Here is a 72089-nt window from a genome sequence, read left to right on the forward strand (position 1 = left end):
GAATCATTTGACACGTGCGAACCATGCCTCATGGGTAAGATGACCAAGACTCCGTTCTCCGGAACAATGGAGCGAGCAACCAACTTATTGGAAATGATACATACCGATGTGTGCAGTCCAATGAGTGTTGAGGCTCGCGGAGGATATCGTTATGTTCTCACTCTCACTGATGATTTAAGTAGATATGGGTATGTCTACCTAATGAAACACAAGTCTGAAACCTTTGAAAAGTTCAAGGAATTTCAGAGTGAGGTTGAGAATCAACGTGACAGAAAAATAAAATTCTTACGATCAGATCATGGTGGAGAATATTTAAGTCACAAGTTTGGTGCACACTTGAGGAAATGTGGAATCGTTTCACAACTCACGCCGCCTGGAACACCTCAGCGAAACGGTGTGTCCGAACGTCGTAATCGCACTCTATTGGATATGGTGCGATCTATGATGTCTCTTACCGATTTACCGCTCTCATTTTGGGGCTATGCTTTAGAGACTGCCGCATTCACTTTAAATAGGGCTCCGTCGAAATCCGTTGAGACGACACCGTATGAATTATGGTTTGGGAAGAAACCTAAGCTGTCGTTTCTAAAAGTTTGGGGATGTGATGCTTATGTCAAGAAACTTCAACCTGAAAAGCTCGAACCCAAGTCAGAAAAATGCGTCTTCATAGGATACCCTAAGGAAACTATTGGGTATACCTTCTACCTCAGATCCGAAGGCAAGATCTTCGTTGCCAAGAACGGGTCCTTTCTGGAGAAAGAGTTTCTCTCGAAGGAAGTAAGTGGGAGGAAAGTGGAACTTGGTGAGGTGATAGTCACCCCTTCCGTACCGGAAAGTAGCGCAGCGCGGGAAGATGTTCCTGTGGTGCCTACACCGACTGGGGAGGAAGTTAATGATGATGATCATGAAGCTTCGGATCAAGTTACCACTGAACTTCGTAGGTCCACAAGGACACGTTCCGCACCAGAGTGGTACGGCAACCCTGTCCTGGAAATCATGTTGTTAGACAACGGTGAACCTTCGAACTATGAAGAAGCGATGGCGGGCCCGGATTCCGACAAATGGCTAGAAGCCATGAAATCCGAGATAGGATCCATGTATGAAAACGAAGTATGGACTTTGACTGACTTGCCCGATGATCGGCGAGCCATAGAAAATAAATGGATCTTTAAGAAGAAGACAGACGCGGATGGTAATGTGACCATCTATAAGGCTCGACTTGTCGCTAAGGGTTATCGACAAGTTCAAGGGGTTGACTACAATGAGACTTTCTCACCCGTAGCGAAGCTGAAGTCCGTCCGAATCATGTTAGCAATTGCCGCATACTATGATTATGAGATATGGCAGATGGACGTCAAAACAGCATTCCTTAATGGCTTCCTTAAGGAAGAATTGTATATGATGCAGCCGGAAGGTTTTGTCGATCCTAAGAATGCTAACAAAGTATGCAAGCTCCAGCGCTCAATCTATGGGCTGTTGCAAGCATCTCGGAGTTGGAACATTCGCTTTGATGAGATGATCAAAGCGTTTGGGTTTACACAGACTTATGGAGAAGCATGTGTTTACAAGAAAGTGAGTGGGAGCTCTGTAGCATTTCTCATATTATATGTGGATGACATACTATTGATGGGAAATGATATAGAATTCTTGGAAAGTATAAAGGCCTATTTGAATAAGTGTTTTTCAATGAAGGACCTTGGAGAAGCTGCTTATATATTAGGCATCAAGATCTATAGAGATAGATCAAGACGCCTCATTGGTCTTTCACACAGTACGTACCTTGACAAGATATTGAAGAAGTTCAATATGGATCAGTCCAAGAAGGGGTTCTTGCCTGTATTGCAAGGTGTGCAATTGAGCACGGCTCAATGCCCGACCACGGCAGAAGATAAAGAAAAGATGAGTGTCATCCCCTATGCCTCGGCCATAGCGTCTATTATGTATGCCATGCTGTGTACCAGACCTGATGTAAACCTTGTCGTAAGTTTGGTAGGAAGGTACCAAAGTAATGGCATGGAACACTAGACATCGGTCAAGAATATCCTGAAGTACCTGAAGAGGACTAAGGATATGTTTCTCGTTTATGGAGGTGACGAAGAGCTCGTCGTAAAGGGTTACGTCGACGCTAGCTTCGACACAGATCTGGATGACTCAAAGTCACAAACCGGATACGTGTATATTTTGAATGGAGGAGCAGTAAGCTGGTGCAGTTGCAAGCAAAGCGTCGTGGCGGGATCTACATGTGAAGCGGAGTACATGGCAGCCTCGGAGGCAACACAGGAAGCAGTCTGGATGAAGGAGTTCATTACCGACCTAGGGGTGATTCCCAATGCGTCAGGCCCGATGACTCTCTTCTGTGACAACACTGGAGCTATTGCCCTTGCCAAGGAGCCCAGGTTTCACAGGAAGACCAGGCATATCAAGTGTCGCTTCAACTCCATTCGTGAAAGTGTTCAAAATGGAGACATAGATATTTGTAAAGTACATACGGACCTGAATGTAGCAGATCCGTTGACTAAACCTCTCCCTAGAGCAAAACATGATCAACACCAGGACGCAATGGGTGTTCGATTCATCACAATGTAACTAGATTATTGACTCTAGTGCAAGTGGGAGACTGTTGGAAATATGCCCTAGAGGCAATAATAAATGGTTATTATTATATTTCTTTGTTCATGGTAATTGTCTATTGTTCATGCTATAATTGTGTTATCCGGAAATCGTAATGCATGTGTGAATACATAGACCACAACGTGTCCCTAGTAAGCCTCTAGTTGACTAGCTCGTTGATCAATAGATAGTCATGGTTTCCTGACTATGGACATTGGATGTCATTGATAACGGGATCACATCATTAGGAGAATGATGTGATGGACAAGACCCAATCCTAAGCATAGCTCAAAGATCGTGTAGTTCGTTTGCTAGAGCTTTTCCAATGTCAAGTATCTTCTCCTTAGACCATGAGATCGTGCAACTCCCGGATACCGTAGGAGTACTTTGGGTGTGCCAAACGTCACAACGTAACTGGGTGACTATAAAGGTATACTACGGGTATCTCCGAAAGTGTCTGTTGGGTTGGCACGGATCGAGACTGGGATTTGTCACTCCGTATGACGGAGAGGTATCTCTGGGCCCACTCGGTAATGCATCATCATAATGAGCTCAATGTGACTAAGGAGTTAGTCACGGGATCATGCATTACGGTACGAGTAAAGAGACTTGCCGGTAACGAGATTGAACAAGGTATTGGGATACCGACGATCGAATCACGGGCAAGTAACATACCGATTGACAAAGGGAATTGTATACGAGATTGATTGAATCCTCGACATTGTGGTTCATCCGATGAGATCATCGTGGAACATGTGGGAGCCAACATGGGTATCCAGATCCCGCTGTTGGTTATTGACCGGAGAGGCGTCTCGGTCATGTCTGCATGCCTCCCGAACCCGTAGGGTCTACACACTTAAGGTTCGGTGACGCTAGGGTTGTAGAGATATGAGTATGCGGAAACCCGAAAGTTGTTCGGAGTCCCGGATGAGATCCCGGACGTCACGAGGAGTTCCGGAATGGTCCGGAGGTGAAGAATTATATATAGGAAGTCAAGTTTCGGCTACCGGGAAAGTTTCGGGGGTCACCGGTATTGTACCGGGACCACCGGAAGGGTCCCGGGGGTCCACCGGGTGGGGCCACCTATCCCAGAGGGCCCCATGGGCTGAAGTGGGAAGGGAACCAGCCCTTAGTGGGCTGGGGCGCCCCCCATGGGCCTCCCCCCTGCGCCTAGGGTTGGAAACCCTAGGGTGGGGGGCGCCCCACTTGCCTTGGGGGGCAAGTCTCCCCCCTGGCCGCCGCCCCCCATGCAGATGGGTTCCTGGCCGGCGCCCCCCTCCCAGGGGGCCTATATAAAGGGGGGAGGGAGGGAAGCAGTACTACAGCCTTTGGCGCCTCCCTCCTCCCCTGCAACACCTCTCCCTCTCGCAGAAGCTCGGCGAAGCCCTGTCGAGATCCCGCTACATCCACCACCATGCCGTCGTGCTGCTGGATCTCCATCAACCTCTCCTTCCCCCTTGCTGGATCAAGAAGGAGGAGACGTCGCTGCTCCGTACGTGTGTTGAACGCGGAGGTGCCGTCCGTTCGGCACTCGGTCATCGGTGATTTGGATCACGGCGAGTACGACTCCATCAACCTCGTTCATTGGAACGCTTCCGCTCGCGATCTACAAGGGTATGTAGATGCACTCCTTTCCCCTCGTTGCTAGTATACTCCATAGATGATCTTGGTGATGCGTAGGAAAATTTTAAAATTCTGCTACGATCCCCAACATTTTTTCCATTCAAATGTTGTTCTTGTGTTTCAGACATCCAAAAGGAAGAGGGTGATTGCAGAACCTGAAGGAGTACAAGCAAAGTCCTTGAAAAAGGTGGTGCTACCGGATAAATCACATAGCACCCAACGTATATTGGCGATCGAACCAGCGCCGCAAAACCTAGGATATCGCAACTATGATGGTCGCTGCTTTGCTCTTGTGAGTACCTATTGTCCTATCGTTGTCCTTACATTCATACCTGGTGGATTATGTGACATCATTGTGCATTATAGCTTGCTTATCCACTGTTCGCTCCAAATTATCAGATCTATATTAGTGCTTAAATTAATGTAGAATAAACCCAATGCCTATGAAGAAATTTAGTTATGTATTGTTCTTGTAAGTATCTGTTGTCCTTCATCACTGTACTTATATTTGTCAGCTAGTTCTTCATGTACACTTTGCAGCTTATTTTCCCTTGTCCTCCATTTTTCTACACATCAGATCTACATTTACTCTTGCCAAAATATTGAATAAGACCAATGTTACTGAATAAGTTTAGCTCCGCATTGCTCTTGTCAGTGCCTTCTGCCTGTATGCTGTATTTACATTTGTACTCTGCATCTTAAGTTAAATAATTGCCATTTGTTCCTATATTTTCACATCTATATTTACTCTTAACAAAATGTAGAATAAAGGCAATACTCTTGAAGAAGAGTGTGCGGTAAACTTCTTGAATTGCCCCCCCCCCCCCATCAATATGGACAAGGCCTTTATAGAGCCTGTCTTCACTACTAATGTAAGTTTGTCCTCCTCGAGCCTTCAAACTTTGTTGTTTATATTTGGATAGCTATGAGTGCAAATGCTATTTATTTCTGTCGTCTGCATCAAACTGCTTGTTCAAAGTTTATAAAGTAGAAGTACATAAACATAAGTTTGTCCTTCTCAATTTCAGTCTTTAGTTGTACAATGTAGTTCCTTATTCGTACCATGTAAATTAAACTAAACATAGCAAGTTATCTTCTTTAGCACTATGTGTATGCTTGTTTCTTGATCTGTAATCCAGTGGTGTGGTGAGACTACCAACAACATCACAATGTCATATCCTGCTATGTCTCAACTATGAACAATGCCATATAATATTAATGTTATTTAAATCGCGTCTCTTTATTTACCAATCTGAAATGGTATAATTTGACAGTGCACTCACCATTCATGCTTATACGTTGTTTAGAACTACATCTATGCTTGTGTTCTTGATCTGTAATCCAGTGGTCTGGTGAAGCTGGCCGCTCCTGCACAATGCCATTTCCTGCCGTCTTAACTATGAACAATGCCTATTATGTTAATGCTATTTTAAACCGTGTCTCTTTATTTCTGACAAAGAAATGAGATGAATTGACAGCGCTGATGCTTATACGTGCAAAACCTGTTATCTACCTACTTGTTTCTCTTTCAGGGTGACAACACTACTGCTAGGAAGAACTGCCACAATGATAGTGAGATGAACCCATTGTTTGTCCCTCTAACACATATTCCAGAGGAGAAGGAAACACATATTGAGGGTAGGGATATAACCACGAAGTCACATCTTGATGTACTGTCAAACTTACTCAGTGACACAAGCTCGATGAAGTCGCCGCCTGAATCTGTTCGACTTCTTCAGTCTGAAATTCAAGCAGAAATACATGCTTCCGCTCAAATACGACTGGAACTCCAATATCTATGCAAGATTAACCGTAAGTACAGGACGTTTATTGATGCTATGCAGCTTAAGTTGGTGGATATGAGCGCCAAAGAAGTGCAGTCTCATCAGGTTGCTAAGCTACTTGCGCTGCAGCTCCTGGGCCGGGCTAACCTTTCTTGAACTATGATGAAGTGCTGTCGGTTCTGTCTATTATTTTGTCCGCCTGTTAACTTCCACTGGTGGCGACCTATCCAGTTTATGTAATCTGCTGTCTGGTTGCCCTTTATTATCACTAGTGCCGAACTTTGATGCTGAGGGGATGTAATATGCTGTAATTTCTTTGTTGTAAAGTCTAGGTTTATTCTTGGTCGGTATGCTGTAATTTAGGCCGGAAGGTTCAGTGGATCTCGGTGTTGTCGGTCTTCAGGCCAGACCGTTACTCATATGGGCCAAAACGTGGGCCTATAATCATCTTGGGCTATTAGCAGGTCTAAACCTATAGTAGTTTCCCGCCTTTAACAGGCCGAGTAAAGATCTAGCCAGTTGGGCCAGAGAATACCATGGGCCTTTAACAGGCTAAAACCTAGATTGGGCCAGCGTTGGGCCGAAAAATTCACAGGCCAATACAGGCCGAAACTGCCTATGGCCCATGTTTGGCCCAAATAGGACGAGCAGTTAACAGGCCAAAATATATCTCCGGCCAGTTTGGCCCAATAAAATTATGGGCTTTAAGCAGGCCGGTATCCACGCGGGCCATAGGCCCAAAAGTGTCACGGGCCATTATCAGATGGGCTGTAAGCAGGCCTGATTCAACGCGGGCTGTAATTAGGCCTAACTGTTCCACGAGCCATTAACAGGCCGATAGGCCTGTTGGGCTGAAATTTATCCACGAAGACTACGGGCCGTTAAGAGGCCTAAAGTTACTTCACACAAGAAATAGCCCAGTTTCTGCATGGGCCGTTAAAGGGCCTAAAGTTAAACCGGGCCGATAATGTCCCAGATGCACCACGGGCCGCTAACAGGCCGAAACTATTATCGGGCCGAACTGGTTAACGGGCATTTAACAGGCTGAAATATAAACATGTCTTAGAATGGGCCCAAAAGAAGAATGGCCTGTTAACGGACCTGATCCGATATGGGCCGTAATTCGGCCCAAAAACGGCAGGATGTGAATGGGCCTGATCTGCTATGGGCCTCAATTTGGCCCAAAACATGGCAGGCTGTTAACGGGCCAGTCCACTAGTGTCTAAAAAAACATGGTGGGCCTTTAGCTGGGCCGACCTTTTCACCGGAATGGGCCTCTGTTGGGCCGTGCCACGTGTCCACGTATCATAGGTGCCTCCTGTCCAATGAGTGGATGACATCTGTCCCAACGGTGAGCAAACACGTGTTTCCTCCGGCCAATGAGAATTTTACACGTGGAAAATCCCCATTGGTCCGGGCTATTAACGGGTTATCGGATCCAAAACCAGACCCGATAGCTTAACGGTGACCCATTACGGTCGATGCCACGTGTCGGTCACCCTTGACGAAAGCACTTCTATGACGCGGGATTTATCGTCATGGAAGTGCACACTTCCATGATGATAATTTTGGTAATGACATGGAACACTTCTACGACAGCACATGTATGACTATCTTGATTTTGTCATAAAATCGTCATGGATGTACATGCATGACAGAAAACGTGACCTACTGTGACAAACACGTATCATCACGGAAGTGTATTTTTTTTAGGTTTACCTCAGAACTTCGGGTCCATAGCTAGTAGCTAGATGGCTTCTTCTCTCTCTGTGATTCTCAATACCATGTTCTCCCAATGTTCTTGGAGATCTGTCTGATGTAATCTTCTTTTGCGGTGTGTTTGTCGAGATCTGATGAATTGTGGATGTATGATCAGCTTATCTATGAATATTATTTGAATCTTCTCTGAATTCTTATATGCATGATTTGGTATCTTTGTATTTCTCTTGGAATTATCGGTTTGGTTTGGCCAACTAGATTGGTTTTTCTTGCAATGGGAGAGGTGCTTAGATTTGGGTTCAATCTTGCGTGATTTCACCCAGTGACAAAGTAGGGGTAGCGAGACACGTATTAAATTGTTGCCATTGAGGATAAAAAGATGGGGTTTATATAATATTGCATGAGTTTATTCCTCTACATCATGTCATCTTACTTAAGGCGTTACTCCGTTCTTTATGAACTTAATACTCTAGATGCATGCTGGATAGCGGTTGATGTGTGGAGTAATAGTAGTAGATGCAGGCAGGAGTCGGTCTACTTGACACGGACGTGATGCCTATATTGCATAATCATTGCCTTGGATATCGTCATAACTTTGCGCTTTTCTATCAATTGCTCGACAGTAATTTGTTCACCCACTGTATTATTTGCCTTCATGAGAGAAGCCTCTATTGAAACCTATGGCCCCCGGGTCTATTTTCCATCATATTAGTTTCCGATCTACTATTTTGCAATCTTTTATTTTCAGAACTATAAACCAAAAAACTCAAAAATATTTACTTTATCATTTGTTTAGTTTTATCTATCTCTATCAAATCTCACCTTTGCAAGTGACAGTGAAGGGATTGACAACCCCTTTATCATGTTGGGTGCAAGTGTTTGATTGTTTGTGCAGGTATTGGTGATTTGTGCGATCTTCTCCTACTGGATTGATACCTTGGTTCTTAACTGAGGGAAATACTTATCTCTACTTTACTGCATCACCCTTTCCTCTTCAAGGGAAAAACCAACGCAAGCTCAAGAAGTAGCAGCCATCTTCGGGTCTTGGGCCTTCAATAGGCACATCTTATAAGCCGCCTCCAGGCTCTTAAATCTTGGGCCTTCTTAGGCTTTCACTTATGAGTCGCCAACAGTGTAACCCGGCCCCTCCTGGGCGGGCCACACCGCGGGCTTATATCCCCAACAGTTAACAAAAGTAATATTAGAGCACCTAGACCCTTTGAACAAATTAAAGTTGAACCTAATGTTGTTATGGTTAAAGATCTCTTGGCTGATAATATTGATGGGCATGTTATTTACTTCTGTAATGAAGCAACTAGAATTGCTAAGCCTGATACTAAGCCTGTTGGTTGCATGCCTGTTGTCTTAGTTAAAATAGGAGACCATTGTTATCATGGTTTATGTGACTTGGGTGCTAGTGTGAGTGTTATTCCGTTTACCTTATATCAAGAGATCATGAATGATACTGCACCTGTTGAGATAGAAGACATTGATGTTACAATTAAACTTGCAAATAGAGATACTATTTCACCGCTTGGGATTGTTAGAGATGTTGAAGTCTTGCATGGAAAGATCAAATACCCTATTGATTTTCTAGTTCTACATTCTCCACAAGATGATTTTTGCCCCATTATATTTGGTAGACCTTTCTTGAATATAGTTAATATTAAGATTGATTACAATAAAGAAACTGTTAGTGTTTAACTTTGGTGATGTATCTCATGAGTTTAATTTCTCTAAATTCCGTAGACAACCTCATGATAAAGAATTTCCTAGTAAGGATGAAATTATTAGTCTTGCTTCTATTGTTGTACCTCCTACTGGTTCATTAGAACAATATTTGCTAGACCATGAAAATGATATGCATATGAACGAAAGAAATGTAATAGATAATATTTTCTTTGATCAACCACCTATTATTAGACACAGTTTGCATGTTGAAACTCTTGGAGGTCCTCCTCCACCTAAAGGTGATCCCGTGTTTGAGTTGAAACAATTGTCCGATACATTGAAATATGCTTATCTTGATGAAAAGAAGATATATCCTGTTATTATTAGTGCTAAACTTTCAGAGCATGAAGAAAAGAGATTACTAAAAATTGTGAAGAAGCACTGTGCCGCTACTGGATATACTCTTGATGATTTTAAGGGCATTAGTCCCACTCTATGTCAGCACAAGATTAATATGGAGCCTCATGCTAAGGCAGTTGTTGATCAGCAGTGACGATTGAATCCTAAGATGAAGGATGTGGTAAGGACTGAAATATTGAAGCTTTTGGAAGAAGGTATAATTTATCCCATAGCTGATAGTAGATGGGTAAGTCCTTTTCATTGTGTCCCTAAGAAAGGAGGCATTACCGTTGTTCCTAATGATAAAAATGAACTTATCCCACAAAGAATTGCAACTGGTTATAGGATGGTAATTGCTTTCAGGAAATTAAACAAATCTACTAGAAAAGATCATTACCCCTTGCCTTTTATTGATCAAATGTTAGAAAGATTGTCTAAGCACACACACTTTTGTTTCCTTGATGGATATTCTGGTTTCTCCCAAATACATGTGTGAAAAGAAGAACAAGAGAAAAGTACTTTTACTTGCCCTTTTGGAACTTATGCTTATAGACGTATGCCTTTTGGTTTATGCAACGCACCTGCTACCTTTCAAAGATGTATGACTGCTATATTCTCTGACTTGTGAAAATATTGTTCAGATTTTCATGAATGATTTTCCCATTTACGGGACTTCTTTTAATGATTGCTTAAGAAAACTTGATTGAGTTTTGCCGAGATGCGAAGAAACTAATCTTGTCTTGAATTGGGAGAAGTGCCACTTTATGGTTAATGAAGGTATTGTCTTGGGGGATAATTTTTTTGAATGAGTTATTGAAGTAGATAAACCTAAAGTTGATGCAATTGATAAAATGCCATGTCCTAAAGATATTAAAGGTATAAGAAGTTTCCTTAGTCATGCTGGTTTCTATAGAAGGTTTATTAAAGACTTATATAAAATTTCTAGGCCTCTTATCTTTTAGAAAAAGATGTTCCATTTGTTTTGATGATGATTGCGTAGAAGCCTTTGAAATACTTAAGAAAGCCTTAACCTCTGCACCCATTGTTCAACCACCTAATTGGAACTTGCCTTTTTAAATTATGTGTGATGCTAGTGACTATGATGTTGGTGTTGTTCTTGGACAAAGAGTCGATAAGAAATTAAATGTTATCCATTATGTTAGTAAAAACTCTAGATAGCACTCAAAGAAATTATGCTACCACTGAGAAAGAATTTATAACAGTTGTGTTTGCATGTGATAAATTCATATCTTCTATTGTTGATTCTAAAGTGATTGTTCACACTGATCATGTTGCTATTAAATAACTTAAAAAGAAAAATGCTTAACCTAGGTTAATTAGGTGGGTTCTTTTACTGCAAGAATTTGACTTGCATATTATTGATAGAAAGGAAGCTAAGAATCTCGTAGCTGATAATTTGTCTCGAATGGAAAATGTTCTTGATGACCCACTGCCTATTGATGATAGTTTTCCTGATGAACAAATATCTGTTATAAATGCTTCTCGTAATACTCCTTGGTATGCATACTATGCTACTTACATTGTTGCTAAATGTATACCACCTAGTTTCACATACCAACAAAAGAAAAAGTTTTTGATTTGAGACATTACTTTTGGGATGAACCACATCTTTATAAAGAAGGATTAGATGGTCTTATTAGACGTTGTGTACCTGAGCATGAACAAGAACAAATCCTATGCAAGTGTCATTCCGACGCATATGGAGGACACCATGCTGGAGAAAAAACTGCACATAAGGTATTACAATCTGGTTTTTATTGGCCTACTCTCTTCAAGGATGCACGTAAGTTTGTCTTATCATGCCATAAATGTCAAAGAATTGGTAATATTAGTAGACGTTAGAAAATTCCTATGAATTATTCACTTGTTATTGAACCATTTGATGTTTGGGGATTTGATTACATGGGACCTTTTTCTTCCTCTAATGATTATACATATATTCTAGTTGTTGTTGTTTATGTTACTAAGTGGGTAGAAGCTATTGCAACTAGTAGTGCTGATCATAACACACCTATTAAAATGCTTAAAGAAGTTATTTTCTCGAGGTTTGGGTCCCTAGATATTTAATGAATGACTGGTGGTTTACATTTTATTCATGGTGCTTTCCATAAACTCCTTGCTAAATATGATGTCAACCATAAAATTGCATCACCTTATCTCTGCTCCTAATGTCTTGGTACGTAGGTCGTCTTTGGTTCGTTTCGTTCGTTTCCCATCCATGGATCCCCTCCCCCATCGATAGACTTGGAGAGACATCCCCACAGATTTTTTTTCCAAATTAAGCGCCTGCCTCCTCCTCTCTCTTGCATGGAAAAAAACAGAAAAGAACCACTCGTAGATAGGAAGATCCCGTAAAAAGTGGTGCTACCTATACCTGGCCATACCTCGGGCCGGGCCGGGCCTAGCCAAGCCCGATGCAAAAAACCCAGGCCCGGCCGTCGGGCCTGTTTTCTAGGCCCGAGCCCGGCCCAAACACGTAAAAGCCTGTCGGGCTTCGGGCCGGCCCGGCCCGTCTTTCAAGAAAACGCCAAAATGATGGGCCTGGGCCCGGCCCGGCCCGGTCTTCGGGCTCAAAATCTAGGCCCGAGCCCGGCCCAGGAGCGACGTCAGGCCGGGCCGGGTCGGGCTTTTTCGGGCCGGGCCGTTCGGGCCGGGTTGCCCATGGCCAGGACTAGTGCTACCCTTCGGGCTGGGACCAGGCATGGAGCTATCAATAGACCCGTAGAGAGGGGCTCGCCGCTGGCCATGTGTGGACGGAGCGTGTGGCATTGGCGCTCCCGTGCGCTAAATCGCGGTGGGCTTACGCTGCTCCTTAAGCAGCAGGAGCGGTACGCGAAGATAGAGCGCACCGGAACAATTAGAAAGAAGATGGTTGAGCTGGAGATGAGCAACTACACGCCGATATCATCATGGCCAGGTAAGCTTCTTCCCCATCCTAATCCGTGCACTTCTTCTCCATTCCAATTCAGTACTAGGGGCGGACCTCTGCCCAGCACCAGCCGCCTCCGCCATCGATTCACGCCACCAGAAGCCCAGCCGGATTCGGTCCAGTTCCACTCTTTCCAACATCCATTGCGGCCTCGCTGTTCTGCTCCTGTCACAATCATTTTCATGATCCCTCACATAACATGATTTGCAGTACAGTAGAGTAGTCTCAATGTGTTGAGCTGAAACATTCAATATTGCAACAGACATCTTTTTGAACGTGCAGGGGAAGTGTACAGGGACAATGTCAGAAGTGCCCATGTGACGCCAGAAGTATTGCATCGGAGTTATGGGAGAGAAATTGATGTCTGGAGCGCTGGAGTGGTCTTGTATATTCTTTTATGTGGTTTACTGCCTTTCTGGGCAGGTAAGTATTCATGCATATTCAGGAGACATCTTCAGCTTACCATAGTAAACAGCAGGGCTAAAACTTGCAATTTGAAACTATACTGGTGGTTCAAGTTGATTTGAGTACCAGACCGTGGTGGACAATATTTGAAACTTCAAAGGGTTCTTATCTGTATACTGCAGTATAGGCCTTAGGTAGTACACCATCTGGGGTCATGAATGAAGAGTTCTGCATTTGTATAGATTATATATGTCATTTACCATAAACAATAGTACTTGTTTGTGTGCAAAACATCTGTGGCTCAAAGAAGGTGGATAATATTTAAAAGACCTATCGATAGCGCAATCCTATTAAGAATGAAGCGATTCAAGGCGATGAGCAAGCTAACACAACTAGCGCTTAAGGTGAATTATCTAGACATGTGCTAGTAGAATATTATAACTGGAAGTGAATTATTGTTTCACTTCTTGTGAAAAAATCTGAACGGAACTTCTCTCAGTATGGAGAAAAGAAAAATAACATAAGAGTTCTCATAACGCACATTGGAAATTCTTTTGGAGTTGGCACTGATGGATGAAGTCTCAACATAAATCAAATCGAGTTCATAACAACATTCTGAATATCATTTGGAACCTAACTTACATTCACTAATTTGGATTACAAGAAGAAAAATGAGCATTAAGCTCAGTCCAAAAGAAGCACTACAACACCTGAACTTCATTAATAGATTCACTCCATCTTGTAATGCACCAAAATACGGTTCAGCTTCTTCATCAACGAGAGAAGTTTTATGAAAAGCTCAGTGCATACAAGTTCAGAAGCCCTGTATATTCAGGAAGCTTCTATATTCAGAAACTTCATCTCATACATATTCCCGGATTTATCCAACCAATTCACAAGTTAAAGATATCAATAATTTAACATTCACAACACCAACATCCATGGATTACAGTAAAAAGCAAAAGGCTCGCACGAGATTCTGAAGAACAAGAAATATTCAATTCAGCTACAACCTTTAACTCAGCGATCGAGTGCTACAAAATCAATCACCCATTGAGAAGCGGTTCGTTCTGCGAGCATGTGTGGTAGAGCCTCAGCCCCTGAGTGCCGTCGCACTGGAGCAGTAGCGCTGTTCTCTTGCGTCAACTCGGCAACCGGCTCAGTGGCTCGCCCTCCTTAAGGGCATATCCCCCTTGCGGCGTTAGAAAATGGTTTTTCCATCGAGTGGCGATGCGGCGCATTAGCTCGCCCTCCTCCTCGAGGGCATATTCCCCCCTGTGGCGTTAGGAAATGTTTTTCCATCGAGTGGCGCCGCGGCACAGCTCCGGCAGCTGCGGCTCCCATCAGCAGCGCCTGTTCCCTCCAAACTAAAAATGAACGGGCGTTAGAACGACACACGACACCCATCGGGGTTATCTGCAAAAGCATGTTTAAGTGGACATGTGATCTTTCACCATATACATTGCCGATTGAAGGCTCCATGAAAATTATGCTTAGCTGCCTACACAAATTGATAGTCTGGCTTAAAAGTTACAACTATAACTTAGCTTATTGTTTGGCTTACAAGTTACAACTATAACTTAGCTTATCAATTAAACTAACAGTTCACAAAAAACCAAGCTAAGTACACTGCCATATTTTAATCAATAAATTTTGTCAGCGGATATCCACTGGTTGACCCAGCCCTCTGTATACACGACCTAGTCTTCCCCCCTCTCTGCGCACTAGGCGCACGATCTCCACCTGTGCACGACTGCACAACGGCTGTACTCTGAAACTGTATATATGCAGAGCTAATGCATCGGCATGCACTACGGTGCATTGCATTCTCCTGTTCCCTGCTCACATGGTATCAGATGCTCTCTATCTCCTGAGCCTGTAACTCCTCTTCCGCTGCCCTTCTGCACCGCACTCCTCTCGCCATGGCCGCACCACCTCCACCTCCCCCTCCCCCTCCGGTCAGCCATGGACCGACCACCCCCCCTTCGGGCCCCAGCCACCTCCAACCCCCTGCTCACCCCGTCCGCGCTAGCCAACTCCACGCGCGGCGGCGCCCTCTTCCCTCGTGAGCCTGACAGCACTTCATCTGCTGCGATGGCCGCCCTCGCATCACCTCTGGCCGGGATCTTCATCAACCAACATGTCCCGCTTGTGCTCACCCTGACGCCGCCAAACTACACCCAGTGGCGCACCCTCTTTGAGGTTATGTTCGCCAAGAGCGGCGTCACCGACCACATCGTCGACCCACCTCGCGCGGCGGCGCCGTACTGGCTCCAAGACGACGCACACATTGTGTCATGGCTGTACAACCGGGTCAGCCCGGAAATCTTCGGCCTTGTTCACCAACGGAACGCCACCGCTGCACAGCTCTGGGCCTCCATCGCCACCCTGTTCCTGGAGAACGCCGAGCATCAGGCCGTCTTCCTCGCTACGGAGTTCCGCCGGATCGAGCAGGGGTCCTCCTCTGTCATTGCCTACTTCGCCCGCCTGAAAGACTGCGCTGACCGCCTGGCCGACCTCGGCGAGCCCGTGACTGACCGGGACCAGGTACTCAACATGTTCCGTGGTCTCGCTCCTCGTCTCCACTACGCCATCCCGATTCTCACCATGCAGCGGCCTCTTCCCACCTTCCTTGCTTGCCGCGCCTTTCTGCTTCTGGAGGAGAGCCGTCACGCTGCACAAGGCGCCGGCTCCACCGACATGGCCCTCCACGCCGCGCGCTCGCCAGCCTCTGGTGGCTTGGGTGGCAGCAGCTCCGGCGGGGGCGGCCGCTCCAACAACAACAACAGCGGCGGCGGCCGCTACAAGGGCAAGGGCAAGGCCCCTGCCAACTACGGCGGGGGCAGCGGCGGCAACTCCGGCGGGGGCTCCTACCACAACACCTCGTCGTCGCGCCCTCCTACGCCATCCTCGGCGCCCTGGACCGGCATGGTTCATGCCTGGGCGATGCCATGGCGTCCCCATGCCCCGGGCTCTGGCATCCTGGGTGCGCGTCCCGACGCGCCTCCACCGTTCGTGGGTACCGCGGCCGACTACCCGACGGCGCCGCCCTACGGCTCCCCTGCACCCTACGCGTCGGCGCCGCCCTACGGCTCCCCTGCACCCTACGCGTCGGCGCCACCCTACAACGCGCCTGCCGCGCCGTCGTGGGACCAGAAGGCCCTCATCCATGCCTTGAACAGCATGTCCATGCAGGAGCCCGCCCCGCCGACCTCCGCTGGCAGCGAGTGGTACCTCGACACAGGCGCGACGTCACACATGGCCTCGTCCTCAGGTATGCTCGCATCCTCTCACCCCACTGCTCTCTCCCACATAGTTTTTGGCGACGGATCGTCCTTGCCTGTCACACACTCCGGCCACCAGATCCTTCCCACTACATCTTCTCCACTCTCCCTCCGAAATGTTCTTGTCTGCCCAAATATAATCAAAAATCTCATCTCTGTTAAAACCCTCGCTCACGATAATCCCGTTAATGTTGAGTTTGATGACCTCGGTTTTTCTGTCAAGGAACGGCGCACAAAGAAGGTGATCCTCCGATGTGATGACGACGGCGAGCTCTACTCCGTCACCACAACTCCCATGCACCACAGCCTTGTCGCCGCCACCGTGGATCTCTGGCACCAACGTCTCGGTCACCCGGGGCACGATGCCTTGGCGACCACTCTGCGGCAAGCATCGCCTTCTACAGTCGCTGCACCTGCCCACACCTGTCATGCCTGTCAATTAGGGAAGAACACCAGACTACCGTTTACAGTTTCGCAACATGTATCCTACTTTCCTTTTCAGCTAGTTCATTGTGATGTGTGGACCTCGCCTGTACAAAGTTTATCTGGATACAAATACTACCTAGTTGTGCTCGATGATTATAGTCACTTTGTCTGGACATTCCCTCTTCATGCTAAATCTGAAGTTCTCCCCACCTTACTCACCTTTCAAACCCTCGTCTCTCGCCACTTTAACCTAAACATTCAACACTTCAAACAGATAATGGGCGCGAATTCGACAATCACTCCAGCCGCGAGTTCTTCTCCACACACGGCATTGCTCTACGCATGTCGTGTCCTTACACCAGCCCACAAAATGGCCGCGCCGAGCGTATCTTACGAACCCTAAACGACACTGTTCGTAGCCTCCTAATCCACGCCTCCATGCCATTTTCCTTCTGGGTAGAAGCACTGAACACCGCCACCTTCGTTCTCAACAGACGTCCATGTCGCCCGCGCCACAATCTCACTCCGTTCTACCTGCTCTACGGTGCCCACCCAGACTACACAAACATGCGCGTGTTTGGATGCCTATGCTACCCTAACACCACGGCCACTGCTGCTCATAAACTCGCTCCCCGATCGGCACCATGTGTTTTTCTCGGCTACTCGCCGGACCACAAAGGGTACCGTTGCTACAACCGATCGACCGGTCGAGTTCTCACTTCACGGCACGTCTTCTTCAACGAGAGCTCTTTCCCCTACCGCACCACTGAACCCACACCACCCGCGTCGGCTGATGATGATGACAACTATCAGTCACCGAGTCCTCCAGATCGTTGGACCGTGCGTAGTGCCTCACCAGCTACCAGTGTGGCCACGGCCAACCCCCCTGCGCCCTCGACGCCTCAGTGCCAGTCACCACCAGCACTCCACCCCTGCCGATCACCCACCCCATCTACCTCCCCGCACACACCTCCGAGCAACGACAACCCATCGCCAACCCCGTCACCCCCTCCGCCTCCCGCCAAACCCACGCAATCCCACGCGCCCCCCGTGCCCACACACCGCATGGTCACCCGTGGTATGAATGGCATCTTCCAGCCCAACCCCAAGTATGCACTCCAAGCTCACGTAACCATCATTTCCCCCATAACCAAATCCGTGCGCACGGCATTGCGCGATCCGTTTTGGCTAACAGCTATGCAGGAGGAGTACAGGGCGTTGATGGCGAACAACACATGGACGCTAGTGCCGCGCCCACCCGGTGCCAACATTGTCACTGGGAAGTGGCTATTCCGGCACAAGCTCAAGGCCGATGGCTCACTGGAACGATACAAAGCCAGGTGGGTGGTCCGCAGCTTCTCACAACGACCGGGCGTGGACTTTGACGAAACCTTCAACCTTGTCGTCAAGTCTGCTACCGTTCGTGTCGTGCTCGCCATTGCCGCGTCGCGAGACTGGCCCGTCCATCAAATGGACGTGAATAATGCCTTTCTTCATGGGCAGCTGGCCGAGCGCGTCTACTGTCAACAACCTGCCGGCTTCGTCGACCACGACCACCCCGACTTCGTCTGCCTCCTCGACAAGTCTCTGTATGGCCTCAAGCAGGCTCCCCGTGCCTGGTTCGACCGGTTCGCCGCGTTCCTGCGCACGGTCGGCTTCACGGCGGCGCGCTCCGACCCGTCGCTGTTCGTGTACCACTCCGATGGCGGCATGGCGTACCTCCTCCTGTACGTCGACGACATCGTGCTCACTGCCTCGTCGCGCTGTCTTCTACAACACATCCAGCAACGCCTCTTCTCCGAGTTCTCGATGAAGGACCTCGGTCCGCTCAACTACTTCCTCGGCATCAGCGTCACGCGCAGCAGCTCTGGCTTCTTCCTGTCGCAGCGCAAATACGCGGAGGAGCTCCTGGACCGCGCCAACATGAACACGTGCAAGGCCTCGCCGACGCCCGTGGACACTCGTGCCAAGCTGTCTGCATCCGATGGCTCTCCTGTTGCGGATTCCTCGGAGTACAGAAGCCTGGTCGGGGCTCTCCAGTACCTCACCATGATTCGCCCCGACCTCGCCTATGCTGTCCAGCAAGCATGCCTACATATGCATGATCCGCGGGACCAGCACTTGGCGCTCGTCAAGCGCATACTGCGGTACCTGCGGGGGACGACGACGCACGGTCTACACCTACATCGCTCGCAGGCCCTCGACCTCGTCGCCTATTCGGATGCCGACTGGGCCGGTTGCCCGGACACGCGACATTCCACCTCCGGCTACACCGTCTTCCTCGGCGATGCCCTGATCTCTTAGTCCTCAAAGCGTCAAGCCGCGGAGGCCGAATATCGTGATGTCGCCAACGTGGTTGCCGAGTGTTGCTGGCTCAGGCAACTTCCGGGAGAGCTGCGCGTCGACGTCCCCAAGGCCACGGTCGTGTACTGTGACAACATCTCCAGTGTCTACATGGCGGCCAACCCTGCTCATCACCGGCGTACCAAGCACATCGAACTCGACATACATTTTGTTCGGGAGAAGGTGGCACTTGGCGAGCTTCGTGTTCTACACGTCCCAACCACGCAGCAGTTCGCCGACGTGATGACAAAGGGGTTACCTACAGCTGCATTTGAAGAATTTCGGTCCAGCTTGTGCATCCGGCCATCGGACGCTCAAACTGCGGCGGGGTGTCAGCGGATATCCACTGGTTGACCCAGCCCTCTGTATACACGACCTAGTCTTCCCCCCTCTCTGGCACTAGGCGCACGATCTCCACCTGTGCACGACTGCACAACGGCTGTACTCTGAAACTGTATATATGCAGAGCTAATGCATTCTCCTGTTCCCTGCTCACAAATTTGAAGCAACACATATGCTTGAATCGACTAATTCGAGAAACATCAGGTAATTATAAAGTACAGGCTCCAAATTAGCTACTAGAAATTAACTTCTCCTTAAATAATTCTTAGAAACTAACTGTTCATGATGTAACTTTGATAGAGGACAAATTTAATAGATTGCGGTACTGCTATCAAACGAATGCCTACTTGAAAAACAATGTAAGCATTTAATTTGTTGCCAGAAATTTGTGTGAACCTGTCTGTTGGAGTGGAGGCCCAGCCGGACTCTCTCCCAGTGTTAGCGCCTACTGCTCGGAGCGGCGAGCTTCAATCAGTGGACATCGGAAGAGCCCTGTTGCCGTGCAAGTTGGAGGAGAACACGACGCCCTCGGCACCAGAAATTGGCCTAGGATGGCAGATCGACGGTGCCGCTCGCCTGATGTACAAATCGTCCTGCAAGTTGCCGTTGGCAGCGGAAGTCGGCCAGGGATGGCCAGAACAATGGATGGCTTGATGGCGGCCGGATCCGGCTGCTCACCCAGACACGTCGCGGGGAGTGAAGAAGGCGGGCGAGATCCCGATGGAGTGGATAGGTGGCGCCGGTGAGCATGGAGCAGAGGGGATGGTGAGAATGGAGGCAGGGACAGGCAGGGGTGGGGGGGGGGGGGGGGGGGGGGGGGGGGATATGGCGACCGGGACGCCGTGGCGGAGAGGGATGGCAGGGGCGACATCGTGGCACAGAGGAGTGGGAGGGTGAGAGACTTAGCGGTGCGTGGGTGAGAGAGTGAGAGGGGTGCGTGCGGTGAGAGAGTGGCGGAGGTGATACGACATGGTAGGTAAGCTAAAAAACTAGGTAGGTGAAAAATAATTTGTTTTTACTCATGTTTATTAATATAAAATATCATTTACATATATTTTTAATTAGGGTACCCAGTTTTTCTTTTGCAAATAAAAGCAGTTGTCTTAGTCTCACATTTGTTTTTATATACTATACAATATATACTTATATAATGTAGTATAAAATATTATTTATATTTTTATTCCACTTTTGTTCGTCAGAGAAAGAAGTGATGGATTTGGATGATGTTTTAAAAATATCAACTGACATTAACATGTGTTATGGAAAAATATTTCAAAAGCCCGTGGCAACGCACGGACATTCTACTAGTCATCCTTATTGTAGTGCTCAAGTTGAATTGAGCAATAGAGAAATAAAGCTAATTTTGCAAAAGAGCGTTAGTAGATCTAGAAAGAACTGGTCTAAGAAACTTGATGATGCATTGTGGGCATACATAACTGCTTATAAAAATCCTATGGGTATGTCCCCTTATAAAATGGTTTATGGAAAAGCATATCATTTTTCTCTTGATTTAGAACATAAAGCATATTGGCAATTAAAGAACTTAACTATGTTTTCAAACTTGCTGGTGAAAGGAGGTTATTTCATATTAGTTCTTTAGATGAATGGAGGACACAAGCTTATGAAACTGCTAGGTTATTTAAGGAAAAGGTTAAAATATGGCACGATAGAAGAATACAAAAACGGGATTTAAAACAGGAGATCGAGTTTTATTATACAACTTCCATTTAAGATTCTTTCCAGGAAAGCTTCTCTCTAAATGGGAAGGAGCGTATATCATTGAAGAAGTTTATCGTTCTAAAGATATCAACATAAACAACACCGAAGGCACTAATCCGAAGGTGGTTAATGGGCAAAAAATTAAACATTATATCTCAGATACACCCATTAATGTTGAAACCAATATTATCCAAACTATGACACTAGAAGAGCACATAAGGGAAACCTCCCAGAATGCTCCAAAACCCTGAAAAAGGGGTAGGTACGTGGTACAGTAAGTAAACCGTCTCCAAAAGTTCCATAAAAGTACTTTCTGTCCATTTTGGAATATTTAAAAAATTAGGACAATAATAAACAGTCTGAAAAGTGCACGAGGGAGCGACAAGCCCGAGGGACGTGCCCTACCCCCTGGGCGTGCCTCCCGGACTTGTGGCCCCCTCGTGGACTTTCCCGACTTTTTTTTTCTTCTATGTTATTTGTCCTGCACGAAAAAAATTCATTATATATACTTCCTGATGTTTTGACCACCATATCACGAGGTTCTCCTCTGCCTTTGTTTCGTGCTGTTTTCTGACAGATCTTAAGGTATGTCATCCCAAGATTCGGTTGGAGAGAGCCATGCTTCCCATGCTGTTGCAAACCCAAGAGTCTATGATGATGAAGACCATTATGGATGGTCGATCAATGAAGATGTCGAAGCTGACTTAAAGAGGTTCGATTCCGTGGAGCAGGAGGAAACCTCTCGACCACCGCCCAGGAACAGGCATGTGGAATATGAGGGATCGAACTTGCCGGATACGGTTAAACTCCCCAACACTAAATTTATTCTTATCATAACATGAAAAAGAGCGTTGCTTCATCTCCCTCAGCCATGAAAGACCCTGGGTGGATGGTGCATTAACTATTATCTGGAAGCTCTAGAAGGAAATTATGGATCTTAAGCACTAAGTCAATAAGATTGAAGAGGAAAATCGCATCCTCAGGGACATGATCGCCAAGAACATCCCATCACCATCACCAAAGAAGGAGACTTGAGCACACGGGCACGGGCACTCCCCTTGGCTTGTGCCAAGCTTCCACAGGTGCCTCGGTATCGTATCACCACCACTTTATCATCATTATCTATCTTAGTTTGATCCTTAGTTATTTTCTAATTTAGAAGAATAAAGTTTTAGTATGGTCTATTTCCGAGTGCTTGCTTAGTGATCTATCTATCTATCTATCTATCTATGTAATCGTGTGCGAGATATTAATAAAGAGTAGTTTGAGTTTTGCTTTGCTTTGCTTTCTTTTTTCAATCTGAGCAATGGAAAGTAAAAGAATAAGAATATCATATGCTACTCCCATGGGGAGTAATGACTTCACATAAAAGAAGTATAGTTGATAAAATTTGTTGGAAGTTGACAAGCATAGCATTGGTCATTGGTGTAGTTCATGAAAAAGTGGTGAAGAGAGGTCTCACATATAAATATACTATCTTAGACATCTTTTATGATTGTCAGCCCCCATAAAATATTTTATATCAATTAGTCGACGTTGGACAAGGAAGACAACGTAAAGAGTTATGGTTGTTTACATTCACATATAAGTTATATTGCTATGGATATTCTAACATGTGGTGCTTGTCTACGATCTTTTGCTAGCCTGCAATTCGCACTAAGTAGAGATACTACTTGTGCATCCAAAACCCATAAACCCAGTTTCATGTCATGAGAGTCCACCATATCTACCTATGGATTGAATAAGATCCTTCAAGTAAGTTTTCATAGGTGCAAAGCAATAAAAATTGCTCCTAAATATGTAAGATTTTTTATTGTAAGGGAAAATAAGCTTTGACGATCTTGTGATGGTGAAGAAATAAAAGCAACAGACCGTGTAATAAAGGCTGCTATCACAAGGGGAAATATAAAGTAACGTTCCTTTGTATTAAGAGCTTGCACATCCAAAAGCAAAGCACATGACAACCTCCGCTTCCCTTTGTGAAGGGCCTATCTTTTACTTTGATGTATTTATTTTTCTACAAGAGTCAATAGTGTTCATCCCTATTCCTCTCTATGTACTCTCTAGTGACAAGTATCATGTGGCAGATAGATCCAGATAGATATATATATACAGTTGGATCTAGGTGATCACGAGTTATTATTGTTGACATTGCCCTTGAGGTAAAAAAAGTTGGGAGGCAATACCATAAGCCCCTATCTTTGTATGTGTCTGACTAAGACTTTTGCTCTATAAATATGCCTTGAGTGTCAGCAATCATAGAAGACTAAATGATGGTTGAGTATGTGAACTTGCTAAACATTGCTCTTACATAGACTCCTTTTGAAAATATAATGGATTGTAATTGTTTCAATGACTGAGATCATAGTTTGTTAGTTTCCAACAAAGTTTATGTTTCATACTTTAGCTTGTGATGAATTGTTACTCTAGCATGAGAAGTTTAATGATGATATATTGCTGCTATGATAATGACCATGATACTTCCATGTCCATATTTTATTTTTATCGACACCTCTCTCTCTAAACAGGTGGTCATGATTATCGATATCGGCTTTCGCTTGAGGACAAGCGAGGTCTAAGCTTGGGGGAGTTGTGTCGGCGTGGAAGCAGTATTACCTATGGGGCAGGGGGCCCTTTATGGTTCGGCATGGGGACAACCACGTTGCACAAAGAGCAGAAGCAATAGGGAACGACGCGGCGGTGGACATCTCGCTTTTTACCTAGGTTTGGGCCGTTTTGCGGCGTAAAATCCTACTCCTGCTTTGGTGGATTGATTTGGAGGTGGACGAAGGCTCGACACGCTCTCGCCAGGCAAGGGTGCCTCGGGGAGAGCGACGTGAGCTTACAAGTGCAGGGGGTCAAAGTGTTCGAACCCTTTGCTAGGTTGCCTCGGGCCTCCTTTTATAGGTTAAGGGGTGACCACAGTGGTAAAATAGTCATTTGGGTGTGATTAGATACCTAACAGTGCTATCATACCTAACTTTGGCAGTTAGGACAAAGTGCATTAAATGCACTACTAGCTGCCATGTTGAGGGCGAATCCCGGCAAGCCTGTTGCGCAGCTTATCCGCCTCTTCTCATCAGCTTGAAACGCCTCCATGACGGGTGTCAATAAAGCTAATCTCTTCTCTTTGATGCTGCCACGTGCCTGATACGATCCACCTGGTTGCTTAGCACCTTGACACCACACTGATAAATGACCTGGGTGCGATCGGGTGGAGCGATGTCGTCTTGGTGATGATCCTTTGAAGGAGCTTGGCGGGGTTTGATCTTGGCGGCCTCGACAAGCCTACCGGGGTGAGTCTGGGCTTGTCCTCGGGTGCGGCCTCGACCTGACCAGGCTCTCTTGCCCGGCAAGGGAGGCCCTCCCTAGGTGGCCTTCTGCATTCTTGTTCTTCTTAATTCTCTCCTTGATCTCACGAAGAGCGACTTTTCTGGCTTGACTTGATGCCATACCTTGGAGATTGACTATGCGATTGTCGCCATGCGTGTGCATGGGTTCGGTCAGCAAACATGGATGTTTGTTGCACCGACAGGAGGCCCCGGGCCTGGCCCACACGTGCTGCTGGGCATCGTTGGGGTAGGCGCTAACAATGCACAGGCTGGCAACATGACCTTGCCGCGGCAGGATCCAAGCCTCTGATATTTTCTTTGCTTCTTCATTAACCTGAGATTGAATCAATCCCAGGCTCTACGCAATTCGTGTGATGTCAGACGATGTGGGTCTACCCATGTAACGAGCCAGGCGACACCCCATGTTCGCGGGGAGTTAATTGAAATGCCCGCGCATGACCCCGTGGGAGGGGGTAACTACCATTTTACTCTTCCCACCATGCCTACCATTTCCACCATGTACGTTGCATGCATTGCGCCAGGTAGGTGGTGCGCGTGTAGGGTACGAGAATGAGTGTCATGGCAGAAAGTATGGTGCCTCGGATTGGCGTGGCAGGGCGGTCGGCAAATCTGGGTGCTGTCAGTGGCACATATGCATCGGATTGGCGGAACGAGGCGGTTTCCACAGGATAGTGGGGAGCCACCCCCTTGCCACGCTCTGCTATAAAAAGGGATCGCGGAGGTGAATGAAAGGGCTCACCCACGCATCTTCTCCTTCTCCTTCTCGTGCCCTTCTCGCGTCCTTCTCCCATCATGGTGAGAGGAAGAGGGCGCGCTCAAGCTCTGGCGGCGGCAACGAGGGCCTCCTCTCGGCACCGCATCCCCGCCCCTGTTGGGGACGGAGGGGCAGGACCTAGTGTGCAAGGTGGTGCCGCAGGACGTGGTCGTGGCCGGCGTGGTGTTTGGGGCTCGGGAGGACGTGGCAGTGCTCCGGTCGCCCCTCCCCCCGCCGCCCTGACTCCAATGGAGGGCCATGTCGGGGACACGCCGCTGGAGTTCATTGTGAGGCTGCACGAGCCCCTACGCAGCCGTCTTCGGCTTCCTGGTCCTTCTGCAAGGGTGATGGAGGTTGAACAACCACACGGGTTCAAGTTGCACATGAGGGGTTGCTGTAATGGCAACATGCTGGTGGATGTTGAGTTCGCTGCACCTCATGTCATGCTTCTCTAGCGTGGCTGGAAAACTTTTGCACGTGCCCATAGCTTGGCGGAGGGGCACGTCCTTCATTTTAAGCTAATGGAGGCTCATCTGCTATCCATCAAGGTCTTCAGGCATTCGAGTGCTCTCTTAGGGTGCTGCACGGAGAGCTCAACTGATGACGAAAGCTCCTCCTCGAGCGACAGCGACGAAGAGGACACTGATGGCGAAGACGACGGCGCCGAGCCCCCGGTCGTCAAGCGTGAAGCCGACGACTCAGACTCCAGCTAAGCGTTGGACGCACTGTCACCGTCAGCTAGGCGCCGGAAGCACCACCATCTGCAGCTGGATCCCCGAGAGAGCGATTTGCTGGGGGTGCTTGGCCCGGTCGACTCCGCTTCCACCAGATGGACCTCGGGAGGCTTCCTCGTGGACTCCGGCTTCGTCTTCCCTGCCGGTGTCCCTCCTGCCGCGTTCCTCTGGTCCCAGCGAGGGTGACCAGGTCATCGCCTAGCCACTTCCCCCGTCTCCGGCCTCTTCTTCCTTGCCGGAGAGGCGCCCTCCCAAACTTGTCAGGCTGCATCCCGCCGGCCTTGACGGGGTCAGGCTGGGCTTCTGCCCAGGCGCTCCTTTTGCCCTCTTTCCTTCTTGATGCAACTCTTAGGAGGAGAGGGACAAGAAAGGCATTACGGGGCACTTATCATTTTCCAATTTAAAAGATGTAGGCACTAGCCAAGTTTTTATTTCAAATCATGTAATCCTCTACCCATGTTTGTACCTTGTATGCATTGGGATGCTATCTTCAGTCTCCAGACGGACCGCACCAGGTCTGGTGACACGTACTACCCGGTAAGGGCCTTCCCACTTTGGTGTCAACTTGTTTGAACCCTTGGCAGACTGAACACGCCTAAGGACAAGGTCACTTTCCTCAAGGCTCCGGACGTGAACCCTACGGCTGTGATAGCGGCGTAGGGCTTGCTGGTATCGTGCAACACTTACATCTGCATGGAGATGGTCCTCCTCGAGGAGAGTGACATCATCATGCCGTAGCTGGTCTTGCGCTAATTCATCGTAGGCAAGTACCCGAGGTGACCCGTATATGAGTTATGTGGGGAGCACTGCTTCTGCCCCCTATACTAGGTGTCGTTGACAAAACCGACAGACCTCGGGGTAGGGGTCCCGAGCTGTGGATCTAGGATCGATGGGGAACAAGGGACGACGAACACAGTGTTTACCCAGGTTCAGGCCCTCTCAAAGAGGTAATACCATACGTCCTACTTGATTGTATTGGATGTATAATATGGTTTACAGAGTAGATCTACCTCGAGATCAGCATGAGCTAAACCCTAAGGAGATGAGGTGATGAATGTAGCTCTAGCCCTAAGACTAAAACCCCTGGTTTATATAGATACCGGTAGGGTTAGGGTTACCGAAGATAGATTACAATAAGGGTTTAAAGAGATCCTACGCCTTCTTAGCTTGGAGGGCACACCATGGCTTCATAGATCTCCTGTCACTATACGGCTCCACCAGTCCGGCCCATGTACAATGTGCCGTCGCCCCGAGGACCCCTTAGTCCATGACTCCCTCAGTAGCCCCCAAACTTGCCTCCAACGCCAAGGCTTGTATCCGGCATCCGCTCATCCGACTAGTATTCGGCTTGCGAGGCGAGTTCTTCGGTATGTTTTACCCATGTTCGGAACCAAGTGATGTCCGGGATCTGAAACGGCAGTTTTACTTAACACCGCAGGCAATAATAAACAAATACCGTTCAAGTGTAAATGGCCTTCATCTGATAACTTTTTCTCCTCCAACGAAGAGTTTCTTCCGGCCATAACTCTGAGCAGTTACTATTTCTCGAAGCGCGGCTCGAGGCTGACGCCACGTCTGGCACGTCCCCTCGAGTTGGAGATCGTGTCCCGTTTTTTAGGGGATATGGTTAATGATTTCGATTACCCTCCCCGCACATAACGCCACGAGCATATCGGGAAGTGGAGAAGCCAATGGCGTGGAAAAAGGAATCCCAGGCCTGTCAACAGTCTATAAAGGGGGAGCTATCACAGTTAGCAACCCACTCCTTCTTCCACCTCCCGCTCACGCAGATCCTTAGAGCTCCAGCTGCCCTTTCCTCTGCTTCGACCGCAAACCCCTCTTTGGCTCCTTCGACCATGGCTGGATCTGGAGCCAATGGGAAGTGGGAGGCCTCCAGAGTCACCGAGGGGGACATCTTGAAGCTGAAGGAGGCCGGCTATTTGTCAGCCAACATCGCCCATCGGGCCCGCAAAGAGGGCCAGATCATCCCCACGCCCAAGTCGGGCGAAAGGGTCGTGTTCCTCCCCCATTTTCTCAGGGAGCTACCAAGGGGGTTGATGTTCTTTTACGGGCTAGACTTTCATGATCTAGCACCCAATTCCCTCCTCCACATCTCGACCTTCATCGTCTTATGTGAAGCGCTCCTTCAAGTTCAGCCGCACTTTGGTTTATGGCTGAAGGTGTTCAACGTCAAGCCCAAGGTGGTTGGCGGCGAGCATGTGGACTGTGGAGGGGCCATGATTAGTAAACTAACACAGGTCCAGTGGCCGGACGGCCACTTCGTCGACACCGTATAGATGTGGCAAAATGAGTGGTTTTACATCACCGAGCCGAAGGAGGCCGCATGGGGAGCGGCCCCCGCATTCAGGTCCGGACCCCCTACCAGATTGGCCTCATGGACCACCAAGAGCCCGGACTGGGGGTGTGTCGCTCCCACAAAGGCGTTGCAGAAGCGCGTCGACAGCATAATAGAGACCAGCGCGAAGCTGGTTGATGTGGTCCAGATCATGCTCCACCCTTGAAAGGAGAGGGCCAGGCCTATGTGGGAGCATGAGCCCGAGGATCCGGCCACCGTGCGACACCTTTACAGCACGACTCCTGATAAAATATGGGGCCAACTATTCCAGCCCAGAAGGAGTGGCCGGTCGAGGGGAAGGACATCGGCCTCGACGCCGCGAACCCCCCAAAGGAGGTGAGCAACACTCTTTGCACGAGGAGTGTCCGGATATTCATACCGCGTTTGGTTCGGCCTGACCTTGTTATGCGGATTTGCAGGGCAACTTGCCAAGGCCCAGAAGATCAGCAGCTCGGCACCACTGCCGGAAGAGCCCAGGTCAGAGCAGCTGGAAAATCTGCTGGTCGTAGTGCCTTATAAGGCGCCCGTCGAGAAGGGCAAGAAAGAAGTACCAAAGGCCAGGGAGCGCCTCCGCCGCAGGGTTCGTCCGGGCAACCGGTCCGGAGACGCTGCGGCCTCATCCGTATAGGATGGGGATGAGAACGAGGAGGAAAGTGCCTCCTCACACTCGAAGAAGAGGGCGGCGTCCAGCGACGTCGAGGAGGTTCAACCTCCTCAAGCCCGGAGGAGGTCGATGCCACCATGGCCGAGGCCAACACCTCAGTCGTTGAAGACCAGGGGGATGCTTCCCTCCTGCTAACACAGGGAGGGAGTCCGGACCATCCAGACCCCCTCAGCCGCTTGCTCCTGAGCCCCCAAGGCCCTCGATGACACACGCTCCCCCTTAGAGCAGCGAAGGGGTCGGGGGGCCAACGCCAGCGCCAAACACCTCCACACGGGCAGCGGCTGGCTGGCTAGTTGCGCTGGAGGAGTTGGTGAACATTCCGCCATCGTTGATGGACACCGCACTCTTATGAGTGTGGTCATGGAAGGTGTTCGGTCCGTCCAGTCCAGACTGAACGATGTGGTTCAAGGCCTTCTTACAGGCTTTGAGGTAAGTCAAGTAATGTTCCTTTCTCATAGAGCGGTTGTAATTTTTAGTTTGGGTAGGCCGTGTACGTAGCAGCCCCCGGGACTCTGCAGGAACTTCGCAGAAGCCTGCAGAGGATCAAAGTTGGTAGGCCGATTAATAATCTCGACATTTCTTTTGCTAATGCAGGCATCTTCCGTGGCCGCGGCTGCTAATGCTGCGACACTTGAGGAGATGGATCGGAAGCTCAAGATTTCTGATAAAGAGCTGGACCTTGTCAACAAACGGCTTGACGAGGCACAAGGTAGGCCCTATAACGAGATGTGTATTTGCTCTATGCTTGATATTGACTATCCGGACTGCATACTAATCCTTTATCGCGATGGCCCTCTAGCTGCCGCCGCCGAGATCGAGGGCTTGAGGGAGGCCTTGAAGAAAGCCGAGGCAGAGGCGACCGCGAAGAAAATGGCCACTGAGAAGGCGGTGGCTGAGCTTGAGAAGGCCAAACTTGCGGCCGAGCAGCACGAGGCTCGGGTGACCGAAGTCCAGGTGGAGCTCCAGGATGCCGCCAAGAAGCTGGAGGCCCTTGAGAAGGAGTAGGAGGAGCGATCCTCCCGGTTGTCCAAGGCAGAGAAGGAGCTCCAGGAGGCAATGACCAAATCGCGAGGTGTCTGGGAGGAGCTTCGCCAAGTCGGGCAAATTGCAAATGGTAAGAAATACTTACTGCAGAGTGTGTTCGGAGGCAACAAGTTCGCCCTTCTTATGCGGGTCTGGCGCTCCGCAGGCGTCTTCACTAAGCTTCCGAAGAATGTGGCAGCAACGGTGAAGCACTACGCCACTCTTGAAGATGACTCCACCCAACGGCTCTTCTGGTTACAGTTTCCGGACTCTGAGAGCCCCCCCGACTCTAAGCGATCAAATGAAGCAGCTGATGGAGATGCATCGGATGTTGGAGCTGGCCGTGAAGGACCTCTATGTCAGACTGTGGCCGGCCGGGCCCATTCCGGACACCTACTTTGGCCTTGTGCAGAAGCTGCGGGAGGTGCCGCTCCGGATTGACGTCGTAAAGCGGTCAGCGTGCCTTGAGGGGGCAAGGCTTGCATTTGCAAACACCATGGTGCATTGGCTGAAGATTACTCCGATGGAGATAGCCACTGGTCCTCCGCCCAAGGGGAAGGAGCATCGCTGCCCTGAGCAGTACTTTGCACAGGTGATGAATGGGGCGCTGGCGATAGAGGGCTAGTGTTCGAAAGATGTAATATTTGAGTGATTGTGTTAAGTTTGTAGAAAGTGGACCTTGTGCTTTATAATGCATCTGCCTGACTTGTTTTATATTGTCATGATTTAATTTTGACTCATGTGCGGCCGTATGTTTATTCTGAAAGCTACCAGCTGTCGGCTAGCCCCCAAGTGAATATCACGAGGGGTATTTCGTCTCCGCACTATTACCCTTAGCCAACGTCTTGGTACCCAGAGGCGGTAGTAACCAGGCAATCGGGCTATTTGGTTTTATTGCTTTCACTTAGCCGTAGGAGCTTGACGGTGGGGACTAGGGACTAGCCCCTGGTGTATTGTTGTCAGGACCCCGATCCAAAGTCACACCGATCTAGCATGTAACACCTCATATCACTTTGCGGCCTCACGCACGGTATCCCCATGGGTGCCACCTTACCTGGCCCGGGACCGTTTGCGCCTTTTGGCTCACGTACATGATAGTGTTGCTAGCATCCATATGACAGAGAACCTGGGCCGACATGACTAGTCATAAACCCAAGGTGGCACTAACTTATAGGGGCAGGCATACATGACCTAGCAACGAACGTGTCGGTCATCAATGTATGAACCCAAGTCGTAGCAAGCTACAAGGACTTAAAGGAACAACGCGTGACATTTCCCCGAAGGGACAGACACAGGAACGAAGAAGGACACATGCCGGCAAGCCTAAGTGTTCCGGAGCAGTAGCAAGCTACCATGGCTCAGTCGAAGCACTAGGAGACATTTCCCCATAAGAGAGGCTACCAAGAATAAACAACCAGGTTGTCGAATCCCACACATACCAAGCATTTCAAATCATACACACAATATGCTCGATATGTGCAAATACAACATGGCATCACAACAAAACTCTACGACTCAAAGTATTTATTTAGAAGGCTTCGGAGAGTCATACATGGTAAGAATTACAATCATGGGTCACATGATCCACCGTACAGAGCATACAAGCAACGGAAGCATAACATGTCTGAGTACAGACAACTACAAATGAAAAAGGCTGAGAAGCCTGACTATCTACAAGACCCTCCCAAGGGTATAAGATCGTAGCTGAGGTAACAAGCTAAACGTCGAAGTCCACGCGGAACTACTAGTGAGACTGAAGTCTCTCTGCAAAAACATAAATTAAGCAAATGTGAGTACAAATGTACCCAACAAGACTTACATCAGAACTAGCTACATATGCATCAGTATCAACAAAGGGGGTGGTGGAGTTTAACTGCAGCAAGCCAACTTTGACTCAGTGGCTATCCTGAACTACGTCTGCAAGTAACTCTTTTGGGGTGGCGCACATGAGTCCACATATTCACCAAATCAATACACCACTATGGATCCGCTCCCGTCTCCCTACGAGAACGCCATCGATAGCACTCACGCTTATCTTGCACATTTTAGAGTATCCACTTTCACTGGTCTATGAACTGTATAAGCAACCCAAGTAGTCCTTTACCGCAGACGCAGCTATTCGAATAGATGATGTTAACCCTGCAGGGGTGTACTTCTTCACACACGCTCTTGCCACTTACCGCCATGTACACGTCATGTATCTCGGCAACCTTCAAGCGGAAGTCTGGCGAGGGTGTCGGCCATGACCTGACTAACCACACAAGTCCCTAGTCCAGGTTTATCGCCTATTCTGGTTCCATCCGCAGGGAGTCCGGCCGAGGTTTCCACTACGGCCCCGAACGATGTGTGTAGGGTTCCCGGGTCACCAAATGGGCGACTCGGTACACCAGGCCACGTTCCTACCGCATCACAGCCCACCCCTCGTGTCAGCGCTGTGCACGGCCTCCAACATACTACAAACACCAGAAACTACTTGCAACTCCTGGACAGAGGACATGGGTGGTTAATAAGTCGAGGGAGTCAATTAAGGATCCCAATGTGTGGTAGTAGCTGATCTTAAATCACACATACAGATCTCAGTTCCTAAGGACGGTTCCAATGAAAGAACCCACCATGTACTCCTACATGGCCTCTCATCGATACCTTTACCAAATCGTGTTCACACACTTAGCTCTCAATAGTAGGACATGTTCACACACCTCCAATTCATCCCCGATGAATCAGACCTGACTCAACTCTAAGTAGTAGCAGGCATGACAAACAAGCATGAATGAGTAGGCACATCAGGGCTCAAACAACTCCTACTCATGCTAGTGGGTTTCATCTATTTACTGTGGCAATGACAGGTCATGCAGAGGAAAGGAGTTCAACTATCGCAGCATGTAACAGATGAATCGTTGTTGTCCTAATGCAGTAAAAGAGAGCAGGAGCGAGAGAGTGGAATTGTATCGGAATGAACAAGGGTTTTTTTGCTTGCCTGGCACTTCTGAAGATGGTATAGTTCTTCATCGGTGTCATCGATCTCATCATCGGAACCACGTCTACTGAGAGGGGACAAATACCGGCAACAGAGAAGGAACACAATCAATGCAATGCAACAATATGATGCATGATCATGACATGGCAATATGCTATGGTTTGAGCTAATGCAACTAGCAACAATTTAAATGAAGTTGGTTTGAATCCAAGATTCAAATTCAAACTCCATTTAATTGATTTGACCTCATCAGCAGGTTTAACTTGCTTTAACTTGCATGAAAATAGTGCCACTGGATAGATTGGATTTTTCTGATCATTTTTCATATATAAATTATTTCATTTCGAGTTACGATTAAATTTCTACTATTTTTCAAAGTTTTGAACATTTTCTGAAATTTCCTGGATTATTTTTAATCCAGAAAACCGTTAACTGCGTCAGCATGACGCCGGTGTGATGTCAGCTAGTCAACAGGGGCGCGTCCAAGTCAAACCTGACAGTGGGCCCTGCATGTCAGTGTCGCGACAAATTAACTAAGTTAATTAACACTAATTTGAACCTAACACTAATTAGTCAGGGGCCTGGGCCCACACGTCAGTGAGCCAGGGGAGGTCAAATCCCTGGTCAACTGGGTCAAATCACCGGCGTTTAGACGCCGGTGACGACCAGACGCGGCGGAGCGGCGCGGGATTCGCACTTCGACGAACAAATGGACGACGGAGGCCATCCACGTGATGCGGGCACTCTCCCGCGTCGAGTGGTGGTGGTGGTTGGTCCGGGGTGGCCGGAATCGTCACCGGCGATGACTTTGGCGGCTGCTGGAGCTCGGGTGAGCGCGGGGTCGTCGCTACGACAGGCATGGTGGCGCGCGGTTAGCTCCTACGTTCTCTACGTGGCGCGGTGAGCATGATGGACATGACGGTCGAGCCGTTGCGTGGCCGGAGACATGTCGGCGGCGAGCGCAGGCAGTGGCGTGTGCGGGTGAGTTCGGTGCGGTGGCTACGGCGTATGAAAGTGAGAACAAAGAGGGGGAGGACGGTCAGTGCCTCACAGCGGTCACGGCAACGCAGACGGCGAGCTCGGGGAGGAACCGGAGCGAAGCAGGGTGGCGAGGGGATCTCCGGTGGCTGAACGAGGAAGTCGGCGGCGGGGCCTCGTTGCAGCGCGTCCGGCATTGCGTGAGTCATCGAGGAGGCGTAGACGACGGAGGCGGAGCTCATGGACACGGCAGAGGGGCGAGGGGGTGGCTCTGGGCATGGCAACGGTGAGCAGCGGCGACGGCGGCTCTCGGGTAATGCGAGGGAGAGAGCCAGAGGAGGGGGGAGGCACTGGGAGAGCGAGAGAGGGTCGAGGTTGTGGCGTGGCTGCACCAGGGAAGGCCAGGGCGAAGCGGCAAGCAGGAGGTGGCCGTCGGTGGCCATGCGCGTGCTGGCGCACTGCGGGCACACGCCCTCGTGCCTTTTGGCACGAGGTTGAAGGAGGCGGTGCTGGGGCTGGGCCACTACAGCAGTGGGCTGGGCCGCAGGTAAGCCCAGGTGAGCTCTCTCTTTGTTTTAAACATTTGTTTCTGTTTTTCTATTTTCTGTCTCTGTTTTGAATTTGGTTTGCTAACCAAATTATTTTTTAAGCTTCTGGAAATTATTGTGGATGCAAATTGAACTAAACCAAAGCCCCACAATATTTTTCAGAATGATTGGAGTTATAAAAGTATTTATAGAGATTTATAACCCCAACTCAATTACAATATGATTTAATTCAAAAATCCAGGAATGACCTATAAATATGTTCATCATTTTTGGCAGATGTTTTCACCTTTGTCAGAAATCATGAACATTTTCAAAGGGCATTTTGGGTTCATTGAAAATGAGTTTATTTGAACCTATTTGAATTCATTTGGTGCTAGGGTTTGAACATCCCCAATTCAAATATATTTGAATTTTAATCATGATGCAACAACCAAGTCTAGTCCACAAACAAGGCTGAAGCTAGGGTTGTGACAATTGTGATGTACTTGGGGATCAAAACCTGCCCTTTCCGATCACATGGTTTGTGTTAAGACGAACCCTTCGTCTGACACGGCGAAATCGCCAACGATTTTTAGAGTCAAACCTCGTTATCGGATCGCGGACCAGTACGCGCTTTACTATGATGGTCAGTTTTCAGCTTTTTCCTCCTGAGGTACTTGATCGGGCAAACCAGAAGTACAATCATAGCGGTTCTCCCTTTGCCCTCTTAGCCAAACATGCGGAACATAAGAGGCAAGCACAGGAGCTGGGCAACCCAACTATTGACCCAAGACATAGTTCGGAACAGATGCATATAGTGCAATATCCAAGACGCCAAACACCTAGCAGAAAGCGGTGCCGGACTTGAAGATATTAAGCTGATATATAAATCAAACTCTTGACTAGTTAATATATTTTCATGTCGGGCTGTTCGAAGAGCGAGGAGAGAATCAGAAAGGGAATAGATAAATCGCATGATGCGGATATCCGGACACCATAAAGGGTATTTTTATTATTTCTCATAAGCTCGGGACATCTATCCGTACAATTCAAACTGCGAAGGTAGTACTTGTGAAAGAAAAAGAAAGTTTACATCGTAAAGGTTGATGCAGGGCCTTGATGTGTGAGTTGAAGCCTTCACTGTGCCCTACTGCACGTGTGCGCCATTGCTTCTGATAGGTGGGGGTTGGGACCTTCGATGAGATCTTGATGGGCGAGGACCTTGACGATGAAGCTTTATGCTTGGGGGTATCCGAAATTGGTCCCCGGGTCGTCCGAAGATGAAGTAATTCCGAAGTTCGATTTAAACTGAACATGCACTTCGGATTTATTAATGTATGCCTAACGACTGCCGATGGTATTTTGAGTGCGAAGGCGTACTGACGAGGCACGTGGAACGTGAAGAATGTGGGCGTGCTGTGGGGCGCGTATCCCTATTTGCGGCGAATGCATGCGGGTTCCCATGATGGGGAACAGGTTCAAACCCGCTTACTATTGTCGCTGGCCTTTACGGCGGGTCGGCATCCAGCCCTATATGGGCTAGTGTAGTCTTCGGCCGCTAGGGCCGCAGTGTGCTCTTCGGTACGAAGTGAGCGTTCAGTGTTGCCGTTGATAGTTATGACGCCTGAGGGACCAGGCATCTTCAACTTGAGGTACGCGTAATGCAGAACGACATTGAATTTGGCGATCGCTGTTCGACCGAGGAGGGCGTGATAGCCACTACGAAAAGGTGCAATATCGAAGATCAAGTCCTTGCTTCAGAAGTTACCCAGAGATCCGAACACTACTTCAAGCATCACGGTGCCCGTGCAGCGGGCCTCCACTCCCGGAATGACCCCCTTAAAGGTGGTGTTATTGGGTTTGATCCTTGATGGATCAATCGCTATTTTCCTCATTGTATCTTCGTATATCAGATTGAGGCTGCTACCTCCGTCCATGAGGACTCTAGTGAGGCGGAATCCATCGATGATAGGGTCGAGCACTAAGGCTGCAGACCCCCCATGCCGTATGCTGGTCGGATGATCCCTGCGATCAAACGTGATCGGACAGGCTAACCATGGATTGAACTTCGGTGCTACTGGCTCGACGGAATATACGTCCCGTAGTGCTCGCTTCCTCTCCTTCTTCAGTATATGGGTTGCGTAAATCATGTTTACCATTTTGACCTCAGAAGGGAAGGGTTTTTGGCCTCCACTTTTCGGCCTGCAGGGCTCATCATTGTCCTCGCTTCATGGGCTTTTGCCCGAGTCTTCGGTTGTGAGTTTGCTGGCCTGTTTGATCACCCAACAATTTCTGTTGGAGTAGTTGGCGGGCTTCTATGATGTGCCATGGATCTGGCAAGGCCTGTCCAGAATTGTGTCTAGTCTGGATGGGCCATCATTATTGCCTTTAGGGCCTTTCTTTCGGGGTCCGGATTTCTGGTTTCGGAATCCGGCATTTACTGCCATATCCTCGCCCTCGCCGTCGTTGTGGCGAAGTTTATTCTTGCCGCGTAGGGGCTTTCCATTTCCGCCCCGAACCTTGGAGGTACCGGGTGGGTCTGGTTTGGTGTTTTTGCAAGCAAGCCAATTGTCTTCGCCTGCGCAAAAGCGGGTCATGAGGGAAGTAAGGGCTGCCATAGTTCTTGGTTTGTCCTGGCCGAGCTACCATACAAGCCATTCGTCCTTGACACAATGCTTGAAGGCAGCCAAGGCTTCGGCATCTGGACAGTTGACGATCTGGTTTTTGTTGGTCAGGAATCAGTTCCAAAATTGTCGGGCAAACTCTCCCGCTTATTGTGTGATACGATTTAGGTCGTCAGTATCTGGAGGTCGGACATAGGTGCCCTGAAAGTTTGCTCGGAACGCGTCCTCGACCTCTTCCCATCAGCCTATAGAGTCTTCGGGGGAAGGCTGTTCAACTAGTGTTGAGCTAGACCTTTAAGCTTTAGTGGCAAATATTTGATGGCGTGGAGGTCATCTCCTCGCGCCATGTGAATGTGGAGGAGGAAATCCTCTATCCATACGGCTGGATCTGTGGTTCCGTCGTATGATTTGATGTTAACAGGCTTGAAGCCTTCCGGGAACGGCCTCCTCGAGCGTCTAGGTCATGGCGGAGGTCGTACTCGTAAGTGGGCCATACTTGATCCTTACCGTAATGGCGAGGTGGGGCGGCTGGGTGTCCTGTTCGGCCTTGATTTTGCGTTTTTATTTCTGTAGGCTGCGATCGGTGGCTAAAATCCTCCGCTTGAACCGTTCTTGCTCCAAAGGATCTTCGGGGACGATGAAGTCGTCCTCCTCGACACTGACCTCCTCTTTAGAGAGTGGTAGGTAATTGCAATCCTCGGAGTTGTCGGGGTTTTTTGTATTGAGCGGGTCCTCCTGTCCCACAGGGTCATCCTGATGATGTTCATTGGCTGCGTCTCCGACGAGGTCATCCGTATTATTTACGGTGTCGTTCTTCGTAGAGTCCATGTTGCTCGCATGGCTCCGGCGTGGCCTTGATCGATGGCGCTTTTTTCGACATTTTGGTGGCTCATCTCTAGGCTTGCCTTGGTCCTGATCAGGAGTGTCGTCACCATCCTTGGGGATGGGGTGCATACATGATGGCTTCTTCTCCCCCGTAATTTAATGAACAGGGGTGCATCTTTACACTCCTCTCACCGCCATGAAAATTATGTTTAAATTCCGCTGGGGGTGGTACTTTTATGGAGATTACATTGGGTGAAGCTACTGAATTTTTTTGATAATATTATGGCAAATCATTCAAAATGGCATACTGAAAGAGCTCCTACTAGTAAAAAGGTGAATTCTGTTGAAGAAATTAGTACTTTGAGTGATAAAGTTGATGCTCTTATGAAATTGGTTGCTAATAAAAATGCTCCTATTGATCCTAATGATGTGCCTTTGTCCACCTTGATTGAGGAAAATAATGACCCCGTAGATGTGAATTTTGTCTCGCGAAACAATTTTAATAGTAATGCTTATAGAGGTAATTTTAATCCTAGGCCATTTCCTGGAAATTCCTCTAATAAGTATGACAATTCCTATGGTAAATCTTATAATAATAATAATAATAGGATACCGTCTGATCTAGATCATACAAAATTTATATGCGGGTAAAATTTTGTTTCTAGAAATCTTTTAGATTCCGCTGCGGGTGGTACTTTTATGGTGATTACATTGGGTGAAGCTACTAAATTTCATGATAATATTATGGGAAATTTTTCACAATGGCATACTGAAAGAGCTCCTACTAGTAAAAAGGTGAATTCTATTGAAGAAATTAGTACTTTGAGTGATAAAGTTGATGCTCTTATGAAATTGGTTGCTAGTAAAAATGCTCCTATTGATCCTAATGATGTGCCTTTGTCCGAGAAAAATAATGATCTCGTAGATGTGAATTTTGTCTCGCGAAACAATTTAAATAGTAATGCTTATAGAGGTTATTTTAATCCTAGGCCATTTCCTGGAAATTCCTCTAATAATTATGGCAATTCCTATGGTAATTCTTATAATAATAATAATAATAATAATAATAATAATAATAGGATACCCTCTGATCTTGAAAGTAACGTTAAAGTACTTATTAATGCTCAAAAAGTTTTCAACATTACGATAGAAGAAATATTGAGTAAACTTGATGATATGTCTAGGAGCATTGATATAATTATTCATGATGCGGAAAATCCTAAAGCTAAAATTTTGCCACCCAAGATTGATATGAACGAATCAATTAAAGCTTTATATGTCTCCATGGATGGGAGTAAGAGAAGAACCGCTATGCTAAGAACTAAACGAGAATTTTTTGAAAAAGCAATTCCTCCCAATTTCTATCGTAGTAATCATGAGGATATTAAAATGATTGGTGTTTCATGTATTTATTCCTTGTTTAGCAATATATAACTTGATGAAAAGTGTACTGAAGAAGATTCAACTTTAGCTAGAAGGCACCCCCATAATTTAGAGGGTGAAAATCTTAATGATTTTTTTAGAATGTTTGGCATGTAGGATGAAAAGTGTGCCTGTTGATTTTATTGTGCTTGACATCGAATGCAATCCATCTTGCCCCATAATACTTGGTAGACCGTTCTTACGAACTATAGGTGTCGTTGTTCATATGAAAGAAGGGAATATAAAATTCCATTTTTCATTAAAGAAGGGTATGGAACACTTCCCTAGAACTAGAATTAAGCCAGCATATGAGTCAATCATGAGGTCCACCTATGGAACTAAAACAAAAGATGATAACACTTGAAACTATACATTATGCCTAGCTAGGGGCGTAAAACAATAGCGTTAGTTGGGAGGCAACCCAATAATTATCCGTTAATTTTTGTTTCTTTTATATTTTTCAATAAGTACACACTTATGCTACTGTTATGATTGTGTTTTTATGTTTTAATTAGTGTTTGTGCCAGGCAAAGCCTTTTGGGATGATTTGGTTGATAGTTGCTTTGATGCAAAAACGGAAACTTTTGCGTCCAGTAGCAGAATTGTTGACATTAGCTGGAGTGTGATAAATTTTTGAATTTTTTTACACATTATTGATATATAAATTGCCCATGTTGTCATAATTTTTCAGAATGTTTGGAGTTACAGAAGTATGGTTAATGTTCAGATTGCTACAGACTGTTATGTTTTTGATGCATTATTTTGCTTGTTTTGATGAAACTACGGATTGTATCGGGTTGTATAAGCCATGGAGAAGTTAGAATACAGTAGGTATAATGCAACGATAAAATATGAATGGGTTTGCAATAGTACTTAAAGTAGTGATTTGCTTTATTATAATAACGGATCTCACAAGGTTTTGTTGAGTTTTTGTGTGATTGAGGTTTTCAAGTTTTGGGTGAGATCACGATGGATGAAGGAATACGGAGTGGCAAGAGCCTAAGCTTGGGGATGCCTGAGGCACCCCAAGGTAACATTCAAGGATTCCCAAGCAACTAAACTTGGGGATGCCTTCCGGCATCCCCTCTTTCTTCTACCAACTATATTATAATTCGTCACATATCATGAGTTTTGCTTGGAGCGTCGTGTATTATATGAGTCTTTGCTTCATTTGCTTGAAACATCTAATATTGTTCTCTATTGGGATTACCAATCTCTTTGCTTCATTTGGCTTTGTGTATTAATTTAAAAGGGTTGATGAAGATGCACACAAGGCCTTGAATCTACTATCCACGAAAGAAATGAAATAGATGAAATATTCTTTAAACAAACACCTATCCTTAAACATAATTTGCGTGTTGACACTCTAGGAGATCCTCTTCCACCTAAGGATGATCCCGTGTTTGAATTAAAGTAACTACCAGATACATTAAAGTATGCTAATCTTGATGAAAAGAAGATATATCATGTTATTATCAGTGCTAACCTTTCAGAGCATGAAGAAAAGAGATTACTCAAAACACTAATGAAGCACCATGCTGCTATTTATATACTCTTGATGATCTTAAGGGCATTAGTCCCACTCTATGTTAGCAAAAGATTAGTATGGAGCCAAATGCTAAAACAGTTGTTGATCATCAACGCTGTCTGAATCCTAAAATGAAAGAAGTGGTAAGGACTAAAATATTAAAGCTTTTGGAGGCTTGTATAATTTATCCCATTGCTAATAATAGATGGGTAAGTCCTGATCATTGTGTTACTCAGAAACGAGGTATTACCATTATTCCTAATGATAAAAATGAACTTCTCCCACAAAGAACTGTAAATGGATATAGGACGGTAATTGATTTCAAGAAACTAAATAAAGCTACTAGAAAGGATAATTACCCCTTGCCTTTTATTGATCAAATGTTAGAAATATTATCTAAGCAGACACACTTTTGTTTCCTTGATGGATATTCTAGTTTTTCTCAAATACCTATGTCAAAAGAAGATCAAGAGAAAACTATTTCTACTTGTCCTTTTAGAACTACGGCAGCGGCAGACGGGGCCGGCGAGGTGAGCGGTGCCGATAACCCTCCCGCTGTGGATGGGTCGGGGGCCGCGGGCGCGGCCCAACCCCTTCAGCATGCCGCTGATCAAGCTCCCGCCGGAACGGGTCACGGAGGTGCTCAGCCTCCCCTGGCTCAACCCACCGACGTGACCAACCAACGCAACGTCAACGCCTGCTCTGGCGCAAGCCGAGATCCATTGGTCGTGCCGCCCGGAGGGGCGGAGATAAGGCGTGCGCCTCGCTCCGCGTCGGGTGGGAGCGACAACACTCCGAACGGCGCCATCGACCTCCAGTGACCACGCCCGCACGGGGAAGGGCCCGGCTGACCAAGAGGCTGGTCCACAAGAACAGCTTCGGCTACGTCAATTCCCTCTAGCTACTGCCCCGATGGCACTCCTTCTGACTCGTCCTAGAGTCGAGCTGTGTCAAACTCTGCCTCCCACGCCATGCCAGAAACGGCAGCTGAAGCGGTTGCAAGAGCTCAGCTGCTACTGGATTTCCCTCCGGCAGCAGACAGGATGGATGAATGGAGAGCTACCATTCAAAGTGTCCTTGGGTTCGCCGAGGCCAACAAGCCACCAGGTACGGAGCCGCCGCGGCGCCCGTCGCCGATGTTGGCGACTACCACCAGTGATAAAGTGTTGTCTACGACCGGAACTATTTACGACGTTGACTACGATTTGCATGGGTCCGCTGGTTGCAGGAAGAAAATGGTGGGAGAAAGAAAACTGGTCGCTATCTTTGCCTAAGAATAATATCGACTGAGTGTAACGACACTATCATAGGAAATAATATCCTCCTGTTAAAATTTGACTTTTCAAATCATGAATTTAAAGAACTGGTGCATGAGCATTTAGTTTTATTTATTTACTTACTTATTTATGTTCAGGGGACCATGAGCATGTACCTGGGCCGGATTCATGTGAGAGCCTCCCTTCCAGTTAATTATGGGCTCCTCTATTGGGCCTTCATCAATGGGCTGTATGTTATCGACAAGTGGAAAATGTGTTCTGTACCAAAAATAGTATGCGCTACGTACGATACGGGGCACTAAAGGATCGGACCATGCAATGACTTCCAAAACATTGTGTTTGTCGTTCCAACAATACATTTATTCAACCAACAAATGAAATATACTACTGATTGTACTTTGAAAACAGCAGCAGCAACAACAAACAGGGCTGGGGGTGCAACAGAAGCGGTAAGCAGGCCGGAAGAGTAAAGACGCAGCTCTCTCTTCCAAATCAAACATCAGCCATCATTACAAAAGGGCTACCAAAAAAGAACAAGTGTATGCATCAAACTAAATAAAGATCCTACTACACCAAGTGTACGCATCTAACTAACTGGCTCAGTTAGACGTTACTATTTATTAAGCTGTGGAGATTGGCTGACGGCTTGAACCAAATGGGTGCCTGACGGGGGAAACTCCAGCCAGCAGGTCGAAGTCTGATACTTGCGAACCTCTCTCCTACTTTGGCTGCAGAGCGTGGCGGCACATATCAGGGTATGGTGCATGCAGAGACGCATGGTATGCTGTGTACACACAGTTTTGCCCGATGAACGAAACCGCGCTGCCATCATGATCCTTGACGTCAGTTATCTCCTGGTTAATCAGATAATTCAGTCCGAGAAACAGAGAGCGTGTACCAAGGCTACTTACCAGCCTCCAGTCAAAAATTCCTGAAGGCCCAGAGAAGCTGGGATCCTGCTCAAAGACCTTGCAGTGACTGTGATTGTATTCGCGAAACAACACGTCCGGTACGTGCGAACGATTGCATCATCTGATCGAGCCAGGAACCACCTGCAACTGCCATGCCGCTTTTCTTTGAAAGGTTCTGGGATTAGGAAGGGTAGGGACACCAGGCGGCCTACAACATCATATCAAGTTGGAGTCAAATAAAAAAGGGCTCTTACTTTAGTCAATCTTAAGAACAGCATGTTATGAGCATTAATATTTTTTCAGTAAATGTTGACAGTAATATAAGCAAGCCATGTTGATATCATAGGAAAGTAACATACTGTTGTAACAGCCGTTTGTAGCGACGACTGGAGTAGGCCAGCAATACGTCCAGTCATAGATGGAGTCGACAGCATAAATGAAGCCCTTGTGTTCAATGGCATAAGAGAACCATGGAGGATGTATGATCCTACGATGGACGTGCAGATTTATTCACTTACCGCAGTGACCTGTCAGATAGGCGAGACCACGGTTGAAGAACGCAATTAGCCTGAAGTCTTTATAATTCGTAGATCTTGTGGACACTTGGCAGATTACAACCTTGAGCAAATCAAACTTGGTATCATGTTGGCTACTGTAAGATTCCGAGTATTCTGGGCCGCGGTGCCAAAGCAGTGCAGTGTTAATCGAAGGAAGGGGTATCAATCGCCGGGTGTAGACCTCCACGAGCATCCAGCTGCCGTGACCGCCGACGAGCACCATCCAAGACGTGTTCATGCTGACCCAGTACATACCGTTAATGTAGTTGAGGTTGCTGGGGATCGGATTGCAGTCAAGGGGGTTGATGCTCGCCACCCTATGATCGTTATGCTGCGTGACACGCTATTTCTGAAGATCAGGAGGCATCAACAAGCAAGGAGCTGGCTTAAAAAGCTCTGGCCTAAGGGCTTTGAATAAACGACACAGCCCCGACGAGCATGCAGCGAGCGGAATGGTACTGAGAGTGCACCATCATCAGAGAGGCACCAATGAGGATGATGAACCTCTCCGTGATGGTGTCTAGATTGGATCTGGTGGTTCTGGAACTTGCGGCGACTGGAATTGTGTTTCGTCGACTCCCCTAGGGTTTTTAGATTTTCGGGGTATTTATAGAGCAAAGAGGCGGTGCGGGAGGTGGCCGAGGTGGGCACAACCCACCAGGGCGCGCCTAGGCCCGGGTTGTGCTCCCCCAGGAGCCCACGTCTGGTACTTCTTTGGCCCAAAAGGTGTCTTCTGGTCCAGAAAAAATCTCCAAAAGGTTTCACTGTGTTTGGACTCTGTTTGGTATTGATTTTCTGTGAAGTAAAAAACAAGCAAAAAACAGCAACTGGCACTGGGCACTATGTCAATAGGTTAGTCCCAAAAAATGATATAAAGTTGATATAAAATGATTGTAAAACATCCAATAATGATAATATAACAGCATGGAACAATAAAAAATTATAGATACATTGGAGACGTATGAGGAGCTATCCCATGTAAATAGTTTTTCTTGTTTTTGTTTCTCCTTCGTAAGTTTAATTTCTTCAGAAAAAACAAAAACTCCAAAAATATTTCAGTGTGTTTCTCTGAATTTCTTTTCTTTTGTTTGAGTCATCGTAAGGAGAAGACCACGATGAAAATGTGGAGTGGCCCTCGTATGCTTCATTATTGATACAACACAGAGCCAATATTACCTTATCTTCTCCTTTGAATCAAATGTTTGCAGATTCCAGCTTAGTCCATGCCACACTTGCGCTATTATTATTTTCACATTATCCGGTCGTGCAAGCAAAAGGCAATAATGACGATGATTTGATGACGTGATTGCGGTGAAGGAAAGTTGGTATGAACTCTTCTTGTTTTTGTTTTTGTAAATATGTTTAGCTCATTGTTCTTGATTTGGCATACTATGAGTAAACATGTTTGTGATGACAATTAGAGATTATAATTGCTCATGCCATGCTTAAACAGCTAGGAGTGGATAATGATTTATCTTGAGTGTCAACATGCATTAAAATGGTTATGATGTAGTATGATAGTATGGTATTCTTAGCTGAATGATTCTAGTGGCTTTACTTGGCACATGTTCACACATGTGGTTGAATCAAAACCAATAAAGCCTCCACGATACTTATGTTCATGGTGTTTTATATCCTACTCATGCTCATATTCAACGTTAATTATTCTCTTTGTATGATCATGACCGTTTTCGCTCTCTGGTTGGTTGCTTCTCAATCTATTTGCTAGCCTTCGCTTGTAATAAGCGGGAATATTGCTTGTGCATCCAAATCCTTAAACCCAAAATTGTTCTAGATGAGTCCACCATATCTGCTTATATGCAGTATTACTCTGCTGTTCCAAGTAAATTTGCATGTGCCACCTCTAAACATTCAAATAATCATCTGTTTTGTGTGCCCGTACTGCTCATGGAGGGAGAGGGGGCGGTCAGTATCTTTCATGCTAAGCGGGCTATTCTGATGATGGGTGTTTACTCACTTGTCATTGCACAAGAGAGGCTGGAAATTGGGATGCCCAGTCCTATAATCAAAATGAAAAACAAATTTAATGAAACAACTCCCCCGTAAAGTTGTTGGTATGGAGGGCACCCATGAATTCGACTAGCCATGGCTTGTGATTGTTGGTTGAGGGGGAGTAAACTTTACCTTTCCGCTTGGGAACCGCCTATAATGTGTTTAGCATGGAAGATATTGCAAATCCTCGATCGTCATGTTGACAGGAAAAGTACACCTCTCAAAATTATATTCATCTCTGTTTTAAGCTTCGAGCTCTCGCACCGCTGCAAATCCATGCTTCCCTCTACGAAGGGCCTAACTATTTACTTTTATTGTTAAGTCATCACCTTCACATTCAAGCACCAATTGGAGAGCACTATTATCATTCTTATGCATTGAGTATAGTTAATGTTGAGTGTGACATGACTGGATCTCTTCTACCATGAACTAAAATGTTCAGTCGTTGCTTGAAGTTCAGAGGTGCTCTGCATTTATGTTTTGTGGTCTCAAAATGGGCTAGTGAGATACCATGTTATCATATTATATCATGACTGTTTTGACAAAGTATTGGCATCTGAGATATCTTATTATTGCTCACTAGTTGGTTATGTTATTGGTATGAGTAAATGTGAGACTTAAGTGTTGTGATGCACATGGTTAGTTCATAATCTTTGCTGAAAACTGGACCATTAGTTAAGCATATATATAGCAACAAGAACAAAAAGAGTTTGTAAAAGTTTTTCTTTATCACTTTTAGTTTGTCAACTGAATTGCCTGAGGACAAGAATGAGTTAAGCTCGGCGGAGTTGATACGTCCCAAACTTATCTACTTTTCCAAACACTTTTGCTCTTGTTTTGGACCCTAATTTGCATGATTTGAATGGAACAAACCCGGATTGACGCTGTTTTCAGCAGAATTCCCATGGTGTTATTTCTGTGCAGAAATAAAAGTTCTTGGATTGGACTCAAAATTTACGGAGAATATTTCTAGAATATATAAAAAATATTGGCGAAGAGAACTACCCGAGGGGGCCACCTAGGAGCCACAAGCTCATGGGGCGCGCCCACCCCTAGGGCATGTCTGGTGAGCTTGTGGGCCCCTGGAGCCTCCGGCAACCCTAAGTCCAACTCCATAAGTACCGTCTCGTAGAGAAAAAATCAGAGAGAGGGATTCATCATGTTTTACGATTTGGATCCGCCGCCACCTCATGTTCTTCATCGGGAGGGCTGATCTGGAGTCCGTTCGGGGCTATGGAGGGTGGAGTTCATCGTCGTCGTCATCATCAACCCTTCTCCATCAACAATTCCATGATGCTCACCACTGGGAGTGACTAATTCCTTCACAGGCTTGCTGGACGTTGATGGAGTTGGATGAGATTCCTCATGTAATGGGGTCAATTTGTTAGGGCTTGATCCCTAGTATCCACTATGTTCTTACATTGATGTTGCTATGACTTTGCTACGCTTATGCTTGTCACTAGGGCACGAGTGCCATGATTTCATATCTGAACCCTCTATGTTTTCATGAATATATTTGAGTTCTTGATCCTAGCTTGCAAGTTGTATACATCTATTACGTGTTATGATCCGCATACCCCAAGGTGACAATAATTAGGATTCTTTCCGGTGATTACCGTAGTATGAGGAGTACATGTATTCATTATGTATTAATGCTTTTCCGATTCTCTATTAAAAGGAGGCCTTAATATCCCTTAGATTTCCTTATAGACCCCGCTACCACGGGAGGGTAGGACAAAAGATGTCATGCAAGTTATGATTATCGCTCTAGGTTGTGATTGTTATATGATGAATGTCATCCAACACAAATATCCATCACTGATCCAATGCACGCTTTCTCATATTGGTTCTCGCTAAGTTACTTTCGCTATTGCTACAGTTATAATCACTACAAGCTACTACGGTCACGGTTCCTGTTACTATTGTTACTGTGCTACTAAACACTTTGCTACAGAAATATAATTTCCCAGGTGTGCACTACTGCAGGATTGTCCTAACGCGACAGTACAATCAGAGACCCTTCAACGAAACTATGTACAATGCATTAATAGCAAAAGGTGGTGAAAGAAAACTGTAAAAAATGATACGAACTGTTTGTGATGGCGTAGCCATCAAACACGATTCAGATAAGAGTTGCGTGTGTGATATGTGGCATACGGTTGGTCCACACGAACTGTTTGTGATGAGCATAACAAGAGAAACAGTCAACCAGATGAGGGTGTGTGCGATATACGGCATACAGTTCACTCAGATGAACTGTCTGTGATTAGGCAACAAAACAAAAACGGTCAGCCAGATCAAGGTGTCTGCGATAGAGGGCATACAATTCACTCAGATGAACTATTTGCGATGAGCCAAGATAACAAATGGTTCAACTAAACAAGATGTGTATGATACACGGCAAATAGGTCCATAATTAGGAATGTGTGCGAAGACCGATGATAACACAGACGATTGCTGCCAATAAACCGTTTGTGTTGTGGGAAAATGATTGCTGGTATACAATTGGCAGCAATTGATGAAACCATCACCGACGGGTTCCCTAGTTTACTCCGTCTGCGATGTGATTTGCTCTGTCTACAGACGAACAACATATATAACCAAAATAAACATCCAATTACATAAGTGACTATACAAATCGTTCGCACACACCTCAATACACAATTACATGCATTCTAAACTAGGAGAAACGGTCATCTAATCATCTACTTCTTGTGACGCTGCCACCATTGCTCTGTGGTTCGATCCCTCGTCTGGGGCAGGACGAAGGTACTTCCTCATGTCAACGATCCGCATGTACATCTTGTAGCTTGTGTATACGTCCTTGGCCACGTACTTGATTTGTTCTTCATCCAATCTCTCCTCCCAGGCACTGTGCCAAGCGATCCTGTCCTTCTTGCACTCATCCTTCATCTTCATGTAGTAGGGGTCGATGTTGGCTGAGGCAAGGTCAAACAGGGAGTTCGGATTCTTCTTGGTACTGCCCCAGACCTTGTAGTGGTCACGAATGTTGATAAGATTCTGGAAGGCCAAGCCCAAAACCTCGAGCACTTTTAGATTGTTGGTGGTGTTCACCGTAGCGAAACTGTAGTCGAGGCTGTTGATAAAGCTAGTGAAACGCTCGCAAGGCCTTGTGGCCCGGTGGTAGTGGTAGACGAGGACGTCATGGCACATGCACCACTAGGCGACGAGAACCTTCTTATCATGCCTGGCACGACCGCCGGTGAACTTGAGGTCGAAGCCGACCACATGGTACTTGTCCTTAGTAAGCAACTGCTCCATAGTTTGGATGGAGCTCTCCACCGAGACCGGCTCGTTCGTGTACACCATCGACAGGCCCTTCCCCCTTACGTGGGAGTCCTCTACATGATGTGTGGTGAACTGCCGCCCGTTTTCGTCGACAGCCGCTGGGAGCGCCATTGGAGCCGCTGGATATCCTCTCTGTATGTCTCGTCCTCGCTATGCTTATTGTGTCGTGAGGCGTGAGGGGTTAAGGTAAATGGATGCGAGAATAAATGGGGGTCGGACAGCCTGGATTCTCGGCACGTCCGCAGGGCAGTTTTTGCAGCGGGTAACTGCATCGTGGTGCCGCGCCCGGTGCAACCGCATGCATAAGGGCAGCACGAACCAACATGATCGTGCGCCAGCCCCAAACACTGGCAGCGCGCACGAAGGGACGCGAGCAGAGCGCGCCGCGGCCGCCTCAACCTCGAGCAACAACACACATAGAGCAATTGAACAAACAGAGAATGGCTGTCTACAGGCCAGCTGAAAGTGCAACTAATCCGTAGGTGGTTTTGGTAATTCCTAACAACATATAGCTCATTGAACTAATACTCTTTCAAGATGATCATTTCAGAAAGTTCAATGATTGGCATGGCATGGACTAGAGATGTGGGCCCCTCAAAATGCTAACACTACAGGAAATATGTCAACTTGTGACCTTCTCTCAGTGAGCCCAGCTGAATTGGTCGTAAATCCACGGCTATTTCGCTTGGAAGGGCTCAAACCCTGAAATTGCCTTACACCAAATGGTCATAAAGCAGACAAGAGTGGTCGACGACCTTATTTCTACCTGATTACGACCAATATAAATGGTCATGAGGTTGTGAACGTGGATGCATTGGTACTTAAGGTGTCGCTCAAGGTGGGCTTGGGCCTCGGTGGAACGAGGCCACCTCCTTTTGAAAAAAAAATCCGTGTGCCATGTAGGCCTCGGCCCATCCAGGAAGAAATGTGGGATGCCCTCATATTACTCAAAAAAAAATATTCGGCCCAAGGAAAATGTGAAAATAACAAGTTTTTCATTATTACCATTTGGTAAGGATAGTCAGTTATCTGGAAAAAAAGTTTTCATTATTGTCTAAAAAACAGGTTTTTTCATTGTATAACTCTAAAAGGGTTTTTCCTTATAGAAAAATCTCGAAACCAATTAAACAATATAAAATTATAAGAATAGGAAAATAATGAACTCCTTCGTGAATCTTGTTATATGGTTAGCAATTAGAAAACTAAACGTGTAATTCAAAAAAATGTTAATGTTAATACGTATTTCAAAAAATGTAATCATGTGTTTAAAAAACTAAATGTGTGTATTTGAAAAGTTTCATGCATATAAAAAATGATAATCATAAATAATATTAGATATGTATAAAAAAAGTTTCATGTGTATGCAAAAATAGTCATTGGTACGTATATATGGAAATTTTACAATATATATATATATATATATGGAAAAGTAGGTAACAAAACAAGATTTTCTAAAAATGTTAATCATGTATTTAATTTTTTTCTAACCAATATCAACAATGTTTTATATGTATACAAAAATGTACAATGTGTAAAAACAAATATAGGCATCAAAACGTATGTATGAAAAGATGTTGTTTTGTTAGGAATATATGAAAATATGTTAATCATGTATTTGAAAAAAGTTAAACATATATAAACAATCTGTACAATGTGTCTTAAAAAATGTAGACATGTGTTCAAAATATTAGACATCAAAATATTTATTAAAAATGTGAATGATGTAACTAAAAACCGTTTAATCACTGGTGCGCGTCGGTGCTATACAAACGGTTTTTAACCCCTTTCCGCGACGACGTTTGGAACCGTCGCCTAGTGAGTGTGGGCGATAGGGGGGTCCTGCCCACACGACCCAGAAACCGTCGGAGATATGCCCTCCTGGCACACACGCTCGGCAAAATGAGGTCGTGTGCGACCGATGAGCGCTCAAATACCGAAATACATATAGTAGAGCTAAAAATACAATTATACATGCGTAATTGTTTCTGGTCGCAAGTACATCCCACACAGTCAGTCCCCGCTAAACGTTTCCATTCGTATGTACATCCCACATAGTCGCTCCAAGGAAAATGTTTTCGTTCACATGTACATCACATACAATTTTTCCCATTAAATCGTTTGTGTTATTGAATGTATCACACACAATCAGTAGAAGAAACTGTGTGGCAAAGGCTATCCATCACACACAGTTTTTATGTGGTAAACGTTTGCGCAAGGTTGCCTAACGCAAACAGTTTTCAAGAGAAAGTCCTGTGTGATTGTTCATTGATCCAACACGGTTTATTCCTAGAAACTGTGTGTTGCCTGAGGTCATCGCCCACGGTATTTTTTCAATAACCGTTTGCAATAGCAAAACCTAATTAGCAGGCTAATTTGCCACTAGCAGGCTAATTGTCCTATTGTTAATAATCCATTTATTAATCTAATTGACATTCATATTAAGCACATAGTATATTTCATTTCCATATTAAGGAAGCAGAATTTCATAATTGAAATACATCAGAGTACAATATGCTATAGCTTCAGCACTCAGCTACCCCATTACACAACTGCACGAGCACCAAGTTTCACATGCAACATGTAGAACCTTTCGAAATTAGCATCATAGACGGTATATAGACAGATGCATCTCATCTGGAAAACTGCTGAAACGGAAGGCGAATATTGAGCCTTCATTGATGTTGAAGGTCTTTGCAACTTTAGGTCAGTGCATGTGGATGATTGACCGTCCGTCCTTTGTCCTCTTCAGGAACACTTCAATATTGAACCGTGGGTGTTGTATGAAAACCGTCCTCGCCTCCTGACCATAGAGGTGGTTTGAGAGGTAATCATCAGTGAACTGCTTTGGAAAGGCCTGAAAACAAGGATGTGCATAAATATCTTCTCTATATTGGAAATGAGTAAAGGAATAAAAACAAGGCAAGGTATAATAGTTAGTACCATCTTGTAGTGAACTGATGTCTTCTTCATTGTGCAGACAAAGATCTTGTTGTTTTTTGTCGCTAATTTCTTTATCCTAACAATCTTTCTGAGTTTCTTTATTTGATTGATATTCATGGACAACTCATTTCCCCATATGCAAAAAGGGTCGAACAGTGGGTCAAAACCTCTGACAGCAGGACCTATATGTGCAAGACCAAATTGTTAAAAACCAAAATATTAGAATTATTCCTGCAATTGCACAATAATGTGCTATTAGACAACGGACCATGCATGTGCTAACCTCGATTGTAAACCTTAGTGCTTCCCATTGTTTCCCTGCAACACATATAAGGTAGTTAGTCATCAGGTTAAGTAAGGGTTCGCATGCTATCAGTAAAATATGTTGATGAAAAATAAGCACATTGCAGATTCATCAGATTAATTCAAGCCACATGGAAAACCCATTTATCCAAACCAAGCGTGATTAAGAACTACACTTGTATATGTTTCTCATGTATTAAGTGCACCCAAATTCGATTTATTCCTCACATACACAACAATACAAAATTCTACCCACGACAATTGGACATCGCACTGCAGAATTGAACCAAGCAGTTAACTAAACCCCACAACAAATGAACCAAACATTAACTAAGCACAACATTGCACAATATAACATACTCCTAATAGAATATCATAAAGTTAACCAAACAGTTAACTACAACCAATTGTAGCAATTGTATTTGTTTCTCATGTATTTACTACAGCCAAATTCAATTTATTCCTCACAGGGTATACAATAACAGAATGCACCCACAACTATTAAACATCGCATTGCAGAATTGAATCAAACAGTTAACTAAACACCACAACACAAATGAACCAAACATTAACTAAGCACCACATTGTACAATGTATAACCAAACCAATCATGCTTGACAACTTGGAAATATAGCAATTGTATTCGTTTCTCATGTATTTTGTAAAGATAAATTTGATTTACTTCTCACATGGAAGACAATACAAAATTGCAGCCTGAAGAATTGAACATCACATTTGCATAATTGAACCAAACAATTAACTGAAGACGACAACTAATTAACAAAACAATTAATAAGTGAGCACCACACTGCACGACATATAGAACATATACACTAGAGCAACAGATTGCATGGTAAAATTAGATAGCACAATTCACTAGAATTTGTGAAGGAAAGCCAGGAGCAGCACACGCAACGGGTAAACCGAGCATGCTTAACCGGCGTAGCTAGCAAATGGCAAGGTGCTCCTCCAAGATCTAGGGGTCGGCATGAATGGCAGCCATCGCGACCTCATCCGCGCGTGCGGCCGCGATTTGCTTCTCCGCTGCCAAATGCTCCTTGAGATCCTGGCTATACTGCGTGTACCATGGCTTAGGGCGGCGCTTATTTGGTGGAGGGGTCGGTGATTTTGGTGGAAGGTGTCGCACTCGCGCCGACGGTCGGGGCATGTGGGATGTGGAAGGAGGAGGAGGATGGGGATCGAGTGTGGATTACTGATACGTCTCCAATGTATCTATAATTTTTGATTGCTCCATGCTATATTATCTACTGTTTTGGACATTATTGGGCTTTATTATCCACTTTTATACTATTTTTGGGACTAACCTATTAACCGGAGGCCCAACCCAGAATTGCTGTTTTTTGCCAATTTCAGAGTTTCACAGAAAAGGAATATCAAACGGAGTCCAAACGGAATGAAACCTTCGGGAACGTGATTTTTAGGAAGAATATGATCCAGGAGACTTGGATCCTACGTCAAGAAACAAAAGAGGAGGCCACGAGGTAGGGGGGCGCCCCCCAGGGCGCGCCCTCCACCCTCGTGGGCCCCCTGTTGCTCCACCGACGTACTCCTTCCTCCTATATATACCTACGTACCCCCAAACGATCAGATACGGAGCCAAAAACCTAATTTCACCGCCGCAACCTTCTGTACCCACGAGATCCCATCTTAGGGCCTGTTCCGGAGCTCCGCCGGAGGGGGCATCCATCACGGAGGGCTTCTACATCAACACCATAGCCTCTCCGATGAAGTGTTAGTAGTTTACCTCAGACCTTCGGGTCCATAGTTAGTAGCTAGATGGCTTCTTCTCTCTTTTTGGATCTCAATACAATGTTCTCCCCCTCTCTCGTGGAGATCTAATCGATGTAATCTTCTTTTTGCGGTGTGTTTGTTCAGACCGATGAATTGTGGGTTTATGATCAAGATTATCTATGAACAATATTTGAATCTTCTCTGAATTCTTTATGTATGATTGGTTATCTTTGCAAGTCTCTTCGAATTATCAGTTTGGTTTGGCCTACTAGATTGATCTTTCTTGCAATGGGAGAAGTGCTTAGCTTTGGGTTCAATCTTGCGGTGTCCTTTCCCAATGACAATAGGGGCAGCAAGGCACGTATTGTATTGATGCCATCGAGGATAACAAGATGGTTTTTTTATCATATTGCATGAATTTATCCCTCTACATCATGTCATCTTGCTTAAGGCGTTACTCTGTTTTCATGAACTTCATACTCTAGATGCATGCTGGATAGCGGTCGATGAGTGGAGTAATAGTAGTAGATGCAGGCAGGAGTCGGTCTACTTGTCTCGGACGTGATGCCTATATACATGATCATACCTAGATATTCTCATAACTATGCTCAGTTCTGTCAATTGCTCAACAGTAATTCGTTCACCCACCGTAAAATATTTATGCTCTTGAGAGAAGCCACTAGTGAAACCTATGGCCCTCGGGTCTATCTTCATCATATTAATCTCCCAACACTTAGTTATTTCGTTTGCTTTTTTTACTTTGCTTTTATTGTACTTTGCATCTTTATCACAAAAATACCAAAAATATTATCCTATCATATCTATCAGATCTCACTCTCGTAAGTGACCGTGAAGGGATTGACAACCCCTTATCGCGTTGGTTGCAAGGAGTTATTTGTTTTGTGTAGGTACGGGGGACTCGCGCGTAGCCTCCTACTGGATTGATACCTTGGTTCTCAAAAACTGAGGGAAATACTTACGCTACTTTGCTGCATCACCCTTTCCTCTTCAAGGAAAACCAACGCAGTGCTCAAGAGGTAGCAAGAAGATTTCTGGCGCCGCCGGGGAGTCTACGCAAAAGTCAACATACCAAGTACCCATCACAAATCCATTATCTCCCGCATTACATTATTTGCCATTTGCCTCTCGTTTTCCTCTCCCCCGCTTCACCCTTGCCGTTTTATTCGCCCTCTCTTTTCCGTTTGCCTTTTTTTCGCTTGCTTTTTGTTTGCTCGTGTGTTGGATTGCTTGTTGGTCATGATGGCTCAAGATAATACCAAATTGTGTGACTTTACCAATACCAACAATAATGATTTCCTTAGCACTCCGATTGCTCCTCTTAGCAATTCCGAATCTTGTGAAATCAATGCTGCTTTGTTGAATCTTGTCATGAAAGATCAATTCACCAGCCTTCCTAGTGAAGATGCCGCTACTCATCTAAATAGCTTCGTTGATTTGTGTGATATGCAAAAGAAGAAAGATATTGATAATGATATTGTTAAATTGAAGCTATTTCCTTTTTCTCTTAGAGATCGTGCTAAAGCTTGGTTTTCGTCTTTGCCTAAAAATAGTATTGATTCTTGGAACAAGTGCAAAGATGCTTTTATCTCTAAGTATTTTCCTCCCGCTAAGACCATCTCTCTTAAAAACGATATTATGAATTTTAAGCAACTTGATCATGAACATGTTGCACAAGCTTGGGAGAGGATGAAGTTAATGATACGTAATCGCCCTACTCATGGTTTGAATTTGTGGATGATTATACAAAAAATTTATGCCGGATTGAATTTTGCTTCTAGAAATCTTTTAGATTCGGCCGCGGGAGGCACTTTTATGGAAATCACTTTAGGAGAAGCTACTAAACTCCTAGATAATATTATGGTTAATTATTCTCAATGGCACACTGAAAGATCTACTAATAAAAAAGTGCATGCGATAGAAGAAATTAATGTTTTGAGTGGAAAGATGGATGAACTTATGAAATTATTTGCTACTAAGAGTGTTTCTTCTGATCCTAATGATATGCCTTTGTCTACTTTGATTGAGAATAATAATGAATATATGGATGTGAATTTTGTTGGTAGGAATAATTTTGGTAACAACATGTATAGAGGAAACTTTAATCCTAGGCCTTATCCTAGTAATTCCTCTAATAATTATGGAAATTCCTACAACAACTCTTATGGAAATTTTAATAAGATGCCCTCTGAATTTGAGACTAGTGTTAAAGAGTTTATGAATTCGCAAAAGAATTTCAATGCTTTGCTTGAAGAGAAATTGCTTAAAGTTGATGAATTGGCTAGGAACGTTGATAGAATTTCTCTTGATGTTGATTCTTTAAAGCTTAGATCTATTCCTCCTAAGCATGATATCAATGAGTCTCTCCAAGCCATGAGAATTTCCATTGATGAGTGCAAAGAAAAACCGCTAGGATGCGTGCTAAGAAAGACTGCTTTATAAAAGCGTGGTCTTCCAATTTCTATGAAAATAAAGATGAAGATCTAAAAGTTATTGATGTGTACCCAATTAAATCTTTGTTTTGCAATATGAATCTCAATAATGATGGGACTGAATATGATCCACCTTTACCTAGAAGGCATTCCAAAAATTCGGAGTTTTTAGATCTTGATGCTAAAATTGATAAAAGTGGGATTGAAGAAATCAAAACCCTAGATGTTAATAAACCCACTATTTTGGATTTTAAGGAATTTAATTATGAAAATTGTTCTTTGATTGATTGTATTTCCTTGTTGCAATCCGTGCTAAATTCTCCTCATGCTTATAGTCAAAATAAAGCGTTTACTAAACATATCGTTGATGCCTTGATGCAATCTTATGAAGAAAAGCTTGAGTTGGAAGTTTCTATCCCTAGAAAGCTTTATGATGAGTGGGAACCAACTATTAAAATTAAGATTAAGGATCATGAATTCTATGCTTTATGTGATTTGGGTGCTAGTGTTTCCACTATTCCCAAAACTTTGTGCGATTTGCTAGATTTCCGTGATTTTGATGATTGCTCTCTAAACTTGCACCTTGGCGGATTCCACTATTAAGCAACCTATGGGAAGAATTAATGATGTTCTTATTGTTGCAAATAGGAACTATGTGCCCGTAGATTTTATCGTTCTTGATATAGATTGCAATCCTTCATGTTCTATTATTCTTGGTAGACCTTTCCTTAGAACGATTGGTGCAATTATTGATATGAAGGAAGGGAATATTAGATTCCAATTAAAGAAGGGCATGGAAAACTTCCCTAGGAAGAAAATAACCATATGAATCTATCATGAGAGTCACTTATGGATTGCCTACCAAAGATGGCAATACCTAGATCTATCCTTGCTTTTATGCCTAGCTAGGGGCGTTAAACGATAGCGCTTGTTGGGAGGCAACCCAATTTTATTTTTAGTTTTTTTGCTTTTGCTTCTGTTTAGGAATAAATATTTGTTCTAGCCTCTGGTTAGATGTGTTTTTATGTTTTAATTAGTGTTTGTGCCAAGTTAAACCTATAGGATCTTCTTGGATGATAGTTATTTGATCTTGCTGTAATTTCCAGAAACTTTCTATTCACGAAAACAATTGTTAAAAATAAACAGAACGTGATAAGATACTGATTCCAATTGCTGCTGATCAATAAACAAATTTCCTAGGTCTTCCTATTTTGGCTGATTTTTTGGAGTTCCAGAAGTTTGCGTTAGTTACAGATTACTACAGACTGTTCTGTTTTTGACAGATTCTGTTTTTCGTGTGTGGTTTGCTTATTTTGATGAATCTATGGCTAGTAAAATAGTTTATAAACCATAGAGAAGTTGGAATACAGTAGGTTTAACACCAATATAAATAAAGAATGAGTTCATTACAGTACATTGAAGTGGTCTTTTGTTTTCTTTCGCTAACGGAGCTCACGAGATTTCTGTTGAGTTTTGTGTTGTGAAGTTTTCAAGTTTTGGGTGAAATTTTTGGATGGATTATGGAACAAGGAGTGGCAAGAGCCTAAGCTTGGGGATGCCCATGGCACCCCCAAGATAATCTAAGGACACCATAAATCCAAAGCTTGGGGATGCCCCGGAAGGCATCCCTCTTTCGTCTACTTCCATCGGTAACTTTACTTGGAGCTATATTTTTATTCACCACATGATATGTGTTTTGCTTGGAGCGTCTTGTATGATTTGAGTCTTTGCCTTTTAGTTTACCACAATCATACTTGCTGTACACACCTTTTGAGAGAGCCATACATGATTTGGAATTTGTTAGAATACTCTATGTGCTTCGCTTATATCTTTTGAGTTATATAGTTTTGCTCTAGTACTTCACTTATATCTTTTAGAGCACGGTGGTGGATTTGTTTTATAGAAACTATTGATCTCTCATGCTTCACTTATATTATTTTGAGAGTCTTAAATAGCATGGTAATTTTCTTAAATAATCCTAATATGCTTGGTATTCAAGAATAGTAAAAACTTTCTTACGAGTGTGTTGAATACTATGAGAAGTTTGATGCTTGATAATTGTTTTGAGATATGAAGATGGTGATATTAGAGTCATGCTAGTTGAGTAGTTGTGAATTTGAGAAATACTTGTGTTAAAGTTTGTGATTCCCGTAGCATGCATGTATGGTGAACCGTTATGTGATGAAGTCGGAGCATGATTTATTTATTGATTGTCTTCCTTATGAGTGGTGGTCGGGGACGAGCGATGGTCTTTTCCTACAAATCTATCCCCCTAGGAGCATGCGCGTAATACTTTGCTTTGATAACTTGTAGATTTTTGCAATAAGTATATGAGTTCTTCATGACTAATGTTGAGTCCATGGATTATACGCACTTTTCTTCCTTCCACCATTGCTAGCCTCTCTTATACCGCGCACTTTTCGCCGGTATCATACACCCACCATATACCTTCCTCAAAACAGCCACCATACCTACCTATCATGGCATTTCCATAGCCATTCCGAGATATATTGCCATGCAACTTTCCACCGTTCCGTTATTATGACACGCTCCATCATTGTCATATTGCTTAGCATGATCATGTAGTTGACATCGTATTTGTGGCAAAGCCATCATTCATAATTATTTCATACATGTCACTCTTGATTCATTGCATATCCCGGTACACCGCCGGAGGCATTCATATAGAGTCATATTTTGTTCTAAGTATCGAGTTGTAATTGTTGAGTTGTAAGAAAATAAAAGTGTGATGATCTTCATTTTTAGAGCATTGTCCCAAGTGAGGAAAAGGATGATGGAGACTATGATTCCCGCACAAGTCGGGATGTGACTCCGGACGAAAAATAAAAAATAAAAAAGAAAAGAGGCCATAAAAAAGGAGAAAAGGCCCAAATAAAAAAATATAAAAAAATGAGAGAAAAAGAGATAAGGGACAATGTTACTATCCTTTTACCACACTTGTGCTTCAAAGTAGCACCATGATCTTCATGATAGAGAGTCTCTCATTTTGTCACTTTCATATACTAGTGGGAATTTTTCATTATAGAACTTGGCTTGTATATTCCAACGATGGGCTTCCTCAAATGCCCTAGGTCTTCATGAGCAAGCGAGTTGGATGCACACCCACTTAGTTTCTTTTGTTGAGCTTTCATATACTTATAGCTCTAGTGCATCCGTTGCATGGCAATCCCTACTCACTCACATTGATATCTATTGATGGGCATCTCCATAGCCCGTTGATACGCCTAGTTGATGTGAGACTATCTTTTCCCCTTTTTGTCTTCTCCACAACCACCATTCTACTCCACATATAGTGCTATATCCATGGCTCACGCTCATGTATTGCGTGAAGATTGAAAAAGTTTGAGAATGTCAAAAGTATGAAACAATTGCTTGGGTTGTCATCGGGATTGTGCATGATTTAAATACTTTGTGTGGTGAAGATAGAGCATAGCCAGACTATATGATTTTGTAGGGATAACTTTCTTTGGCCATGTTATTTTGAGAAGACATGATTGCTTTGTTAGTATGCTTGAAGTATTATTATTTTTATGTCAATATTAAACTTTTGTCTTGAATCTTTCAGATCTAAATATTCATACCACAATTAAGAAGAATTACATTAAAATTATGCCAAGTAGCACTCCGCATCAAAAATTCTATTTTTATCATTTACCTACTCGAGGAGCAGCAGGAATTAAGCTTGGGGATGCCTGATACGTCTCCAACGTATCTATAATTTTTGATTGCTCCATGCTATATTATCTACTGTTTTGGACATTATTGGGCTTTATTATCCACTTTTATATTTTTTTGGGACTAACCTATTAACCGGAGGCCCAGCCCAGAATTGCTGTTTTTTGCCTATTTCAGAGTTCCGCAGAAAAGGAATATCAAACGGAGTCCAAACGGAATGAAACCTTCGGGAACGTGATTTTTAGGAAGAATATGATCCAGGAGACTTGGACCCTACGTCAATAAACAAAAGAGGAGGCCACGAGGTAGGGGGCGCGCCCACCCCCCAGGGCGCGCCCTCCACCCTCGTGGGCCCCCTGTTGCTCCATCGACGTACTCCTTCCTCCTATATATACCTACGTACCCCCAAACGATCAGATACAGAGCCAAAAACCTAATTCCACCACCGCAACCTTCTGTACCCACGAGATCCCATCTTGGGGCCTGTTCCGGAGCTCCGCCGGAGGGGGAATCCATCACGGAGGGCTTCTACATCAACACCATAGCCTCTCCGATGAAGTGTGAGTAGTTTACCTCAGACCTTCGGGTCCATAGTTAGTAGCTAGATGGCTTCTTCTCTCTTTTTGGATCTCAATACAATGTTCTCCCCCTCTCTCGTGGAGATCTATTCGATGTAATCTTCTTTTTGCGGTGTGTTTGTTGAGACCGATGAATTGTGGGTTTATGATCAAGATTATCTGTGAACAATATTTGAATCTTCTCTGAATTCTTTATGTATGATAGGTTATCTTTGCAAGTCTCTTCGAATTATCAGTTTGGTTTGGCCTACTAGATTGATCTTTCTTGCAATGGGAGAAGTGCTTAGCTTTGGGTTCAATCTTGCGGTGTCCTTTCCCAGTGACAGTAGAGGCAGAAAGGCACGTATTGTATTGTTGCCATCGAGGATAACAAGATGGGGTTTTTATCATATTGCATGAATTTATCCCTCTACATCATGTCATCTTGCTTAAGGTGTTACTCTGTTTTCATGAACTTAATACTCTAGATGCATGCTGGATAGCGGTCGATGAGTGGAGTAATAGTAGTAGATGCAGGCAGGAGTCGGTCTACTTGTCTCGGACGTGATGCCTATATACATGATCATACCTAGATATTCTCATAACTATGCTCAATTCTGTAAATTGCTCAACCGTAATTCGTTCACCCACCGTAAAATATTTATGCTCTTGAGAGAAGCCACTAGTGAAACCTATGGCCCCCGGGTCTATCTTCATCATATTAATCTCCCAACACTTAGTTATTTCCTTTGCTTTTTACTTTCCTTTTATTTTACTTTGCATCTTTATCACAAAAATACCAAAAATATTATCCTATCATATCTATCAGATCTCACTCTCGTAAGTGATCGTGAAGGGATTGACAACCCCTTATCGCGTTGGTTGCGAGGAGTTATTTGTTTTGTGTAGGTACGAGGGACTCGCGCATAGCCTCCTACTGGATTGATACCTTGGTTCTCAAAAACTGAGGGAAATACTTACGCTACTTTGCGGCATCACCCTTTCCTCTTCAAGGAAAAACCAACGCAGTGCTCAAGAGGTAGCAATTACCTGCCTGGATAGACGAGGCCGAGCAGCGTGAAGGAGGGTCGCCGATGAGGAGGCGGCACTGCAAGCAAGGAGTAAAGGTTTCAACTTGGAAAGGAGGGTGGAAACAGGGCAAATGTGGCTTTTGGTAAGGGGGAGGGGGCGGGGAGGTAGATATTTCCGAGGAAGCCAAAAATTTGGAATCACTTCAGCGAAAAAACTGGCGCGCAAAGTGTCATCAGACACGGTCCCTTATTCAGAACTGTGTACGATATGTGAACATCACAAACGATTCAGATAGCTTAACCCGTGTGTGATGAGTTTGAACGTCAAAATTTTTGGTTCGAATTTCCATGGTTACAGTGATCATCCACGTCATTGCATAATTTGGGTACACAAAGGAGACTACAACACACCCACACTTCTTAATCGAGCAAGTTCAACAATTAAATAGAGCTAGCTGACCTGAACATACTCTAACAAATTAAAGACCGACGCTCTTAATTAAACAAAACAAAGAGTACTACTACGGTTGGTCCTCGTCGATCTCCACCGCTGCCTCCATGTCCAGCTCGCGCCCGACGGTCTCCTGGGGAAGAGGCTCCATGGAATCCATCGCACCATACTCGGCAAGCATCTCGCCATCCGCGCCCGCCATCTCTTTGGAAAAGGCCGCCACGAGCTGGGCGTGGGCGGACGCAATCTGGGCTTGGACGGGCTCCGTCGTCGCAAGGTATGCGGCGGAGGAACGGACGGCTGCTCGAATGCTCTCGGTGATTTCCAGCTCTTCGGCCGTGGGTTGCCGACCGTTGTCGGAGAAGCATCGTTCGATTTGTGCCGTGACCGCCAGGAGCTGGGTGTGGGTGGCCTCGACATGGTCGTGGGCGACCTCCATCAGGGCTAAGGCCGCCGCTGCGGAACGGACAGCTGTTGTGCCACTCCCGCCAGTTGCTATCCCCAAGGCAGATGTTGCTGCCGCCACCTGAGAAGCAACAGCGGCCGTTTGGGCTGCCTTTGCTGCCCGGTCGTAGATTGCGGCCGCGCTCATGCACCTTGGTAGCACGCGCATGGCGGCTGCGGCCGCGCTCTCGCCGGAGTGGGCCACCAAAGTTGCCCTCACGACGCGGGTCCACGTGCCCATCTTTCACCGGCGATGATTAAACAGTGAAATGATATTTGAGGAGCAAGCTAGTGTGCTTGAGACACCGGCTGTGGACAGTAGCCGACGCACCTTCTCGTGTAAGCCATAGGCGTACTATACACTGACGGTGCTCCAGGATATTTTGTGTTGCATCTCACACGGTTGGTGATAATAAACTGTGTGCGATCTACTTGATTTTTCATCTTGATTTGAATTACATAATGGGGTCACAGTGGCAATGGACGGTGTTTGAATTGCTAGACCTTTTATCTGGAGTGAACATGCAACTATATGTGTGTCGTAAAAGAATTGGAATTATTCAGGGTTCGTTTGAACATTTTATACATTAAATCGGTTTTCTAGCCATTTCGGGTGCACAATTCAAAATTAAACTACATGCACATGCTCCGGTGCACCAACATGGGTTGTAAAATCATATATGTGTCCATGGGTTTATGCTTATCTCCCATGCAAGAAATGGGGATGAAATTCGAACACCACAGCACCGTGGCTCTCCGGCAAACGTCGACGCACTTGCTTTTGTAATTCTAGTAAATCCAAAATTCATCCGAAATTCATGAAACTTGGCATGCTATCATGGAGCGGCATCAACATGCCGTGGTAAAACTTCTGTCCCATTTGGGGCAGGCTTGGGTATAAGCTTCTCATAAACCAGAGCTTCTCACAACAAGTGTGATGGTTTCGGTAGGGAACGTTTCACCTTTCTGGACGAAACGATATCCGTTGCCTATTCTCGATTTCAAAATTTTTCCTAGGGTCAACATAGAACAACAGGAGTGTTGTGTCGATTTTTCGGATTTTTCGGGGTTCGCTTGGACGTTTTTATACATTAATTGAGTTTTGTATGCATTCATGTGCATAATTCAAATTTGAACTACACGCACATGCTCTAATGCATATAAATTAGTTGAAAATTCAAATATGTGTCCTTGGTTGCTTGCTTAGGTCCCATGCATGAAATGGGAATGAATGTCAAACACCCTGCCACCGTCACTCGGCCGCAAACATTAAGATACCTGGTTTTTAAATTCTAGTAAATCCAAAACTCGTCTGAAATTCATGAAACTTGGCATGCTACATGGAGCAGCATCAACATGCCGTGGTAAAAAATTTGTCCCATTTGGGGCAGGTTTGGGTATATGCTTCTCACAAACCTGAGCTTCTCACAACAAGCATGATGATTTCGGTAGGGAACATCCCACCTTTGGGGACGAAACGATATCCATTGCCTCCTATTGCTTCCAAAAAAATTATCGTGTCAACATAGAACAACAGGAGTGTTGTGTCAATTTTCGTGATTTTTCGGGGTTCGTTTGGACATTTTTATGCATTAACTGAGTTTTCAATGCATTTATGTGCATAATTCAAATTTGAACTACATGCACATGCTCCAGTGCATATAAATTGGTTGAAAAATCAAATCTGTGTCCTTGGGTGCATGCTTAGGTCCCATGCAAGAAATGAGAATGAATTTCAAACACCAGGGCACTGTTGATTGCCGGCAAAACATTGAGATGCCTGGTTTTTAAAATCTAGTAAATCATAACTCGTCTGAAATTCATGAAACTTGGCATGCTATCATGGAGCGGCATCAACATGCCGTGGTAAAAATTTTGTCCCATTTGGGGTAGGTTTGGGTATATGCTTCTCACAAACGAGAGCTTCTCACAACAAGCATGATGGTTTCGGCAGGGAAAGTCCCACCTTTGGGGACGAAACGATATCCATTGCCTCTTATTGCTTTCAATTTTTTTCTCATATCAACATAGAACAACAGGAGTGTTGTGTCAATTTTTATGATTTTTTGGGGTTCGTTTGGACATTTTTATGCATTAACTGAGTTTTCAATGCTTTTATGTGCATAATTCAAATTTGAACTACATGCACATGCTCCATTGCATATAAATTGGTTGAGAAATCAAATCTGTGTCCTTGGGTGCATGCTTAGGTCCCATGCAAGAAATGAGAATGAATTTCAAACACCAGGGCACCGTTGATTGCCGGCAAAACGTTAAGATACTTTATTTTTAAATTCTAGTAAATCCAAGACTCGCCTGAAATTCATGAAACTTGGCATTCTATCATGGAGCGGCATCAACATGCCGTGGTAAAATTTTTGTCCCATTTGGGGCAGGTTTGGGTATATGCTTCTCACAAACCAGAGCTTCTCACAACAATCAAGATGGTTTCGGTAGGGAACGTCCCACCTTTGGGGACGAAATGATATCCATTGCCTCTTATTGCTTCCAAGAAATTTCTCGTGTCAACATAGAACAACAGGAGTGTTGTGTCAATTTTTGTGATTTTTCGGGGTTCGATTGGACATTTTTATGCATTAACTGAGTTTTCAATGCAATTATGTGCATAATTCAAATTTGAACTACATGCACATGCTCCAGTGGATATAAATTGGTTGAAAAATCAAATCTGTGTCCTTGGGTGCATGCTTAGGTCCCATGCAAGAAATGAGAATGAATTTCAAACACCAGGGCACTGTTGATTGCCGGCAAAACATTGAAATGCTTGGTTTTTAAATTCTAGTAAATCCAAAACTCGTTTGAAATTCATGAAACTTGACATGCTATCATGGAGCGGCATCAACATGCCGTGTAAATATTTTTGTCCTATTTGGGGTAGGTTTGGGTATATGCTTCTCACAAACCAAAGCTTCTCACAACAAGCATGATGGTTTCGGTAGGGAACGTCCCACCTTTGGGGACGAAACGATATCCATTGCCTCTTATTGCTTTCAATTTTTACCTCGTGTCAACATAGAACAACAGGAGTGTTGTGTCAATTTTGTGATTTTTCGGGGTTCATTTGGACATTTTTATGCATTAACTGAGTTTTCAATGCATTTATGCGCATAATTCAAATTTGAACTACATGCACATGCTCCAGTGCATATAAATTGGTTGAAAAATCAAATATGTGTCCTTGGGTGCATGCTTATGTCCCATGCAAGAAATGGGAATGAACACCAGGGCACCGTTGATTGTCGGCAAAATGTTGAGATACTTTATTTTTAGATTCTAGTAAATCCAAAACTCATCTGAAATTCATGAAACTTGGCATTCTATCATGGAATGGCACCTAACATGCTGTGGTATTTTTCGTGTCCATTTTGAGAGAAGGCACACTCGAATAATGACAGCTAACAAAGGCATTTTGAAAAAATAGATGCCACTTTAATATCTCAAATGTTTGTATAATTCAAACCGTGTGCGTTCTGTTAACCATTCACGTGACGCCACGTGTCTTGGTTTTAATGGCTGTAGGAGGTGCCGTGCGGACAGCTGCTTGACCTTGACTGAACGGGAGGCGTGCGAGCGCAGTCCGGTGTGCAGGCTGACCGAGAGGCGTGCAAGCTGTCCTCGAATGCGCAGGCTCACCGTGAAGCGTGCGAGCTGTACGCTGTGCAGGCTCACTGGGAAGCGAGCCCTTTGACTTCCATGGCCGCCCGCCTTCCTCTTCGTGTGCGCGCCCCCCTTAGCGGCATGGGACACCGCCGTCGAACCCTACCTCTCTGCGCCGCCATCTGCCTTCCTCCCGCGCCCCGCCCGTCGACCCCGGGACGACATGATGCAAAGTGAGAGCAGGATTTGTGCATCTCTTCAACGCAAACGGTTCTTTTGGATGACCCGTGTGCAACCACTTACAAACAATTTGGTGCGATTCGCATCTGTCATATTGGGTATGTTACCATTTGTCAAACTGGAAAGATTGACATTTGTTGATCTAGTAACATTGCCATTTGTCAACCTTGTAACACTACGATTTGTCAAAATATGAAGCTAAAAATCACTAGCAGTATCTAATTTTTGTAACTAAAATTCAGTAATTAAGCATAGATTTCATTCATAGATTAAGAAGTCGTTCTTAATTTATACAAATAGTTTAACTCGATAGCTGAACCGACCAAACTTTTCCCCATTTGTTGCCAACCATGTACTGAAATAGCTAGTTCAACTATATATACTAGCTAATTTTAAGTACGTTGTACAGTTCCACCACATCTATAGTCAGATGAACTGAACAAAATAGCCCCTAAATACTACTACCGCGGAGGGGCTTTGTACTACTTCCGGCTGCCTCTTCTTTGCCGAGCGCGCTCAGTAAGAAGCGGAGGAGGAGGAGCCTACCGACGAGCTGGGAAACCGCAATACGGTGCCTGCCGCTGTTGTAGCTTCAGCATGCTCACCTCGAAGGCCCTCTGCCGTTCCAGACGACCCCTCTCGAAGTGGTGGTTCTCCTCGTAGATCTCCCAATTCCTCGCCTCTGAGGTGGCGTGTGCTGCGGCGGTAAGGCTCTTTGCATGCTCGACGAGGCGCTCCTCCTCCTCCCGCAGAAACTCGGTGTAGCGCGCAAGGTCGCTGACGCACGTGCGGGCATCCACCTCCGCCTCCCGCCTTCGGGCGGCGGTGGCGGAGCGGGTGATGACCCCGGCGGTCGACGGTGGGCTGGCGGCCACGGCGGCCGACGACAGCTGCCGACGGGCACCAGCGGCGGAGCGTGTGCTGGGTGTTCTGCGCACACCCAACAGGGACGCCACGCGCACTACACTACGCCGGGGACTGTGCCGCCGCCGCGATGTAGCCTCCCAGCTGAAACTGTCCTCTGGTGACGGCGGAGTGGCTGAGCGATGATGACGGACTGGTGCCATTGGCGATTGTGGGAGAAGTAGACGAGATAAGCTACAGGGAGGGAGGGGAAAATGCGATGGAGGACTCGCCGGCCGTGAGGGTTTTTATAGCAGTCCAGTAAGCATTGGGATTTTGGGGGATTTCACCGAGTCGGGCGGGAAGCTTGCGCGGGAACCTGCGAGGTTGCGCGGGAACGGGCTCACCGACGATTCATTGGCGCCACTGTTTGGCCAAAAGAACACCCCCGCGCACTGCGCAAGCTTGCACTGTAAGCCGTCTACGGCAGCGGGGTGACAAGACATGCGAGAGGAGGGTGAAAGGCCACGTACACATATGGTTAATAAAAAAACGTTTGCGATTTAATTACCTACTATACCCCCGTCCTGTTTTATAAGTATGATTTAGCTAATAAAATACGAATGCATGTCGCCAAAGAATATATAGTTGGATTCGTATTTGAACATAGTTTCCAATTATATAATTTTTATAACATGCATTGACATTTGTTGGTTAAATTTGAGGGCAAAGTATGGCACAGAATATAAAGGGGACTATAGACTAGACGGAGGTGGTAGCACACGGCCGCTCTCTACGCAGCGACGCAACTGTCGGCCGGCTTGTAGGCGACCATTTCCTGCGTGTTCAGCTGCTCTATGCGTGTGATTGCTTGCGGTTCAGGCGGCCGCGGCGCGCTCTGCTCTCACGTCCCTCCGGGTGCTCTGCCCTCGTCCCTCCACGCGCGCTGCCAGTGTTTGGGGCCAGCGCACGATGACACATGTTCGTGTGCATGCCGTTGCGCTGGGCGCGGCGCGACGATGCAGTTACTCGCTGCAAAAACTTCCATGAGGACGCGCCAAGAATCCACGCCGCCCGACCCCCGTTTATTCCAGCGGCCATATACCTTCATCTCTCGTCTCACACGACACAATAAGCACACCCACGAGGACACATATAGAGAGGACATCCAGCGGTTCCAATGGCACTCCCCGTGGCTCCAATGGCGCTCCCAGCGGCCGACGATGACAACGGCGGGCAGTTCACCATGCAACACGTCATGGACACCCACGTGAGGGGCAAGGCTCTCTCGGTGGTGTACACGATCGATCCGGTCTCGGTGGAGAGCTCCATCCAAACTATGGAGCAGTTCCTTGCCGAGGACAAGTACCAACTGGTCGGCTTCGACCTCGAGTACACCATGGGTCAGGCCGGGCACGATCAGAAGGTTGCCGTCACCCAGTTGTGCATGCGACATGATGTCCTCGTCTACCACTACCACCTGGCCACAATGCCTTCCGAGCGTTTCTCCAGGTTTATCAATAGCTCCGACTACAGTTTCGCTGCGGTGGACACCACCAACGATCTAAAAGCACTCAAGGTTTTGGGCTTGAAATGCCCGAATCTTGTCAACATCCAGCGCCACTACAAGGTCTGGGGCAGCGACAAAAACAAACTGAACTCCCTGGTTGACCTCGCCTCGGCCATCATCGACCCCTACTACGTGAAGATGAAGAATGAGAGCAATAAGGACAAGAACGCCTGGCATAGTGTGTGGCATGAGAGACTGGATGAACAACATGTCAAGTACGCGGCCATGGACGCGTACACAGGCTACGAGATGTACAGGCGGATCATTGACATGAGGAACTGTCTTCTTCCTGACCCAGACAAGGGATCGAGCCACATAGCAGTGGCGGGAGCGTCACAAGAAGTAGATGACTAGACGATAGTTTCTCCTACTTTAGAATGCATGCAATTGTTTATTGAGGTGTGTGCGAATGATCTGTATAGTCACTTATGTAATTGGATGTTTATTACAGTTATATATACACACACACACACACACATGTTATTCTACTGTAGACAAAGCAAATCACACGGCTTATTAGCAGCAATCGTCTGTGTTATTATTGGTCTTCGCACACATTTCTGATTATGGACCTGTTTGCCGCGTATCACGCACATCTTGTTCAGTTGAACCGTTTCCATTGTATTGCCTAATCACACACAGTTCATCCTAGTGAACCTCCCAAACAGTTAATTGAGAAGAACTGTATGCCCTGCATCGCACATGCAACAAAAATCTGAACCGTGTTTGATGCATCCGTCATCGCAAATGTTTTGCACCTTTTTGACGGGTTTTTTACACCACCGTTTGCGATTATGGCATCGCACATAGTTTCGTTGAAGGGCCTCTGATCGTAGTGTCGCGTTTGGACCATCCCGCAGTAGTGAATATCTATAAAAATGTTTCTAGTGTACACAAATTTGTTCATAAAAGTGGTCTAATATTTTTGAAAAATGGAGAAGTTTTTTTTACATTAAATATTTGTTAGGTTCTTCACAAAAAACTCATTTTGGGAACTCAAAAAATGGAAAATGAATATGCAAAAATTTGTCTTTTTCACGAGAGGCGGATCAAAAACTTTTTAAACCCAACTATTTGGTCAATTGTACATTAAATATGGCCTAGTATTCTAGAAATTTGATTTGGTCCAATTTTGCAACAAATATATAGTAGGTTCTTAAAAAAACTCATTTTGGGTAATAAAAAATGGAAAATTGATTTTTTGTCCAAATAAAATAAAACCCCCTTAGGAAAAATTGTTCGTCATTGCAAGATGCACCATTGGACACTATATGAGATTATTTGAACAACTATGCCATGAATGTGGCCATAATATTGATCATTTGTCTTGAAAGTCATACATCTCCACATGTGATAGCTCATTTCCGAGAACACTTTTTTTAAAATAATTATCGTATTCCAAGTTTATTATTTTTCCTGGGAACTTGGCCACATATAATGACACAATGCGAAGGTTTTCCAATTTTTTGATTTGCTTTGAATTTTTCATGCCCGTTTCAAAATGCGGTCAAAACGGCGGGCATGACCGTTCCTAGCTAGTGGTTGAATTTGGAAAAAATTTGGTGTTTCTCTGATTAAATAAATACTTTTGTACCTAAAAATGAATTTTGGAAAAAATAAATAACAAACTATGAGGCAACTGCAGTTCAAATTTGACCCGCTTCCAGCTAAATCGGCAGAAATTTGTCTTTTTCATGAGAGGTGTATAAAAGGTTTTGACACCCAACCATTTGGTCAATTGTGCATTAAATATGGCCTAGTATTTTATAAAATTGATTTGGTCAAATTTTGCAACAATTATTTGGTAGGTTCTTCACAAAAAAACCTCATTTTGGGCGCTAGAAAAATGGAAAATGATTTTTCATCCAAAGAAAATGAAAACTTCCTTAGGCAACATTGTTTGACATTCCAATATGCACCCTTGTGCACAATATGAGATCATTTGAACAAACTATGCCATGAATGTGGGCATAAGATTGATCATTTGGCTTGAAAGCCATTGATCTCCACACATGATAGCTCGTTTCTGAGAACACTTTTTAAAAATAATTGTCATATTACAAGTTTATTATTTTTCCTGGTAACTTGGCCACATATAATGATACAATGCGAAGGTTTTCCAATTTTTGATTTTTTTTTGAATTTTTCATGCCCGTTTCAAAATGCGGTCAAAACGGCGGGCATGACCGTTCCTAGCAAGTGGTTGAATCTTGGAAAACTTTTGGTGTTTCTCTGATTAAATAGATACTTATGTACCTAAATATTATTTTCGGAAAAAAGAAAGAGCAAACTATGAGGTAGCTACAGTTCAAATTTAACCCGCTTCCAATTGGACCGGCAGAAATTTGTCTTTTTCACGAGAGGTGGATCAAAACTTTTGACACCCAACTAATTGGTTAGTTGTACATTAAATATTTCATAATACTTTAGAAAAATGATTTGGTCCAATTTTGCGACAAATATATGGTAGGTCCTTCACAAAAAAACTCATTTTGGGCACTCGAAAAATGGAAAAGTGAATTTTTCGTGAAAAGAAAATGAAAACTTCCATAGGCAACATTGTTTGCCATTCCAAAATGCCTCCTTGTGCACAATATGAGATCATTTTAATAAACTATGCCATGAATGCTCCCATAACATTGATCATTTGGCTTGAAAGCCATTGATCTTCACCATGCGAAGGTTTTCCAATTTTTTGATTTTTTTTGAATTTTTCATGCCCATTTCAAAATGCGGTCAAAACGGCGGGCATGACCGTTCCTAGCTAGTGGTTGAATCTTGGAAAACTTTTGGTGTTTCTTTCATTAAATAGATACTTATGTACCTAAAAATGTTTTTTGAAAAAAAATCATGAGCAAACTATGTGGCACGTGTAGTTTAAATTTGACCTGCTTCCTGCTGAATCGGCAAAAAAATGTTTTTTTTTCACGAAAGGTGGATCAAACCTTTTGACACCCAACCATCTGGTCAATTGTATATTAAATATGGCCTAATATTTTAAAAAATTGATTTGGTCGAATTTTGCAACAAATATATGCTAGGTCCTTCGCAAAAAAACTCATTTTGGCCACTCGAAAAATGAAAAAT

The 72089-nt window shown here is 45.2% G+C and overlaps 2 protein-coding genes and 1 long non-coding RNA gene across 3 annotated transcripts; 2 read left to right on the forward strand and 1 right to left on the reverse strand.

The window, feature by feature from the left end:
* Window positions 1-14040: 14040 nt before the first annotated feature.
* On the reverse strand, window positions 14041-20465 carry LOC120976681 (uncharacterized). The gene is made up of 2 exons (XR_005772821.3): window positions 19953-20465; window positions 14041-14528 (listed from the first exon to the last, which is right to left on the reverse strand). It is a non-coding gene; the product is annotated as an uncharacterized lncRNA (long non-coding RNA).
* On the forward strand, window positions 14528-16964 carry LOC141042375 (uncharacterized). Its single transcript, XM_073510416.1, has 2 exons — window positions 14528-16435; window positions 16669-16964. The coding sequence occupies exons 1-2, from the start codon at window positions 14968-14970 to the stop codon at window positions 16701-16703; spliced, it is 1503 nt and encodes a 500-aa protein (XP_073366517.1). The 5' UTR covers window positions 14528-14967; the 3' UTR covers window positions 16704-16964.
* Window positions 20466-25422: 4957 nt separating the features above from the next.
* On the forward strand, window positions 25423-30889 carry LOC141020980 (uncharacterized). The gene is made up of 2 exons (XM_073495932.1): window positions 25423-29845; window positions 29936-30889. Exons 1-2 carry the CDS (start codon window positions 29725-29727, stop codon window positions 30139-30141), a joined length of 327 nt encoding a protein of 108 aa, XP_073352033.1. The 5' UTR covers window positions 25423-29724; the 3' UTR covers window positions 30142-30889.
* The last annotated feature ends 41200 nt before the right edge of the window (window positions 30890-72089 follow it).

Source organism: Aegilops tauschii, chromosome 3, assembly GCF_002575655.3.
Source record: "Aegilops tauschii subsp. strangulata cultivar AL8/78 chromosome 3, Aet v6.0, whole genome shotgun sequence".
In the NCBI taxonomy this organism is placed as follows: domain Eukaryota; kingdom Viridiplantae; phylum Streptophyta; class Magnoliopsida; order Poales; family Poaceae; genus Aegilops; species Aegilops tauschii.

Coding starts and splice junctions, on each gene's coding strand:
- LOC141042375 (XM_073510416.1), top strand. CDS start 14,968: ATGCACTACGGTGCATTGCATTCTCCTGTTCCCTGCTCACATGGTATC. Junction 16,436..16,668: donor ACACATGGCCTCGTCCTCAG/GTATGCTCGCAT, acceptor TTTTCTGTCAAG/GAACGGCGCACAAAGAAGGT.
- LOC141020980 (XM_073495932.1), top strand. CDS start 29,725: ATGCAGGCATCTTCCGTGGCCGCGGCTGCTAATGCTGCGACACTTGAG. Junction 29,846..29,935: donor ACGGCTTGACGAGGCACAAG/GTAGGCCCTATA, acceptor ATGGCCCTCTAG/CTGCCGCCGCCGAGATCGAG.